The 72089-nt window shown below is 37.5% G+C and overlaps 1 long non-coding RNA gene and 1 pseudogene across 3 annotated transcripts; both read left to right on the forward strand.

Moving 5' to 3' along the window:
* Nucleotides 1-4986: 4986 nt before the first annotated feature.
* On the forward strand, nt 4987-16919 carry LOC106030451 (uncharacterized). 3 transcript variants are annotated; one of them, XR_010830571.1, is made up of 5 exons: nt 4987-5197; nt 7822-7994; nt 10850-11063; nt 15746-15905; nt 16264-16919. It is a non-coding gene; the product is annotated as an uncharacterized lncRNA (long non-coding RNA). The 3 variants fall into 3 exon arrangements; XR_010830570.1 differs by having other exon boundaries at nt 4991-5197; nt 10850-11049; XR_010830572.1 differs by having other exon boundaries at nt 4991-5197; nt 7827-7994; nt 10850-11049.
* A 9297-nt stretch (nt 16920-26216) lies between these two features.
* LOC106030397 (SPARC-like) lies at nt 26217-28449 on the forward strand (annotated as a pseudogene).
* Nucleotides 28450-72089: the final 43640 nt, after the last annotated feature.

Raw genomic sequence — 72089 nt, forward strand, 5'->3', positions numbered from 1 at the left:
TGGAAGAAAGTACCATGAGAAGGTAGGAAAACCCATATATTATATATATAATACCCTATATTATCATGGCTCCTATGAGCTTGCATCATATGATATTGCTGGAACTGCCTCATCTTTGAAATGAAAGCAACTGATACAAAAAATACATTTTTATATAATACAAAAAAATAAAAAAATAAAGAAAATAAAGTTGTCCATATGGCCACATAGAAAAACTCTGACATCAGAATCATGCCAGTATGAGCAGTTAAGTGAGATATTAACACAAGCTAGAAATGGTATTAATATTACTACATTGTTAAGGTGAGGAAAGAATGAAATACCACCATAAAAATGCATTGGTTTATGTTTCTATATTGTTTATCTAAATTATGAATTACCACAGTGCTCAGTGACAACAAGTCAAGGGACTATTCAAGTATAAGCATTAGAGTACTCTGAGGAGACTTTGAACTTGCTTCTTCCCTGGTGCCCTTATGGAACAGGTACGAGGCACTGAAACTTGATGGACAGGCAAACGATGATGTGGATGAAGGCCCATCCAGGTTGGACTGATTGTCTAGGACAAATAAACCTACAACCTGTATCACAACTGGCACTGTCAAGAAAACAAAAAAATAGTGTTGTTGTCACAGGTGACTCCCTTCTGGGGGGAATTCCTTCTGGGGGGAACAGAAGGACCAATAAATGAACCAGACCCAACCCATAGGGAAGTCTGCTCACTCCCTGGTGCTTGGGTGAGAGACATTATTAGAAAACTCACTAGCCTGGTATGAGGTATGAGCCTCTGATTATTACCCAGTATTAGTTTTTCATGTTGGCAGCAATGAAGTAGCAAAGAGAAGTCCAAGGGTAATCAAAAGAGACTTCAGGGCTTTGGGGCAATTGGTTAAAGGATCAGGCACACAGTTAGTTGTCCTGGTTTCAGCTAGGATAAAGTTAATTTTACTCCTAGTAGCTGGTATGGTGCTGTGTTTTGGATTTAGGATGAGAATAATGTTGATAACAGGCTGATGTTTTAATTGTTGCAGAGTAGTGCTAACACTGAATCAAGGACTTTTCAGCTTCTCCTTTCACCCTGCCAGCGAGGAGGCTGGGGGTGCACAAGAAACTGGGAGGGGACAGAAACAGGACAGCTGATCCAAGCTGGCCAAAGGGATACTCCATACCATGTGATGTCATGCTGAACAGTTATAGGGGGTGGCTGGCTGGGATGAAGGGGGACCGCTGCTTAGGGATGGGATGGGCGTCAGACATCATGTGGTAAGCAAATGCACTGTGCATCACTTGCTTTGTGCATATTATTATTACTATTAACATTATTCTCTCTTTTTTTTTTTTTTTCTGTCCTATTAAACTGTCTTTATCTCAACCCACAAGCCTTTACCATTTTCCTTCCTTTTTTTTTTTTTTTTGGGGGGGGGGGTGGAGGGGTGGCGAACAAACAGCTGTGTGGTGCTTAGCTGCCTACCAAGTTAAACCACAACAATAGTGTTTTCCTGTACCCTTCCAGAAGCAAGGAACAATATTGAAAGGAACAGGCAGACCCAGCTGACCAATGCATGACTCCAAGTCACCAGCAGAATTCTGGGTTTCTTGATCATGGGATGGTCATCACCAGGCCTGCTGATGCCTAATCAGTTGCACCTCTCTCAGAGGGGGAAAATATACAACATACACAGCATGAGGAACAAACAAGAGGAGCTGGAAGCCTTGTCTCAGTCCCAGAGCTATGGCAACACTAACATAAACAAAAGCTGGTGGGAAAGAGTCCTGTGACTGCTGTATTACAGTGGACAGTTACAGGCTCTTCAGAAAGACGGGCAGGGCAGGTGAGGCAGGGGTGTGGTGCTGTATGTAATGCAGGGGCTGGACTGTGTGGAGGTTTCTGTTGGTGATTACATGGCTGAGAGCCTCGGGGTAAGGATTAAGGGAAAAGCAAATAAAACAGATGTCATTCTGTGTCATTGTGACAGTCTTCTGTAGACCATCCAGCCAAGATGATGACACTGATGAAATATTCTTTGATCTATTTGGTGTTTCTTGTGGGTCCCTTCCAACTGAGAATATTCTATGATTCTATGATTTTATGATTATTTCATAAAATCCTAACACACAATTTGAAGGCAATAGAAAAAATGTTGGAGTAGATGTCTGTAGTTCAAAGAGAATAAGAGGCAATTATTACTGAGGAATCAAGACAAAAATATTTAGAGAAACCGTTGGGGGGGGGATTTTTTTTTTTTTCTGGACATATAATCCTGATCCGGTTAAACCTATATAGCGGATATGTATGTATATGTATATCCTATAAATATTTCTTCCAATAACTGAAAAAGATTGACTTTATTTTACTAATGGTTTATGACTGTGAAATGAGGAATATATATACTTTTATATATGTTTTTAATCTTACCATACAATGGATTATAAAAAATAAAACTGAATTTAATCAAAATTCTTGAAATGTTGTAAAAAGAATAAAAGAAATAAAGCAGCATAGTAATAAATATTTGTACATTAGATGTTCTTTGTACATTAACAACCGTTTCAGAAGAAAGTTGATAGAAAATCAGAGTACTTAAAACTGATCTGAATATTCCCTGAAAAGGAAGTTAGCTATTATAAATATCTTTTTTTTTTTTTTTTTTTTGAAAAGGATCTGATGAGGTCTTCTAGTCCAATCTCTAAAAGCAGGACCCACTTGCTTGCTCAGGGCCTTCTCTGAAGGTCTGTTTATGATAACCAGAGGTTTCACAAAGCAAACTGTTCTAGTATTTGATCACCACCATTGTGATTATTTTCTCCAACACCTAAATGGAATTTTTGTTGACATAACTGTGTCTACTGCATATTGACCTTTCACTGTGCACATTCAAATGGAGGCTAGCTCTGCCTTTTCTGTAACTATCTACTTGACTGTTAAAGACAGTAACACAGTACTTTTTTTTCTACAGACTGAATTAATCTCAGTGTCTCTTAGTACATCATGCTCTTTACTCTCCTAATCATCTTGGTTACTGAACTCACTCAAGTTTACCAACAATTTATTTGTACTGCAGAGCTCCAAACTATATTTTAATCCCCTGAAATTAATAAGTACACATTCTGAGAATCCTTGTTGACAATCATGTAAATTTTGTTATGGGAATTGAAATAGCCTGAGTATTGTTCTTCCTTTAGTGTGTATGAGTTATTTCTACTTTAAGTAGACCTGACCTTTAAAACTTCTGAAACTGGAGGTAAGCTAGTAATAAGAATGATAATAATAATTAGTAGTTAGTTCTATGAAGCTGCATAAATGCATAGCATATGGTATAAACACTGCCTATCGGGAATATATGTTTGTTAATATTTTTGTTATTTTTCAATAACATATTTCTTAATGTTTACTAATTGCTTCAAATGCAATACAAAATATTTTATAAATATAAACGATGAGCTTTTTTAGGCAGAGCTGCTTAATACTTTACGTCCTATTTTCTGAGTTATTTAAATATAACAAAAAGGCTATATATCCTCTCCTATAACTTTATCCAAATCACATTCAACCAACCCAGGTATGGTTTTGGACATTTCCAAAACCTTTATGAGACAAAGACTGGTCCATATATTGTTTTTGCTTGCTTCAAGAGAATCACAGTAGAACGATCTGAAGTATAACTAGCTCAGTTTCAAGTAATAATAAGAAGAAAGAAGTGAATACTGAGGATTTTCTTGGAAGTTTCTGACTGCTAGCGTTTACTTCAGCAACTCATAGAACTGATCATACAAGTTCTATTTTCATTCTTTATTTTTAATGCAAAAAGAGGAACAAAGATAAACACATGGAACCCCAAAGATTAGAACTTTAATAGGTTGTAAACATCACTGTGAACTTTGCCTAAAAACCTTTTGGTATCTAGTGTGACTTGCAGAACAGCTTGTATAATCCAGTATTTGATAACAATCTTACATGATTTGAAGTAGCTTTCGTCTTTGGAATATGCAACAAATGATAGAACCTTTAAGTGTCAAAGGGCTGCTTCAAAAGGATAAACCCATATTTTGATTAATTTACTCTGACATAGTCAAAAAAGAAGGAACAGGTATATATCTTTAGATCCATATTAATCTCCTTAATAGCAACCACGTGCTCAGTTTCACATGTTGTATAAGACAGTAAAAGTTAAAACAACCTGATTAAAAATCAAAAAGGCCAAGGGGAAGGGAGAAGTTTATGCTGATGCCATTTTACACAGCTGGGAAAAGCAACATTCTCCATGTTAAGGGAAATTTCATTTTCTTATCCCCATATCTTTCCCTTTATTCCACAAATCCCACTGAAAGTGAATGTATTTAAAACTATTTTTACCACTTGCATTGGCTTGCTGGTATTAAACTTTCTCAGTAAATTTCCCCAGTAATTTTTCCCAGTTTTCATAGTACTTAATTTCATTAAGACCAGCCATAACCTTGCCTGGTCTTTATCTGCATGAAAGTTCTCTAAAAATGATAAACAATAAACCCAAAGGCCACCAAATGCAAAAATACGGGCAGCCAACGCTAAGCAATCCTTCTACTGCCATACAAAACTGTCCAGATTCAAAAGGAGATTATGGTTAATGTTACTAACAGCAGCTACAAATCTAAGAGAATTAATATAGAGACGTCTACATCCATCATGAGTATAAAGAAAGTGTGAAGAAATGTTTGAGCTAATTCCAGTTGAAATGGTTTTGGTTACTTACTTGGCCGTATTATCCTTTCAATATTCAAAGCTGAAGCAAAGGCACAGGAATTGTTGCTTCTAGAAACAGCCCAGCTCTCTGTGCTGTGCTTTGCACACTGCTGAGCTGAGCCAGGTAAACAAAACGAACACAGCTGCTGCTCATCCTGCTTGATTTCTACCTTTTTTGCTTTGCCCCGCCCCTTTCCCAGGTAATTGGTTGGGTGCCAGGTGGGCCTAATGGTATATAAGCTGCAGGTGTCCTGTGGGAGAGCTCCTTCTGTTAGAGCTGCTTTTTGGGGGGTGAGGGCTTTGTTTTTTCTTCAGCCACTTGCAGGGTTCTTTAGGTGGGTCAGAGTGTGGGGGCTGATGTGTTTCTAAGTTGAGAGAGGTAAGCATGTCTTTTTGAGGTAAAAACTAGTAGGATCTTTTAGAGTAAAGCAAGCTGTGTAGTAGTAGGTGCCTTTACTGCATGCAGCTCTTCTTCAGGTGAGTAATTTTTAGAGCATGCTTATGGATAGGGAGATGATGTTACTTAGCATGTTTGCTTTGTGGTTCTAGGTCTCTTATGATTTTTGTGGAATTATGGGGCTTACTGTGAATGTGACCTTATGCCTTCACCTGTGTGTGAAACGCTGTCAAAGTTACAACCTTGGTGTTAAAGTGATGGAGCAGGGTTTAGGGGAAATGTATCATCTAAGCTCCCTGTGCCAGTGAGTATTTGAAAACAGCAGAAGTAGGCATGTAGGTGTAGTCTTTCTCAGGACTAGGGACAATTTCTTATATTTCTGGAGCTTTTTTTTCTGCTGTTTTTCTGGCTGTAGAGTCTTTAGACCTTGTAGCCTTCTAGATTTTAAGTGCTTGGAATTCCCTTAATAGAGGGATATTTAGCAGAGGTTGCTTGTCAACTTGCTTTTGGGGTGTGGTGGGTTACATTTTAATCTCCAGATATATCAAGCCATTTGTGTAACTCTCCAGAGGAGTCATGAAGAGCTTCAGTATGTACTGCAAGGGGCTTGACCATATAGGTGCAGTATTACCAAGAGACTGAGCAGGGTCACCTTTTTCATCTGTGAAGGATAAGTCTGTGATTACCCCTGTTGGGGCTGCTGTGCACTCATGTCCTGTTGGTATTTGAGGGTTTTTTTCTGGCTCTGGTCTCTGTGCTTGAGTCCTCTGCAAGGAGCTGTACCGTTTGTGTGTCCATCATGGATATGACCTTCTCTTTTTTGTTTCCTGTAGAAAGAAAATAAAACTATTTTTATCCCAAGCACTGCTACAGGCTGGGAGATGAGTGGTTAGAAAGCTGACTGGCAGAGAAGGACCTGGGAGTATTGGTTGATAGTTGGCTGAATATGAGCCAGCAGTGTGCTCAGGTGGCCAAGAAGGCCAACAGCATCCTGGGGTCATATAAATAGAAATAGTGGGGTCAACAGGACTAAGGAAGTGGTTGTCCCTCTATACTTAACTCTGGTGAAGCCTCACCTCAAATACAGTGTTAAATTTTGGGCTACTTACTACAAGAAGGACATCAAGGTGCTGTAGCATGTCCAGAGAAAGGCAACAAAGCTCGTGAGGGGTCTGGAGAACAAGTCTTATGAAGAGCGGCTGAGGGAGCTGGGGTTGTTTAGTGTGGAGAAAAGGAGGCTCGGGGGAAACCTTATCACACTCTACAATTACCATAATGGAGATTGTAGCAAGGTGGGGATCAGGCTCTTCTCCCAAGTGCTAAGACAAAGGAAAGTGGCCTCAAGCTGCACCAGGGGAGGTTTAGGTTGGAAATTAGGAGAAATTTATTTACTGAAAGGGTTGCGTGACATTGGAATAGGATGCCCAGGGAAGTGGTTGAGTTGCTGTCCCTTGAGGTCTTTAAGAGACGTTTAGATGTAGAACATAGTAGCATGGTATAGTGGTGGACTTGTCAGTACTATATTAAAAGTTGGACTAGATGATCTTAGAGGTCTTTTCCAACCTGAATGTTCTATGATTCTATGAGTTTATAAGAAATAGGCAGAAACAAGTGTTTATGCAAGAGTGTTATCCACTGTGGTGAAGAACTTCTGTGCTAAAGCAAGACAGTTCTGTGTACTACACATGATACAAAATGAAAGAATTTAAGTGGTTTATGGAAATAGGTTAGTTCTTTCAGCAAGCACATCTGGAAAATCAGAAGTTCATGTGATTGTTTATAAAGGATAAGGCCAATGATTGAAATTATATCCCTCAGCATGGACAGATAAGAGGAAAAGTGTTATGTAGGCAAGAGTTGCTGAAAAGATTATGCTTAATCTGTGTACATAAATGAGTGCATTTAGGGAGAAAAAAAATATAATGATTGTCTTCTAATAAAATAAATGACCACTTAACAGAAGAAATTGAACTACCGAAACTGAGAATTCTAGTGCATGATAAAACAGCAGCCAAGAGTGAAACAGATATTCAGGTATTCACAAAAGACTCATAGATAATATTCATAAAGGAAAAGAAGCTGCATAACAAAGTAAACTTAATAATGGGAAAAACTAATGAGATAAGGAGTAATAACATATTTGTATTAAAATACTGTTTCAGAAAATTTTAATAAAGTTAGTGGTGGTTTGTTGCTAAGAATGTGTTGAAGACTCATGATTAGATTTAAACAGTCACAGATGCCTCTACAGAACTTTCAGAAAAATATCATACCAATACATAAATTGTAGTTCTGTGGATGCGTAGCTCTGATTTCTCATAAGACACAGTAAATACATACTGCTAACAGCAGAGTGTATATTCTTGGAACAGTGACAGATGTGTCAGTTTTCATTTGTCACATGTATCGTCAAAGAATCACCTCATCTACAAGAGATCATTTTTTAATCCTGTTTTTGGTGGTAAAGCGATAGAAATTAACATTGGATTGACAGATATCAAGCTTATTGTGTTCAAATTATGTTACACAAGTTTACAGACCGTAACAGAGATTACTGATTTTCAAGTTCTACTTTTTAAAAACAGTGACATTTAATTGTTATGTGGAATGGAACTGAAAGATGCAAACTAAATATTGAATTTGTAAGACAATTAAGAATTATTTAGGTCAAAGCTGCAAAGTCTAACTTCAACGTATTTTGCAGGACAGATGAACTTTACAGCAAAACTTTTTGCAACTTTGTGTGAATAATAATCAGAAAACATAATGGAAATAAAATGATAGCTTCAAAAAAATGGAACAATGAACTGATCAACAAAGAAATTGAAATTTAAAAGATCCTTTACTGACACAGGTAAAAAGAACACCATAAATGGGGTAAGTTGGAAGTAATTTAGGTGCAATTCCCAAACATTAAATGAAAATTTGGTCTCATTACATTTTACATATATATAAACAATCAGTACAAGATACCTTGCTCTCTGTTCATCTTTACCAAAAATAATATGGTCACTCATTATATCCTTATAAAGTGTGGGTAAATCCACAGCTACTTTCTTCAAGCATAGGTTTCCTATACTGACATACTGGATCTAATAGTGCATTATACAGGAAATCAGGAAAGGAAACAACATTGGTAAAAGAGCTTTTTACAAAGCAGCAGAAGTCAGTGACAACAGGTATTTGAGGGCTCACAAGGGCAACTTAACAAATGGTGTGATATTATAAGATCATACAGCATTTTTGTTTTATTGCTTATCAGGGAAAGTAAAATGTACAAAATTATATTTTCTAGAGGAATTTTGAAGAGTAATAAAATTAATGATAATATCAGAATTAGTTATAAATCAATTAAGGCAAATGAAAGAAAAGGAGGTTTGTGCATAGTCCAAAAAGTATAGAACAGATGGAAAATGAAATAATAAAATTTAGACTGTTTGCTCACTTTTCTTTTAACTCTTTACTGGCCTTAATAGGACTTGGAAGAATCACATAGGAAAACTATATTGGAAAATAACGGGGGGAGGAACAAAAAAGTTCAACCTCAATTAAAGGGTATGATTCCTGAATAAATGTGAAGGACTTAGATAAGAGCAACTGGAGAGTCGTAAAAATTTATGAAAGGAGATGTGAATAATAAATGAGTGATTAACATAAGGAAATAAGAACACAATACTCAGGATTATATCAGTGCGTAGCATAAGTATTTGATAAAAGGTTTTAATAAAGTCTCTGCAGATGAATAAGAATAGAGGGAAGGTTTTGTCTCTCCGGTGCCTTCTTTACAATGCTGGGTGTAAGTGAGTACTTAGACAAGAGTAAAAAAAACTGCAAACATACTTCAGCTTAATGTTCTATTTTTCAGTTCAGTGACTTGGTAATCTTGACAGGGTTTCCATATATTTAGCAACATAAATCCATCCATGCAACTTCTTACTTCCACTGTATCCCTTAACAAAGAATTCCATCTTTTGGAAGAACAATATTTTCTTTGTTTTGAGCTGGCTTCATTTATTGTTCTCTAGTTTCTTTCTAGCAAGAAATACTGAAACCTCAAGCCCCATCCACTCATGTCTATGACACTCATACAACTGTCATATCCACCCTCTCTTTCCCAGTTGTTTAAATTCAGTTGTTCTTTGAACTAGAGCTAGTTCATACTTATCAACCCCTGTGCTCCTACAAACAGTTTCCAGTTCCACATTATACTTGCAGAGTTTGAGGAAACCACAACTGTAGACAGTATTTGAGGTACAGATTAATAGTCGTATAATAAAGTTTTCTTATTCCTTTTCTAATAATTTTGAATATTTCTGATTGCTTCTGAGAAATAAGTTGACAGTTTATGGAGTCATCTATAGGGAAAAAAAGATCTATTCCTCAATGATATCGGTGATCTCAGTCTGCAATTTTGTGTGTAAATTTTCCAGCTGCATATTTTCTCATTTATCTAAACAGAATTTTATCTGCCATTTAACTTCCCAGTTATTCAGTCTCATAACTCTTCACATCTTCAGTTGACTCTTCTTATTACTCTAAATAATCTGGTATCTTCAGCAAACTTCCATGCTTCTCTACTCTCTGCTTTACATCATTTATGAATATTTTGAACAACATGGATTGCAGCACATGTCCCTGATGAGTTCCACTGCTGACTCTGCTTTGCTGAAATAATTTACTTCTGTTGTGTTTCCTGTTTAACCAGTTACTGGATTTATGAGAACCTTCCTCTTGTGCCCTAGCAGCTTAAATTCTTTTGCTGAGAGAATTTGCCAACAGCTTTTTTGGAAACCCAAATAGATTAATAACATCCAAGTTAACAGTGACCCAGTCTTGCAGAATCTGTCACTTGTGCTGTTTAGGAAGGTTTGAGCAGAAACACACACATACACGCTACTCTTTAAAATGATAAATAATACATAAAAAGTTACATTACATATGATGATTGCTAAGTTGCAGAAAGAAAACATGGAGAATGGCAATACTCCCTTCTTTATCAACTGTATTGCAGTCTTTTGTAGATTAAAGGCATGTGGTGGTTTTACCCTGATGGACAGTTAAACTCCACCACAACAACCCTCTCACTCTCTGAGAGTGAGAGAGGGGGAAGAAAGTATGATGGAAAGGAAAAGGCTTATGGGTGGAGATAAGGATTATTTAATTAAGGGGAAAAGAAAGAGGGAAGAAAAAATAAATAAAATAGAAAAAGCAAAGGCCAAATGGAAGCAAAGAAAAAGAATTATCTACTTCCCATCAATGAGTGATATTCAGCCACATCCTTGGAAGCAGGGCCTCAATAAGCATGGCAGTAGCTCAGGAGGACAGAGGCCTTCATAACAAACCCCACCACTACACAGACACTTCTCATTCCTCTTCCCCAGCTAATATTGCTGAGTGTGACATCATATGGTGTGAAATATCCCTTTGATTAGCTTACATCAGCTGCCCTGGTGATGTCCCATCCCCAGCCTAGTGGTTGGGTGGGTGGAGGGTGGAGGGCTGGAGAAAGTCTTGGTTCTATGCCAGCACTGTACAGCAATAAAAAAAAGTGTGATACCAATGTTCTAGTTACATGAGCAGAGCACAGCACAGTATGGGCTGCTGAAAGGAAAGTTAACTCCATCCCAGCCAGACCCAATACAAGGAAATTTACAGGCATAGCATCCTTAACCAGAAAAAGCACTACTGGACTAATTTTCCTCTCTGCTCTTTATTTTTTCCTCTTTTCATAGGAGATTTGATATCATCTTGTGCTTGTACTCGCTGCTGAAGATTGTATCAAATGAGTTTTCCTTATCAAAATGATTACAGACCAACTTGGAAGGTTTGTGAGTCAGGACTTCCCCTTTACAGAGGCCGTTCTATAAAGGATTATCAAGGAGAATCTATGATTCAGTTGTGAGAAGTAACGCTCAGCACCAATCTCACAAAGGTAAACTCATAATGGTAAGGCAATTTGGTGGTTAAAATCATACAAACTGGTGTTCCTTTTATCCTTGATAATCAGTCAGAAAGGCATGTCTAGGGAAACAATATACATAACAGGAAAGGTATCTGTAGTTTGCATCTGTTAATACCTAGTGACAGTCTTGTTCCAATTCATTGAACCAGTTCTGAAGAATCCAATTATTTCTAATTTCTGGCCCCCATTTAACTTGTATATATGTGTGTGTATATATATAAAACTTTGTGTGTATATATAAAGTATTTCCTTTTGCCTTGATAATTTTGTTTCCACTGCGTCTTGTGTTCATTCTTCCCTATTCATTTCTTCCCTGTCATTTAGAGTTTAATAGATCTGAGAACTAGTTGAAAACTCACTTGCACTGCCTTGAGCTTTCTATTCAGCTGTATTTCTGTAATTGAAATTACATGGGTGTGACAAAGATCCTGACTGCAATTCTCAAAATATGATATACTTACTATATTTGTAGCAACTATTTTCACTACTGAGCCTTTGTTTGGCTAAATATATCTCAATGTTGATATTGGTTCATTGGTTTTAATAAGCCTGTTGCTGATATACATTTCTCTCATCAGAAACTGCAGACTCAACTAACAAATCAATATCTCTCATTCTTTTTAAGTTATCCATATTTGCTTATATTTTATATGCATTAATCAAATCTTTCTTTTTTAACATTATATATTATGTGGAATAGTGATGACTTCAGCAGATTTTTTAGGCAAAAATTAATATGAATTTAGGAGAAGCTATATATTTCAGCATAGCTCATTGTACAGGAAAAAAAAAATCTAGCCACACTACAGATATGATTCTCTTTTCTTGGATTGTTTACTCTTTTCAGACTTGACATGAATGTGAGTTAAGTATTAATAGTCTACTGGGAGGTGTTTGGGGGGGGGGGGGAAGGGAGGCTAAAATTGGTTCCTGTTAACTTAGGGCTTAGTTCTGGAACTGAGATTTAGCCCTAACTGACAGCAGTTAGACTCTGAAACAGCATGCATTTAAAGTTCTGAAAAAATTATACAGGATGCCCATGCTGCACAGCACTCTTCTTACTCATGACCATTCTGTTGTGGATATTCCTTCCATGAATGTCATGCCCTGGGTAGGCATATGGTTTTTGGACAGAACAGGTATGCTCCATAAACTTTGCTGCCTGCCCCCCACACACACTCTGCCACAACAGTGGCACAACAGGATCAGTCCTCTCAGCTCTAACATGAGACTCTTGAGTGCATTCTGCTCCTACTGCACTGTTCTCATTTCCCAGCAACCTGACAGAGCTTTCCTGCTTCACTGTAAAGTTCGTGTGAGGACTGTTCTAAGCTGACTGCATATTACTGCATATTCTCTACAAAAAATTCAGGAATTCCATTTTATATTAAATGGTCTGTTCGTAAAGACAGTCTAACTGAAGACTGTATGCAGTTCCACAACTCTTGGAGAGGGAGACAGAGTTGGAGTCAATTCCTAGATTTCAGCACAAAAGACCTTTTTTATGTCTGAGAATTTGACATATTTACAAATCATCAAAAGAGAGAAAGATGAAAACACCCTGGGGGAAAAAAAAGGCAACTAGGAACATATGAATCAGTTTGATCTATTGTTTGCTTTCGTTTCACCAGTAATGCAAGTAGTAATAAAACAGGATAAAAAGTAAAAAGGGTAATTTATTATGCTTTTGTTCTAGGAAAAAACATTGTCGATAATTGTCTGTGAATATGTATTTTAATGCTAGCAAAAGCATGTAGACCGCAGCCAGCAAAACATTAGTAATAAAGGCCTGATTGAGTTATCCTCTGGGTTTTTACGAGGATTGAGTCAATGAGAAAGTACTACAATATTTTCTGAGTCATATCTCACAGAATAACATAGATCCATGGTACAGCTGACCACGGACCAATCTAGAAGACCATTAGCTTACGCTCATAGATAAAGACTATATGAAAGAGAAATGAACTTTTATTCTAGAGATATCCATTAAGTCTGACATAAGTAGAAATTTTAAAGAAATGAAATTGAACTTCAGAATGAGCTTTGTGAATAAGGCTATTTTTATAACCTAGATCTTAAATAATTCACAGAATACTGTCTCTGGGAAAGTTGTTAAAATGTACAATGTACATCTTTTGGTGAATTTAAGATTATTGGAAGGACTTGTAAGGGGTACAAGGCTTTTTTGGAGGAAGGGGGTATGTTGCATATTGGCACTGCAAATGCTTGGCAAATACTGCTCTAAAGGATTAATTGTAGTGTGCACTAACCAAAACACTAAGCAAGGCATAAACAGGAAAGAGGAAGACAAGAATCTGTTTGGAGAGGTTTTGCACAAAGTTCCTGTTGCTAGGGAAACCACTTCCTTTATCTGTACTTCTTCCAAATGCATGTACCTCTGGGTCCCTCAGATAGTGCAGATCACAATTCAGTATCTAATGAAATGAGAAGGAAAAAAACTACGTGTATATATATGTTATAGAATGTTTTTTAATAATCTATAGAAATTGTAGGAAATTCTGCAACATAGCTCACAAAGAAACACAAACACAGCAGCCATTGCATTTTCATTTTGTAGAACTTTTCAATTTTACTTTATCTAACTGCTGCAGATTTCTTGACTGTTTGTTTTGTACCTAGCATCCACTGTGTCATTGTAACACCCACACTCCCAAGTTTTAAATAATAAATGCATAACATATCCTACTTTCAGCAGTCACTCACTGAATTCTTCAGCTTGCTACATATTATTTTTCAAAGAAGGAATAAATCTTCCTATATATATAGCTGTCTGGCTTGACCTCAGAATTTGACCCAGAGATGCAATAGACTTAACCATAGTTGTGTCCACAGGCAAACCAACAACACCAAGCCTCAACAAGCACCTCCTGTCATCGCTATGCCTCATTTAATCTCCTGGTTCAGTGGAGCAGAGAAGTGAAATTCACATAACTAAGAATCATTTCTGCTTGAGAAATGGTGTTTTCTAGTTTGTCATCCCCTACACCAGGCTGAAGTTTCTCCATGTGCTTTCTTCCTCCACCCCATTCTGCCCTACCTTTGACTTAAGAAAAACTATTGTATGCCAGTACTGGTAGGGTGGATCAAGGAAAGACTGCCAGAATGATTTAAAATGGATGGCAAAAAATACATTTTTTTTCTTTAAGGCTCAAACCCACCACCTCCACAATGTGAGTGTAGCTCTGTCCTTCAGAAGTGAGAACTAAAATGCATAAATGTATGAGGAGACAAGTAAGCTCACTCTATGCTTAAAATAATGTCTGGTGTCTCCTAAGAGAAAGGAAGAAGGGTTTTCCAAGTTGAGCTCTGGTTTCAGCTTGAAAACATAGGTTGGAAGTTGAGAAGCACTTATTTTAAGGTTTTGCTAGTTTGATAAAATCAATACAGGACATAAACGTAGGGTCTAATCTGGTTTTAATGTGCAATATAAATGTATGATTACTGTATTTTTTGTGATTCTCTAAAATGTGTCAAAATTTGGGGTTCTGCCATTGTTCCATTTTTGTAGCATATCTACTAGTCAAATAGGACACAATGACTTTTTTAGTACAATGCTTATGCGTATTCTTCAAACAAAACCTTAGTCTTCTCCTGTCCTTAAAGATAAGCATGAAATGTTTTGTCAAACAAAAATCAGAGAAACAGGAATTTTAAAAATAATGATCTAAGAAAATCTAAGGAAGAAACATTTTGTCAAAGATGAAAAACAGAATGATTCAGGACCTATTCCTGGTTCAAAATTAACTTTGAAATGTACGTTGTTTTTGATTGCCACTGATATGTTAATTGTACATGAATAAAGGAAGTCACAGTCACTGTTCAAGGATTTCGATGCTAGCATCAGGAAAACATGTTTCTTTTTATACAAAATGTTATAGTTAGAAAACAAACTTACTTGAAATTTGTTTTGGAAAACAAACAGAAAAATACATATTGGTTCTTGGTGGAGAGTCAGTAACATGAATGGTAGGTGTTTGGATAGTAAAAGGCACTAAGATGTTTGTAATGAAAAGGAGTTGAAAGAAAGCTTTTTTTTTTCCAACATCTGCTTACCTTCATAGCTTGTAGCCCTTGATCAGGTATATTCCCATTACTCACCCCACAATGTTGATTTCCCATTATTAAAGCAAACACATACAAAACGTTTAGGGATGCCCAGTGCCTGAGATTATGAAAGAAAGCATAACTTGCATATGGCTTTCATGGCAAAATTTCTTCTGGTATTTTATAAAAATGAGTTTACTAGACAGACTCATAGCAGGTGCTAAACTGACGACCACAAACAGAGCAGTCACAACTGCAACTAATTCTCATGGTTATCTAAAATAATCTATCTCCTGAAGTTCTCTATATAGCACTAATTATCACAGTACCTAGAAGCTTACTATGCAGTTTTAAACTTGCCTACCTTGGCCACAAATAGGAATTCAGGCAGCCAGGCAGCAGGTGGAAGGGAGACAAAATTGTCAGCCTGACTGCAGGGGGAGGACTGCTCCACACAAACTTTTTTCCAATTAAGAAAACTTAGAGATAACTTTCTGCAGCTGGAGTTAGTGTACTGAATGCAGGCTGGGCAGGTATCTTTAATCAAACTCACTGTGTAGTCAACTCTGAATTTGAAATTCATGTTGCATATTTTTTTCAGCAAAATGATAGAAGCTGAGATGATGAACTAGCTATATTTTGTCACTATTGGTAGTTCAATCAACAATACAGTTACTGCAATTTCTAAATGACGCAGAATGTCATCTCAAGAAGATACCATGAAGAAAGTCTTCCTTAACTTGACCAATGGCTGTTTTGAGGTGGGTTCTGACACATAAATCAACATACGACATTACATTTTTTAAGCATCAACACTAGTAACACAATTGTGTGTTTTCATACATCTGAAGTAGAATTTTTGTCACACTGTTTAGTAGCTTACTTGTTTCAGCATTTAGTAGGGTTTGCTGCTGCTTCTTAATCTTTATTTTTATTTGTCAATTTCATATCTCTTTTGTAAAGTAATAACTTGATTTCTGTGTAGCAGGCAAAGCCATGCTCCAGAGAAATCTCAAAGCCCAAATAATCTCTTCTGAAAAGAAGAAAGGATGATGGCTCTGTTGTATGGCTCTGTGATTTATCTATAAAACTTAAATAATGGAATAAATTAATTTACAGGCTGCCAATTTCCAGATGTCCTTGAGTGGAAGAAAGAACCTTCATAACCATAAAATAAATAAAGGAGCAAGCATTCAGTCCTTCAGTCCTAAAAACACCTGTGGAAACACTGGTGATACAATAACCCCACAACTCTGCCCTTCTCTGTTCCTTTGAAGCTCCAACATTATTACAAGGCTGTCTTATTGAGGTCCAGAACCAACCACATGACACGGATCATTCTCAAGAGAGATCAACCGAAGATCATTGCCAGCATGACAAACAGCATGTCTGCACAATGCCAAATGGCTATACTACAGTAATATACATATAGTGCACTTATATGGGGAGAAAAATGCTGGGGAGTAAAGTCCAATAAGTCAAAGATCTGGCTGGATCCCCAGAGCAGTTCTGCTGCACCACACTATACTGCTGAACCAGTAACTGTTCCTATCCTTGTACCCATAAATCAGTGATATCAATGTCTATCTGGAGAAAAATGTGATCTCAAAACTCAGAGGAGCTGATTTTAGCAAACTCCAGAAAGCTGTCAGAGGTAAGTCAGTATGGCATTTGTCACAGGGACAGCTGGCTCTGTGGAGACTGTTATGACACTGCTCTCTCATGGCAGCAAGTTCACATCTCTTTTTGGAGTCTTGGGTTTTCCTGAAGACACCTTAAGGGCATAAAGTAGTCTTTTGCATGAGTTCTCAAGAGTGAACTCGAAGTGGAGTCAGATCTCTATATTAGAGTGATTATATATATCGGTTATAATACAAAATTATTATAGATAAATTAGGATAACAAAATTGCAGCGTTTTCCTCATTCAGTTAATTATCTCCATATTACCAACCCAAAACTTTCATAAGTCATGAACCTGGCTTTCCAATGATTGTCTTAAAGTTGATGAGATTTTTAAAAATTACTGAGGTTTGGTTTTTAGCTGGTCAGTACATATTAATATTATATTGTCAGGAAACATGTCTAGAAGGAAACTAACTTTAAAAAATAAAAAAGCACAAAATGGCACCACATCTTAGAAAAAATATTTGTTATTGCTTCACTATACACTTCCATAAAAACATAAGGTGTAATAAAAAGTATGTGAAAGTTGACATACATATTCCTATAATACCATCTGTATTTAATTAAATACAAAAATGATGTGCACTTTAAAAGCTATACTTCTTTTACCCCACGAATTGCCATGCAACATTTCATTTTGATTGCTGCAGATTTTGTCTGAGTTCAGGGTAAACATTTTTTTTTTTAAGTAGTACCACCTTTCTGTCTACTTTTTGTGGACCTACACTTTCTAACGATCCTTTGTGATGACTGAAAAGGATGACTGATGTGTTGTTGTTGTGTTTTTTTTCCCAAGATACTTTTAATTGAATGTTTGACAGTTTTATATTCCTCTGAACACTTCACATTCACTATTTCTGTGCTTAGTCTCTTTCTTCATTTTATCTGTCTTGTCAGTCAAGGTTGCGGGGAAGAAATAGGTATTTTATAATTTCTTCTTTTAAAAGAGGGAAAGGTGCAAATACTGCTTTACTGTTGCTTTCTAAATAGATTCCATTGGGTAAAAAGCATAACAAAATTATTCATATATTAAATATTAGCTTTATGTAAGACTGATTTCTATTCATATAAATAATAAATTTAAAATTCTGAGTTTGTCAGACATATACCTCACGTACAATCCTTATTCATAAGTCTTTGCAGTGTTAAGCAATGTTAAGACAAGCATGTCCTGGACCAAAAACTGTTGCAGTAAGATGTTGGTTTACATTTTTCTCCCCAAGCAAATCTGTATGTATATTCACAGCATTACAATTTAACTACTGCAAATAGCCAAACTGAAAGTACTGCTTCAGCATAAAACCATGAGTAGGTTACAACTTAGCTTCTGAATGATAAATTTCTTTAAAAATTCTTTCAGATGTTTTAAAACTAAGGAGTTTCTCGTTGCTGCACAGAAATGTATATCAATTCTACTTTCTCTTGAGTTCTAAAGTTAAAGTGGAAAATGAAAAGCCCTAGACTTCTTATTTTGAAAGTATGTTTGAAATACTGTTCTTGGATCCTGAAATTTTACAGAAAATATTTGGGGCTAAGAGTATTGTTGTGTTTTTTGGATGGTGCATGAGAAAATATTTTAACAAGGGAAGGGAAAAGAAGGAAAGACAAGGCAAGGAAAAAGATTAAGGTCTTTTGTTGTTGTTGTTTTTTTATTCTCTTTAGTAGTCATCAGAACTTTAAAAGAACATCAGTCCTGGATATAATGACTAGAGAAGAAATTCTTCTCTCAGTTAACTGATGCAAGCCCCATTGACTTCAAAGACATTGACTTCAGACAAAACTAAGGACAGAATTGACCTCGGGACTTAACTCAAGGTCTAGTTGCATACAGGTATAATTCAGGTCATGAAAATTCTGAGCTTCTGCCATGTTGTCAGTCAGGTATTTTTCAATAGTTTTATAATCACCCCTTCTACATATACACTTAAAATAACAATGTACTACACACTGGTTACATGCTAGGACCAGCAACTCCCATGCAAACTTCTCCAGCTGTCTTTCCACCATAGCAGTTTCCCACAGATTACTCATGATGAGATGAGCAAATACATAATTTGACAAAGTTTTCCAGCATAGAACAATCATAACTATGCTACATGATATGTGAACACCTACTGCATTGGGTAGTGTTAACTGGAGAGAGGAGGAGACAATAAATCTCAGCCTGTAAGTCCTCTTATCATTGCCTGTGAAACACTCTGAAGATGCTCTATGCAGTAAGCAGTAAATTCTACAAATCTGTCAAATCACTGCCATCAGAAAGGAAGTTTAAAATTAGAAGTTCTCCTTTATCCAAAAGAACTGGAAAACATAGCACAAAAAAATTCTCTTCACAGGAATTAATTTGATAAACTTTGCAAAATCTATGTATTTATAAAATGTGAAGTATTATAGAGTAGGAAGACAGAAGTATTTTGTTTAGTTACTTATGTCTTCTTTCTCTGATTCATAATTTGTAGTACTTACTGAGTAAATGAGGACAAATTCTTTCTTCTTCGTGACATAATATCCATCAAAGATTCCTAAGATTTAAATCCAAAAAATACATAATGATCATATATCCTGACCTGAAAAATTATAAGCCAGGCAGCTTTCGTCAGAAATGCCTGCCTCACAACTTTTTTTTTTTTTTTTGCCTGCTTTACACAGTTAGATTCATCTCCTATACACCTGCATTATATTAAGTGCCTGCATTCATAGAATCATAGAATGAATTGGGTTGGAAGGGACCTCAAAGATAATCTAGTTCCAATCCCCCTTCCATAGACAGGGACACCACTCATTATAAACATTATAAGCATTATAAACACCTACATCTAAGCTAATTGTTAGTCTTATTTTGTAAATATAAAGAAACAAGTACTTTTAGAGTGTGGCTTACTTGACCTATTTTGAGTGTCAACATTAGGGTGAAATAAACTGTGCCCTAGAAATGCCAGGTGTATACGCAATGCAGGCATACATCTTTCCTCAGAATTACATATACATATATATATATAAAAGACTATGTAAGTTGTTCAGAAATAAATTTATTGTCTTTATATTGGGTACTTGAATTCTTCAGCATCAACTTAAGTCACTGATTATTGTTATAATCCTAGTTCAGAGAGATGCCAGCAACCTGCTAATCCTGTTTCAGAAGCTTTTCTCCAGAAGTCAATTTTCAGAAGGGTACAAGGCTTTGGGAGAGTTTTATTTTATTTGTCTGTATGTTTGTTGTTTTTTTTTCCACATAATGCTTTTTTTTTTTTTTATCCTACTTTTATATTTTATTTCAAAAGATCTAAACGTGGGACAGATTGTTTTCTTGTTCCCACTATTGTAAATATGGACTAACACTAGCAAAATAATGGAATCAAATCACATTAGAGTTAAAATGAAGTCAGAGACCCTTTACTGGTAACTAAAACGGTTTCAGCTTTCTACTTATTGAGTTACCTTGAGCATTTCCTCCAGCTCACACACTTAGACATCACTCTTAAGCAGAATCGATCCTGAAAAAATGACCAGATGACCACTAAATTTATTCTTTCTATTACTCTTTAAACATCACAAGTGATTTATGACGGACATCTCTGGTAGCCAAAGTTCTGTCAGAGCTTCAGTCTGCAGGGATTTATGTTGCTGTTAAAAACTGGTGGCAACTCTTCCAGTTCACAGCTACCATACCTCCGTTAACTCATACATGCTAATATGCATCTAAGTCAGAAGAGAAACATTTTAATTTAATTTCCTTTTATGTAAATTGGTGTGGATACTTTCGATTTAAGGATATTTACATCATATTACCAGGCATGTCAAACACTTTGACAGAAGTGGACAGTTTTAATCTCTACCTCACTGGGGCTCATAGATAATTTCCCGTAGGAGAATACAATGAATCCCTTGATCTCAGCTAGCTTAGCCAAACTTCTGAGGTGGAGAATACTGTAACTCACATCGCTGAAATCCCTCCAGGTAGATTATATAGGCTTCCCCAGCAGCAGTATTAAATAGTATAAAATTAATCTAGCTAGAAACATACTGTTTCAGAAAGCAGCAATATATTAATTTATAATTGTATCCTTATTCTTTTATTTTCTGAAATATGTGCAGCAGAGATATGAAAGAAGATATACAAAAAGTATAGCACTGTAGATTATAGAAACACATAAATACATAAGAGCTATCAAAGACAGAAAAAGTCATGCAAGGATTTAAAGACACATCCAAAATGGTAATTGATTTTAATGAAAAAATAAACTGTGATAAAAGATGTATTTATGTAATGTGACAAATTTTTTTGTTTTCTCAAGGGGTCCTTGCCAGCCCCCAGTAACATTTTAATTAATCTGTTCTGCAATCATATGCAAGAATTCATCATATTTACTTTTAAAAAATATTTTTTCTCGTGTAAAAATATATAAATTTTAAAGACAAATAGAAACTGGATTACTTATTACTTTTATTACTAAAAATAAAATAAAAATGTGTATGTATTATTAAACTTAAGTCTGACACAAGCTAGTCAAGCAAGAAAATTTGAAATCCAGTATTAAAGCACTGAAGCCTGCTGATCAACAAATATTATGAAAGAGATGTGGTAAAGCTATATATCAACAGTTTGCATCTGTACAGAGATTTTTACCTAACAAAGTTTTTGACATTGTTATCTTAGCCATTATTTTAGCCCTTTGTTAAAGAGAAGCAAACAGTTATGACCAAGAAAAATCTATAGCAAATGGGGGAAAAGAGAAGTGGGAAAATATCAGTGTAAGTCAGATCATATTTACAGATCTGTACAGAGATACTGTACAGAGTACAGAATACTGTATACAGATCTTTACAGATCAGAATACAGATCTGCACATATACTGTATGGACTACAGAAAACTACTAAGAACAATAAAGTCGGCATAAGAAAAACTGTAGTCAGCAGAAAAAGCAGAATATGAAAAAAGAAAGAAAGAAATATGAAGAAAGAAAACTAGTTATTTAATAAGTAATTTATTTAAATAAATAAATGACTAAATGAACCTTGGAAATGGCATAAGCCCATTACTAAATGAAGAAGATGATACTATTAACAGTGTACAGAAGTGACAACTTTGTTCAAACATACAAATTATTTTTCTTTAATTTCCAAAGGATGATTTTGTATATATAGCACGAAGAACGCAAGTACCAGGAAAAAAAAAAAAAAAAGTCTTCTAAATGTTCATTAAGGAATAAGTGATGATGGTAGAAAAAGTGTAGTCAGAACGATTTTGAAAGTAGAAAGTTTTTTCTAACAGCGCATGGTACATGACTAGCATTCATTTGTCTTTGTTTAACTTGTTAAATTATGTGAAATTAAGGTCCTTAGGGCTTTTTTTTTTTTTTTTTTTTCCAGTTCAGGTTTCTTCAGTAATTGATTAGTTAAGCTTTTTCACTGATTTCATCTAATTGAAGAAAATAATTATGTATTAGCTTCTGAAAAAAAAGCAGAACCACATGTATTAACCTCCCAAGTGCCCAAATAATCTTTTTGTCCTTGTCTTCATTCTGTTCTTTTACTATTCTCATGCTATTATATTCAGTGAGTAGAACAAAAGTGTGGAAAAGAGATTACATGGTCACTTAGGGCCCTACTGTCTTCAGTGAACTTTATATCAGGTCCATATTTTGTGGGACTAACCCTTGAAAATGTACATGGTACCTTAGAAAAGGATCTAATAAATGCAAGGGAGATAGCTGAATGTACAATTTAGAGAAAGCACTGACAGAATATGCTTCATATCTTAGAAAATAAAGCAAATAAATAAATAAATAAAGTCCTTATATCAATCACAGAATTATGGATTTGTTGAGGCTGAAAGGAACCTCTGGAGGTCACCTGGTCCAATCCCACTGCTCAAGCAGAAAAAGCTAGAGCAGGCTGCCCAGGACAACATCCTGATGTTTTTCAAAGATCTCCAAGAATGGAGACCCCACAACCTCTCATTAATCTGTTCCATTTCTCAGCAGCCCTTACAGTAACAAAATGTTTCCTAATGTTCGGATTGAACCTACTATTCAGTTTGTGTGTGCCCATTGCTTCTTGTTCTTTCACTGACACCACTGAAAATAGCCTGACCCCATATTCTTTTCATCTTCCCATTAAGTACTTACGTGAATTGATAACATTCCCCCTGAGTGTTCACTTCTTTAGTCTGAACAGTCCCAGACCTCTCAGCCTTTCTTCATACATGGAATACTCCACCCCCTTAATCATCTTCTTGGCCCTTTATTGGACTCTGTCATTATATAATGAGACATCATTGTATCTTTTACTCTGGGGAGCCCAGAACTGGACACAGTACCCTAGGTGTGTCTTCACCAGTGCTGATTAGAAAGGAAGAGACACCTTTCTCAGCCTTCTGGCAATACTTTGCCTAATGTGGTGCAGGATATCCATCAGCCTTCTTTGCCACAAGGGCCCATTGCTGGCTCATGTTCAATTTGGTGTCCACCAGAACCCCCGGGTTTTTCCTGCAACGATGTTTCCTAACTAGGTGGTCCCCAGCCTGTTCTCATGCCTGGGGTTATTCATGCCCAGGTGCAGGACTTTGCACTTCTCCTTGCTCAACTTCATAAGTTTCCTACTGGCCCATTTCTCCAGCCTGTTCAGGTCCCGCTGTGTGGCAACACAAACCTCTGGTGTATCAGCCACTTTTCCCAGTTTCATTAGCAATCTTGCTCAGGGTGCTCAGGGTGCACCCTATCCCATCACACATATCATTATAAAGGTATTGAACAGGATTGCACCCAATATTGATTCCTAGCACACACTGCTGATCTTCAACTAGGCTTCATCCCACTTATCACCACCCTTTGGACCTGTTTATCCATTTTTCAGCCTATCATCAGTGATGTCTGCTTATCCAGTCCTTCATCAGCTTCATTATGAGGATCTTATAGCAGACAGTGTCAAAAGCTTTAATGTTTAAAAACAATTATAGATGCCCCATATTGATTATATCCAACAAACCACCTAATACTACATGAAATAATTAGCTATTGTAGACTGGAACACCTATGTACAATAGCTTTAAATTACAAAATGCAACCTTCCTGTTCCTGCCACATTGGGATTCCAGATAAAAATAATTCATTTTGTATTTACTAAATGAATGGCTAACTTCATCATTTATGATGATCTCATTTTTCTTTTCTCTTACTTCATTAATTTGAATACACAGACAGTTCATGATCTGAATCGTGCATCTGCTCTTACTAAAACTGGATGTTCAAAAATAACATGTTGGACTTCAATCTAAAGATTATTTTAAAATAAATTCTTACTCCTGATCTACAACTAGACTTTCAGGATGTTTTACCTTTCTATTTTTTTAGGTATCTATTACTGGAATTCTATTCTATTCCTACAGGTATTCCATTGTTCTAGGTATCACCTACAGGTACCTTCTTACAATACATATGTTGTATATTACATGGTTTGGGAAAGGTTAAGACTTGGATGAAGACCAGCAAGCTGAGACTTTACCTACCCTGATGTACAATGGGCTGCCTAGGAAAAACACTTTCAAAGGCAAGGGATACCTGGAACAGAAACAGAACGGATTGTCCATAGTTTATTTTAAGGAGTTTGAAATATACACATAGTCCAGATGACTTCAGCTGTTTCTAGGTGATCATATAAATGGTACAGACAGGATGAAAAAATAAATAAGTTATGGACTTCTTGAATTCTGGGCTAGTTTCTTTTAGATGGCAGCCCTGCAGTTTCATCCGTACAATTGGCATTTCAAGAGTAAAGTGATATTACTGCAGTGAAAGAGTGCTACACCTTTTGGTACTAGATATGATGCACTGTAGTGCGTAATTTGCTAAATAGTGTTTTTGTTTGTTTGTTTTCCCTTTATGAGCATATCACATTTGTAGACTATAATTTGTATTAGCTGTTGTCAGAGCTGCCAAGCTGATGTTACAATTTGGGTTTAGATATACAATGGCTGGAGATCCACACATATAAGAGACTTACCCTTCCTTCACCCTCTGCTGCACCTCTATGATTCTAAGATGAAACAAAGCTGACCTGAACTTTAGTATGTACAAGAGAAAGTGACTGGCCTCTTTTTATTGCCATTTCACTATCTCTGCCACTGTTTCCTGTCTTGGTTCATAACATCTGGAATCTGGTGGATTTTTCTTGTTTGATTGTTTTTCAGAGCATGCTATAAAATGAATCATATCTTTCTGTGCTCACAAAAACACATCATTTTATTAAGGTTTGACAGGGATACTCTACAATGTGGGAAGAATAATTTTTATTATTTTTAATTTGCTTTTAGGATCTTTGATGTGAATGAGGCTGAACTGTATTAATTTGCTTTTTACATGATTGTACCCAGAATGCTAGATGCATTCTTTTCATTGCAGGACTGAAAAAATCAGATAAACAAACAAACAGATACGGAAATCAGCATCCAGATATTTTCCATAGACTGTGAAAAATAGTAAAGTACTAATCTAACATTTATAGAGCAATCTGGTTCTTTATTTCTGGCTTCATAATGACTAATTGCTTTATTCAATCATTTTTATTGCTCCAATAATTTCCCTGATTTTATTGTATACCCAACATTAACATACCATATCTATAATAAGTTTATAGATTTATTTAATGTCTTCTAAATTTGCCATATCCAATGTATTGGCTAGAATGAATGGATTGTCATTCGCATTACTTTTTTTTTTTTGGTGAAGCACTTTACAAAATCAAAATATGCATTTTTTTACTACAAAGCCTAGTTTGACTATTTAAATCATCAACTGTGAAATTGGTGGTTTTTATTAATCTACTATCTTGATTAACTTTTCTTTGGAGAGGCAATAAAACCCCACTTAAAGGAACTCATTTAAATAATATATCAAAATATGTTTCTGTAATTAAAGTGAAGGAAAAAAAATCCTCGTACATACTTTCAGTTTACTTAAACTTGGGTCAAATGAAAATTTTTTGGTGAGAATAAGATGAAGCTTAATTACATAATAGATATCTTCTCAGTATTATGAAATGTTTCCATTATGGTAATATCCTGGATCTTTAGGTAGAATCACAGTGCTGTTAAATACTGTAAAAAATATTATTATTAACAAAAATGGTTCTGAAAGCTTTTGTATTTAGAAATTAAACAAATATATGAGATTAATAATTTCATAATGTAACACTTTAGTTCTTGCCTTAGCTGTTGCAGTCTGTAAAAATACAAAACTACTATCATTTTCAAATAGGAACTTTGCTCAGTTAAAGCCATAATCATTTTAATCCTTCAGGCTGAATCAACTTGTCACTTTTTACATCTAAAGAATAGTCAGACTCAAAAAGAATTTTCTTGAAAAAAAATCATTAGACTTTAAGTACATTATGATTTTATGGTATACAGAAGAATATCAGGAAGAGTTGAGTACCTTGATTGATTTGTCTGTGGGTCATCGGAGGTCTACTAAATATGGGAAGTTTCATTCTATTTCTATGTCTCACAACACAGAGACACACTTTAAACTTACAATTGGTGATTGTCCAGTTGAGGAATTTGTAGTAAGAAGAGATGCTAAAGGAACTACAGGTTTTAATTAATACAGTGAATCAAGAAGCTTTGAATTTTTTCAAAGAATGACTTGAACAGAAATATTTTTCTTGAGAGTTAAGGTCACAGCAGATCTTCACCATTATGTTACACCAAACAATTGCAAGGAAGTAAAGTCTGGCAAAGAGTTTAACTAAGACAATGACTGATATTTTTCAGGGAGAAGTGTGAGGTAAAGAAAACCTATAAATTAAAATTTCAGGGATATATTTGAAAAGACACTAGTCAAATTCTGACCCAAGCACAGTCAATGTTGTTTTTTGTTTGGTTGTTTTTTGGTTTTTTTTTTTGGATGTTTTGGTGAGCTTTTTGTTTGCTCAGGGTTTTTGAGAATAATTTTAACACAGTGATGGCCCCTTTTAGAGGAATTTATGGAAAGATTAAACAATCAAGTTCATAATGAGAAGCTAAACTTTATCCTTAACAGTGGAGATACACCCTTCATAAAACGTGTCACCCGATGTCTCCTGCTTGAGTGTTGACTACATAAATTAAGTGATACCACAGAAGAAAGATCTACACATCCAACTCTCCCTCCATTGTTTGTACACTTTGCATTCTCTGGTCATAGCAAAAAGATCAATATGTATTTCTCATTTTAGTTTCTGCCAGAAGTTAACACACATGTTCTCCAGGGTCCTATATTCCAGCATTGTTTTGCTGAATTTATAACATTGTCCTTGTTTTCTATTACAACACAATAATAGAAATGCATAACATTGGGTATACATAAAGAGCACAACCACTGCATAGAAACACGTGTTGTGGTTGTGGTTTTTTTTTGTTTGTTTGTTTGTTTTCCTCATAAAAAGAGATAGATGATGGAATATGTGATCCATAAACACTTACAAAACAGTGAATAAATAGAAATTGCCTTTAAGGTTCAATGCTGGATATTGATAGTCAGACTGCTTCTTAGTGAGTGAAATCACCAAGTGAATGACTTTCAGTTCCTGATGTTTGCTGCTGCTATCAAATGGAAAGCATGGGCCCAGTAGAGATCTGATCGTGTCTGGGGACAGAGAGTGGTCCCCAGTGATACTATAAGAATTCTATATACTACCATGGTTTAACGTGGCAGGCAGCTAAGCACCACACAGCCATTCTCTCACCCCTCTCCCACCCCCACCCTCCACTCCCAACCCCAGTGGGATGGGGAAGAGAATCAGGGAGAAAAAAAAGGTAAAACTCATAAGTTAAGATAAAGAACATTTTATAGGACAGAAGAGGAAGGGAAAATAATAATAAAAAATATTATGATAAAGAAATATGCAAAAGAAGTGATGCATAATGTAATCAATTACCAACTGCTGACCAATGCTCAGCAGTAGGACTGAGGAAACGTCAGTCCCTGGAAGCTCTGCTCAGTAAGACAGAGGTCACTGAAGATCCTGCCACAGAGGGCAAACCCCATCCAGGTGGACGTAGGAGAGTTTGAGGAACCCACAGAGGATATAGAGGAGATCATCACAGAAAACCCCTGCCAAAGCCACCATTGCAAGCACAGTAAGGTGTGAAAGCTAGATGACAACAACTCAGCCATGTGCATGTACAAGGACCCCTTCAGCTTCTTGGCTACTGCTGGCATCTTCGAGAAGGTCTGTGGTACCAACAACAAGACCTATGATTCCTCCTGCAATTTCTTTGACACTAAGTATACATTGGAGGGAACCAAAAAGGCACACAAGCTGCACCTGGACTACATTGGGCCTTGCAAATTCATCCCTGCCTGCCCAGACACAGAGCTAACCAACTTCCCCCTTCACATGCAGGACTGGCTTAAGAATGTGCTGATTATTATATGAGTGCAATGAGGACAACAACCTGCTGAATGAGAAGCAGAAGTTCAAGGTGATCAATGAGAATGAGAAGCATCTGGAGGCCCTATCTTTTAAAAGTAAGGTAAAGCCACACAAATCTGGGGTCATTGCTGTGCAGAACACTCCTGATTTTGAAATTCAGTGGCTCCCTAGAAATAGCTGTGCATCACCTAAGAAGAGTCCCATATAAGGTAACTTAATAGGTTTACATCCTGGTTTAGAAAACATTGTGGACATTGTTTCCCCTCTCTGGAATGCTCAGATTTTTGTGTGCCTTATTGTTGTTACTTTTATGCCAGTTCTTGATAAAATTCAAAGCACTAGAATGACCTGTGCAAAAGCCCTACTTTGAAAATGGGGATGCTGAATTGTCCATTCTAGATGGAAATCTTCCAGAAATGGTAACAGAATGATTTTATGTTTATATGGAAAGGTGCAGAGGTAAAGTTGAATGCACTATACTAGCAAGCAAAAAAAAAGTATAGAAAATCGTTAGGAGATGAAAATGAACATGCACTGAAGACTCCTGAAACATAATCTTTCTCGGTTGACATTTCTGTGTCTGACAATGAGGTGTTTTGCTAAAGAATATATTTCATGAAGAGTTTAAGATAAATGCTTGAAATACAGGATGAGGAAGAACTGAGGAGGGAAATGCAAAGACTAAACCTAAATTTGAGGATATCTAAGAAATGATCTGTTTTAATTTGTTATCCTGCTTCCAATCTTTTTTTTTTTTTTTTGTATATATATTATTCTCTTCTTGTCTTTCTAATTTAAAGCATATTTGGTAGGATAGCCTTTTTTAGTCTATTTCATTTTACAAGTCCCACCAGCTTCAACACATTTTCCGCCAAACTAAATCTGTCTGACACATTACTTGTTGTAATTTTGCCTGTCAGAACTAAAAAAGATTTGTGGAGCCTTTAGCATTTACCCTGTATCTTTATGAAACTTATTTCCTAACAATGATGGGAATTAATCTTTCATGATTAAGAAAATATAAGTTTTTACATTGATATGAATAAAAGATCGATATTTCTGTTGACTACATTCTAATATTAAGTCTTTCAAAAATACCAACCACTTGTATTATGGTCCACTTGTATTGTGTAGTCCATTTGTGTTATGAACTTCTTACATACACAGGCTATTCAAGGCATTTTTAGCCTCACAGGATCACAAAACTTTAGTCCAATGTCCTGCTTAAAGAAGGGTCATCCATGGGTCAGACCAGGATACTCAAGGCTTTAGCCAGTTTGGCCTTGACAATCTCAAACTATGGCGACTGTCTTTCTCAGCACCAAAGGAAATTGAAAGCCTGGACAGTAAGCCATCCAATAGCAGTCTAGGCTGTGTTTGGAGCTAAAGGAGAAAGAAGAATCCCTAGAGGACAATTTGTTTTATCTGTTTTTAGTATCTACTGGGAGATGTGCTGAATTATCTATTAGATGTCTTTCTCCACCACCTCTCCATGGAAATGGCTTAACCACCGCGTAAGACCATGTGTCCCACATTTAGATAGTACAGGCAGTGAAATCAATCTCAGTGACTGGTCATTTTGCTCCAGTGTATAGACGTACAGCATTCACTAATACTATGAAGTAACAAGTCACTGACATAGCTTTTAATTTTCACATCAATAAGAACTTAGCTCCAAAGCAGAGTCATATAAAATATTAAATTAAAATGGCTTGTTGTGATTTGTATGCTTAATTAAAGACTTATAAGTATTCAGGAATGTTAGAGGAGTTATTTTCTCAAAAAAAAAAAAAAAAAAAAATCAGCCACATTTTGATCAATTCAAAAGACAAACCCAAAGTTGTAGCCTATACACCAATTCACAATTTCTTGCAGTTTTTGAACACATGAAGAAGGTAGCTATCATTCCTTGGAAATAAAAGCTTTTATTATTATTAATTAGTTTATTTATTATTAAATAAATCACAATGTATAGTGCATAAGTCTTATGTTTCCAACCAAAGTAAATTTCAAAATTGGTCATGAAATATTCTTGACCTCAGTGGCTTTGTTACACAAATTATTTGAATTGTCTAAAGACTGTTGTATCTGTTATTTATACATTATGTCCTATGAAATATTTATTATCAAATAAAGACAGTGACTTCTCTTAATGTACTTATCAGCAAATCCCTGTGTTTACAGAGCTTCTTCCCTGTGGTTGCTTAACAGAAGTAACAAAGGTATGTGTACCATTTCTTGAAATCTTTGGTAAAAAGGACAAGAAAAGCAGAAGTTTTCCACTGAAATGTAGGTTAATGCTAATTTTATCTGAATTACAATTTGTTGGTGGTTTAATTTCTTTTTTCTCTTTTCTTTTCTTTTCTTTTCTTTTCTTTTCTTTTCTTTTCTTTTCTTTTCTTTTCTTTTCTTTTCTTTTCTTTTCTTTTCTTTTCTTTTCTTTTCTTTTCTTTTCTTTTCTTTTCTTTTCTTTTCTTTTCTTTTCTTTTCTTTTCTTTTCTTTTCTTTTCTTTTCTTTTCTTTTCTTTTCTTTTCTTTTCTTTTCTTTTCTTTTCTTTTCTTTTCTTTTCTTTTCTTTTCTTTTCTTTTCTTTTCTATCTATCAGAGAACAGTTTAGTGATATCAGGATTGTCTCATGAGAGAGAGGTTCCACAGCCTGAAGAAAGTACATGATTTCTTGCCCACTTAGAGGTTTTTCTACTTAATGCCAACATAGGGGCACTGTCCCTCTCATTTCTTTCTTCCCCTACTGCTATTTTCATGGGCTTTGGATCATTTCCAGTGTTGTTAGTATTAATGATAGAAACATAAGGGTACAGGTCATAAACCTGGAAAAGTTTCAGAAATCTAAGTAATAGATCTTATTTGGATCATTAGAAATAGAACGCTTCAGGTTTTTGTTTGTTTGTTTGTTTCTGTCAGCAATATGCAAACATAACAATAAAATATATATATGGTTCTAAATATCCAGCTCTACAAAAATGGGAGACTAAACCCATTGAGAAGCATTATGAGTATTCAAAACAGGGCCAAAGAAGGGACAAGAAGAACCATACAGGCTTGGCTTGCCAAGCATCTTAAATGACTTCATACTAAGAGAAGTTGTTTAAAAGTAAACAGAGGACCCTGACATCTTTCTCTGTACTCAGAGTAAGGATCTACTACTTAAAAATCTGGTTATGGAAAGTGCTGAAACATTACTGGGACATTACTAGAAAAACATACGACATTCTAAAAATGGACAAACAAATGGAATATTGTAAAATATATAAAATACATATATTACAATATATTAAAAATATAAAGCAATGTTTCCTTGTATATTATAGATCACTCTGAGGATCAGAATACAAAAACAGGTACAACTCTGAAATATTCTTTGGTGGTGGTTACAAATACAATAGTTTAGCTTCTGTCTAGCAAGGAAGTCTGCTATAGGTTAAATTTATATTAAACCCAGAAAATCAGAGTGAGGCTTTTTGTAATAAATAGGCAGAGTTGACCTAGTATCCCATAATCCCATATAGCCTGACATCCTGTTGGTATAATAATAATAATAATAATAAAAAGGCAAGATGATACACAACAAGTTGTTTGTTGGTGGAGATAATAATCAAAGGGGAAGATCTTCCAGGCTTCCTTTCCCTTTCATACTAAAGAGTGTTGAAATGGAAGGAATATCATGAGGCAGATTTTGTAGGATAGAAGTGGAATAGAAGTGCAAAATAAAAACAATGGATTTCAGGAAAGAAGACTTGAATAACATCAAAGAATTGGTGGACTTCATATCCTGAGAGGTTAGTCTGAGTAGAAATGATATTTTAAAACTCTGGCAGTTCTTTAAAGAAACACTTAAAAGGCTCAAGCACAAACTATTTCCCTGCAGAGGAAAGACACAAAATATCGTACGGGACCTACTTGTCTAAATGAACAACACTTCATGGATTTTAGAAAGAAATGAGCAAAAAGGAAGTGGAAACTAGGCCAGGCTAATAAGGATGAAGATGAAAGTATTGCATGAGCATATAGGGACAGAATGAGAACCACAGAGGCAGAAAATGAGAGTCATAATTAGCAAAGGACAAGGAGAATTTCAAGTGCATTTGTGAGAGGGAAAAAAAAAAAAAAAAAAAAAAGAAAGGAAAGGGCCAGTCTGCTATTTAGCAGAGTGTTAAAGCTACCTTAGGAAATGACAAGAAGACTAATTAATATATTTACCACTGTTCTGCACAATTTTCAAAACATAGTTCTACTTCAGTTAGGAACTTTAACAACTATTAATAGCAAATATAAATAAAGACCTATTGACAACAAATAAGGATCTATTACAAATAGACTGTGTTAATCAAAACATAATTTCTCTCTGGAAGAGAGTAGAAAACTTTGTCAAAAGAGAAGAAAAAACAGATTATATATAACCTAACCTTAGTAAGGCTTTGACAGACCTTCTTAAAAGCAGCCTTGTGAGACATAATCTAGATGAAAATAATATGAAGTAGAGACAATATTAATGTTTCTCTGTCAAAATGAAGGTTGTATCAAGTACGGATTTCCAGGGTTCTGCCCTAGGTCTAGTATTATTCAATATTTTCATATGTTTCTTAAATTTGTTGTCCAATGGGGACAAATAAAGGATACTAATATTAGTTAGGCAAGAATACATTGCTACAAAAATACGAATCACAGTTATGACTCCAAAAGAATAAGTATTATTCAAGGCCACAAGCTGGACACAGAATTGTGTGCTATTGTGAAAGCAAAAAGCATTGTATTTGCATGAGCAAATGGGACTACAAGAAGAAAAAAAAAAAAAAAGGACATGAAAGCCTGATTCTCTGCTATAAACTTATAACACCTCAGCTGAAGTGGTCCACTGCTTTGGGCAGTATATTTCTAGAGATGTGTGTGACTTAACATAATAGTTGCCAGGTGCAGAACAGGATTCTGTAAAGAAGGGAGCTATCCTTTCTCAGTGACCCTAACAAGGAAAGGAAAGGAATACTGAGAACAATTATTTTGAAAAGATTTTCTAATGGCAAAAATTGAAGCTGAAGTTGGCAAAAGTTGGCTAAAGTTGTCTGTAAAGACTGAATTATCTTAATCACTAGAGCTCTTATAAGCATAGACTCACATAAACATACAAGTATATATATCTTCCTGCCTAGAAGCAAGAAGGACCTCTGACATGATTCTGCAGTTGTATTGGTGGAAGTTTTGTCACTCAGCTCAAGATTAGAATCATAGAATCATAGAATATCCTGAGTTGGAAGGGACCCAGAAGGATCATCAAGTCCAACTCGTGGCACCACACAGGTCTGCCCAAAGCTTAGACCATGTGACTAAGTGCACAGTCCAATCGTTTTTTAAATTCAGACAGGCTTGGTGCAGTGACTACATCCCTGGGGAACCTGTTCCAGTGTGCAACCACCCTCTCGGTGAAGAACCTCTTCCTGATGTCCAGTCTAAACTTCCCCTGCCTCAGCTTAACACTGTTCCCGCGGGTCCTATCACTGGTGTTTACAGTGAATAGGTCACCTGCCTCTCCACTCCCCTTCTCGAGGAAGTTGTAGACCGCGATGAGGTCCCCCCTCAGCCTCCTCTTCTCCAGGCTGAACAGGCCCAGTGACCTCAGCCACTCCTCATACGTCTTCCCCTCTAGGCCCTTCACCATCTTCGTTGCCCTCCTCTGGACACTCTCCAACAGTTTAATGTCCTTCTTGTACTGTGGTGCCCAGAACTGCACACAGTACTCAAGGTGAGGCCGCACCAGCACAGAGTAGAGCGGGACAATCACCTCCCTCGACTGACTAGCGATGCCGTGCTTGATGCATTCCAGGATACAGTTGGCCTTCCTGGCTGCCAGGGCACACTGCTGGCTCATATTCAACTTGCTGTCAACCACAACCCCCAGATCCCTCTCTGCGGGGCTGCTCTCCAGCGTCTCATTGCCCAGTCTGTATGTATAGCCAGGGTTGCCCTGTCCCAGGTGCAGGACCCGGCACTTGCCTTTGTTAAACTTCATGTGATTGGTGATCGCCCAGCTCTCCAATCTGTCCAGATCTCTCTGCAAGGCCTTTCCACCCTCATCCGAGTCCACAACTCCTCCAAGTTTGGTGTCGTTGGCAAATTTGCTCAAAACACCTTCTAGTCCTACATCCAAATCATTTATAAAGACATTGAAGAGGACTGGCCCTAAAATGGAGCCCTGAGGGACCCCACTAGTGACCATCCGCCAGCCAGATGTGGCCCCATTAACCACAACCCTTTGAGCCCTGCCCATCAGCCAATTGCTCACCCATCATATGATGGTTTTCTTAAGTTGTATGCTGGACATTTTGTCCAGTAGGATGCTATGGGAAACCGTGTCAAAAGCCTTGCTGAAGTCCAAAAAGATCACATCAGCTGGTTTCCCTTGGTCAGCTAGATGGGTGATCTTATCATAAAAGTAAATCAAATTTGTTAGGCAGGACCTACCCCTCATGAACCCATGTTGGCTGGGACCAATGACTGCATTGTCCCCCAGGTGCACCTCAATAACTTCAAGAATCATCTTCTCCATAATTTTACCAGGCACTGACATGAGACTGACAGGCCTGTAATTGCTAGGGTCTTCTTTCTTACCCTTCTTGAAAATTGGCACAACGTTTGCCAGCTTCCAGTCCAATGGGACCTCTCCAGATTCCCAAGATCATTGAAAAATAATTGAGAGAGGTCCCGTGACGACGTCAGCCAGCTCTTTAAGCACCCTGGGATGGATCCCATCCGGACCCATGGACTTGTATGGATCCAGGTGGAGCAGCAAATCCCGCACACGTTCAGGGTCGGTAGGGAGTTTGTCATTCCCACCATCATGGTCCTCCAGCTCAGGGCACCCTTGGTCCCGAAGCCCATCATCAGTGTTGAAGACAGAGGCAAAGAAGGCGTTAAACGTCTCTGCTTTGCCTGTGTCATTGCCTGTGAGGAGACCTTCCCCGTCAAGTATCGGACCTATGTTTTCTTTGGTTCTCCTTTTTCTGTTCATATATCTAAAAAAAACTTTTATTGTCTCCCACAGACATGGCCAGCTTCAACTCTAGTTGGGCTTTGGCCACACGAATTTTCTCCCTACAAACACGAACAGCATCCCTGTATTCCTTCCTCATCACCTGACCCTCCTTCCAGCAGCCGTACACTTTCTTTTTCCACCTAAGCTCCAGTAGAAGATCCCTAGTCAGCCAGGCTGGCCTTCTGCCCCACCTGCCTGCCTTCCGATATTTTGGAATTGCCTGATCTTGTGCTTTTAGGAGGCAGTGCTTAAAGATTGACCAGCACTGATGGACGCCTATGCTTTCAAAAGCAGTTTCCCAGGGGACCTTGCTGACTAGTTCCCTGAGCAGCCTGAAGTCTGCTTTCCCCATATCCAGGGCTGAAGTTTTGGTGGCAGTTTTCCTTCTGTCACCATAAATTCTAAACTCAACCACTTCATGGTCACTATGACCGAGACGGCCGCCAATTGCCATGTCCCCCACAAGACCCTCTCTGTTTTCAAGCAACAGATCAAGGAGGGCACCTTTCCTAGCTGGCTCCCTTAGCACCTGCACCAAGAAGTTATCATCTAGGTGCTTTATGAACCACCTGGACTTGCTCGTGTCAGCTGTGTGGTGATCCCAGTTGACGTCTAGCAAGTTGAAATCTCCCATAAGGACAAGGGGAGTTGATCTCAAGGCATCTCTTAGTTCTGCAAAGAATAATTCATCGGCGTTGTCGTTCTGGCCAGGTGATCTGTAAGAGACTCCCACAATGACATCCCCTTTATTTGTTCATCCCTTAATCCTTACCCAGAGGCTCTCAACTTTGCCATCGCCAACTTGAAGTTCCACGCCATCCAGCCCATGCTTCACATACATCGCCACCCCTGCCTGTCCCTCCTGAAGAGCTTGTAACCATCTATTGAAGCTCACCAGCCACAGGACTCATCCCACCAGGTTTCGCTTATGCCGATGATGTCGTAGCTGTGGGACTGTGCCAAGACTTCTAGCTCGTCCATTTTATTCCTCATACTGCATGCGTTTGTGTAGAAGCACTTCAAATGCGCTTCCCTACACACAGCACCTTGTGGAGCTGACCGAAGGACCTCACTGGCACACAGTCCCTCTGATTCTAGCGCACCATCCCTTAGCTCATCACCGGCGTGCCTGGTTTTATCCCCTTCCCGCTTCAGCTCTAGTTTAAAGCCCTATCTATCAGCCCTGCCAATTCCTGAGCCAAAATCCTTACCCCTCTCTGAGAGAGGCACATCCCATCTGGTGACAGCAGGCCTGGCGTCACGTAGACCTTCCCATGATCAAAAAACCCGAAGTTCTGTCGGTTGCACCGACATAAACATAAACATAAATATAAACTCACATAAACATACGAGTGTGTATATCTTCCTGCCTAGAAGCAAGAAGGACCTCTGACATGATTCTGCAGTTATATTGGTGGAAGTTTTGTCACTCAGCTCAAAATTAAGACCCCCTAGGATAATTCATTGCTGGTTAGAAATAGATTGAAAACCTAGTAAGCAGCCTGAAGTCATGGTGAAAAAAAAGATATATATATATTATTATTATTCATTTGATTATTGCCAAGAATCTCTTAAGACCTTTTTTCTCTTGCTTGGATAGCTACCATGCTCATTTTAAAATAAAATCTTTTAGGCTATATGATGTGAAAGTTTGTAAAAATCATGAATAATTGGGTTTTATAGAACTGGAGATTTCTGCAAGTATTTTCAACCAAATTAGTAATTAAGTATCCATAGCTAGCTACATTTCTGCTTTTTCATGAAACACATCCTCCTTTTTCGAACCCTTCATGTATACATGTGATTATTCAAATTATAAATTAAAGTATTGAGTTTATAAAAAAAAAAATATGAGTGAACCATATTATGAATGTCATATATTAAAAGAACATTGTTTGACAAGTAAATATAGAAAGTTAAGTGAGTAAAAAGGATAAAGTAATCAAGATAGTCTAAAACACTCCAAACTAATTTGTAAAGTAATATCTATTTTCTTAATTTGAATCTGTAGTAGAAGACATAAAAATATGCAAAAATACAAATAGAAATGTAGGTAGATAGGCCAAAGCCAAGCCACAAATGAAATAGCTGTTGAGGACAAACTTCGAAAAATAACATCAAATACTTCAGTCAAAATCCTGAAATCCTATAATTATAGTCAAATGTTGTTGAAAAGTATTGTTAACTTATATAGATAGAAAATTCGGCAAAGTTTGTTTGATGGCATTTTAACCTCCTTGATTCTCTTTACAAAACATTTTTATCAGGCAATATTTGTTCTAAAAATGTCATAGAAAGAGAAGGTAATATGAATATTCATGGCAGTGCAGTTTGTATTAGTGCAAATGTTTAAAATAGATTTTTTTTCTTTTTAAATGTTCTATTAGCTTGAAAAACGTCCAGCCATACAATAAAAACAGTCTTGTGTCTCAACATTAGCAGCAAATTTGGAATGCAAAATATGCAAAATGGTTACTGAAAATTGTTCCCAAGTACTCTATAGGCTGAAAGAGATTTGTATTTCAGTAATTATTCAAGTTGTCACTGAGTAATTTCAATTGCTGAAATTGTTCATGAAAACAACTGGACTTGAACACACAGCCATTTTGCAAATACGGTGGTTTAAGAATTCAAATTTACTTTTTTGCTTGTTGCTATCCATATAGGTTACTGCTCACCACAGCTGAAGACAGTGAATGAGAATGTGAGTGCATATCCTGGCATCACAGATGAAGATAATTTGATTCAATATGGTTGATCTAAATTCTGTCAAAGTCTAACTCTGCCAATGTAAATAAAGAAAAAAGAAAGAAAAAGAAAGGTACAATAAATTCTAAAACAATTAGTAGATATGTATTTGTTTATTTATTTATTTATTAGATCCTTCATAGTGCATAAAGTGCTTTTCATTAAAAGCCAATAATATATTCTTTTAAAAATAATATTTGGAAGAAAGATCTTAAATCAAACTTAAGTTTGACTTTTCTGGAAGGACAGAGAAAACAAGCAAATAATTCAGAAGGAAGGATTTTCAGTGAGTGGTATTTACATACCTAAGTTACATGACATGCTACAAAAGTATCTTTTCCTATTGTTGATATACCTTTAAGAGCAATATATCTGTCCTGAAGAACTTGCAGTGCTAACAGGGAGGAATTTCATAAACTAAAGTGTTGTTAGTGGGGATACTGACTTCCAAAAACTAGTCAGGAATGATGTCATAAGTCAATGAAACAAATAAAAAGTATCACACGCCAAAATGTCAACTTCATCAAAAAGCAGGAAAGTCAATAACAGACATCTTTCTACTAAAACATAAACAAATATTGCTGTAAAATCAATATGTAATATAAAAATAATGACAATCATTACAAATCAGATAAATGACAACTTCATTAGTCATATTTAACAGTTTTTTTTTAAAATCCTTTTAATCTGATTTACATCAGAAATATTTAAAAGCCTAAATGTTTTCTACCACTTTAATGGGCCAAAATAAAGATATGTTTGACTTCTTGCTTGATGTACAAATTACCACTAAAGCAAGTATTAATCTCACATCATATCAGCTTTCTAAAAATGAGTCATGCAGATTTAAATTAAACTCTTAAAGTACCTATCATTGCTAAAAAGAGGGAGGATCATCCTGAAAGATATTGAACCTGCCTTTCTTAGATATCTGTCTCCAGGTAAGATGAGTATCACATAAAACTTCCTATGCTGTTCACCATGACTTTATAACTCTGTGTATTTCAGGTTTTCTGTTAGTTTGTAAGAACTTCAAGTTCTTGCCATTCCTGGTCAATATTCAGAAGTGTGCTTCAACTTAGGAATGTTAAATGAGTTTTTACTTAGTACTACTGGACTACAACTACTGGAAAATATGAATTGAGTAAATCCAGAAAAATAGCATAAATATATAGAGGTTTGTTTATTTAAAAATGTGCCCTAACTCTCTGCAGATTTGTATTATTCATATTATATTGTAAATTGTTTATTATTCACAAATCCCTTTATGTATTCATGAAACTTGACTGTATCATAAAGCATATCTACAAAATGGGTGGCACACTCAGATACCCATACAATGCTAATATTTTGTAGTTTGCATATGACACAGACTGACAGAAAGTGCACATGTACATGTGGATATGCCAATATTCATCCACACAAACATGCACCTTGATTTTTGCTGATCTGAGTAGAGCAACCAGGACTGAAGAGGCATACAAAAAGTTCAGGACCTTGTAGGCTAAGAACCACAAGTGAACTGCAGCAATAAAGGTAAGGTGTGTAGTGTTGCTTTATGATTCAACTTAAAAGTCTAGGCACAAAAGATTATTTGACTTTTTTTGCAAGTCAGGAAGCGAACCCTTAAGTCTTTCAACAGATCCATGTTCTTTAGAATGATCTTCTTAAGTAGTTATTTTAAATAAACGACTTTTAACTGCCTGACAGTTGAAGATAGGAAACTGATTTATAAATATACCCTCTTAAGAGCATCTTCATGCTATCCTGTAATACCTACTCATCTCTGAAAGTTGCCGAGTTTCACCTTCATCAATCAAAAATACTTTGAGATGAATATTTTTAAGTATTTAAACACAGAATCTTTATTCCACTTTAGGTGTCCACATGCCAACAGACAGAATGCCTTTCAGATTTCTGCAAAATACGGAGAACTGTGGCAGCTGAAATCCAGATGGTACAACAAGTAATTTAACTAAAAATTTGTAAGTTCTTACTATATTTGCCTTTGGGCTTACTTTAACACTGTATATTGTAATAGGGGGACACTCATCCACTGTTTTGACAGGTGCAAACTTTTGTCCAGGCAGATTTTCATGGCAGGTGTTGCAGTTTTGCTTGATTCAGATAAACACACAGCAAGATAACCACTAACTGGAGACTTCATTTGAAACATACTTTTCACTGTCATTTTCAGCAGATGTGGTATAATGTTTCTGCAGTTGAGACATTATTTCTAAACTGAAGTTTTCATAGACTTTCTGTAGTGTATTTATAGCAGCACTGAGATGATACAAACTAAATATTCTGCATTTAAATAACATGGATGTAGAGAAATAATAAAGAAAATACTAAATTTATTACTTTGTATTAGTTAGGATAGCTACTGGAACAATATTCCTTCCACATCAGTGTAATTCATGTGTTCCATAACCTACAAAAATCTGTTGGCTATTATCATTGCTGCTAAAGGACACAGATAAAAGAACAATATACCAGCTGTACAAAATTCAGACAAATGCAAGATCAGTAATGTTTCATTAACATTTCCTGTCACAAATATTAGGAATTAATAAGAAATAACTGTAATAGCCTATAAAGCATATTTTGTTGTGCTTTATTGTAGGACACTATTATGCAACATGTATTAAGCAACATTATATGACATGACAGCTAGAATATGAAGCATTGATTTTGTCTTTTAGGCTGGAGACATCAGCCAAAAGCTACATAATCAAGCAGAGATAATATTCAGATGTCTAACTTGTACATTATTGTGGTCATCTCAGATCAGTGACTTTCTGCATTGCATTTATATATTCTGATACTTCACTGAATAAAACCCAGCAGTCTGAGATTAAACAATGGAAATACCACATAGTTCTAATACCCTTGATACCTCTACTTTCCATGACAAAAACAGAAAATGGAGAGAAAAAGAATTCAAATAAATTAAAGAGAAGAGCTTTAGAGTAAAGTAAGCACAGTTGCATATTATGCAGTGGAGACCAAGGTCTAAATATTGGCCCTTATTTACACACAATAAGTGTCTCATCCATGCTATTTTAGTGATGCTAACTATTAATACCTGTCTTAAATCTACAACAATGAGTAGCAAGCAAGCTGTGAACTGGTGTAAGCAGTTTAATAATCCCCTGCTTGACACCCCTACACAGTATTCACCAGTTAAAGAGTACCTTTCTTTTTCAGTTAATGTTCTGAAGGCTGTGTTAGCCAGCAGCTTCTGAGGTGACCTCATCACTGCCTTTCAGCACTTAAAGGGGACTTATAAAAAGATGGAGAGCGACTCTTTGCTCAATCAAGTAATGACAAAACAAGAAGGAATGGTTTTAAACTAAAAGAGTGGAGATTTAGATTAGAGGTTAGGAGGAAATTCTTCACTCAGTGGGTGCTGAGGCACTGGAACAGGTTGCCCAAAGATGTGGATGCCCTGTCCCTGGGGGTGCTCAAGGCCAGGTTGGATGAGGCCCTGAGCAACCTGATCTGGTGGGTGGCATCACTGCCTATAGCAGGGGGGTTGGAACTAGGTGATCTTTAAGGTCCCTTCCAACCAGAGCCATTCTATGATTCTATGAATATGCACGCCACACTAAAAACCATTTGATAGGATTTCTCAGAGTGTGCTTTTGTTTTCTTAATAAACTAGGTTAACACTTCCTTCAACACTAGAAAGGTGTTGAAGGCAGCCATGCACAAAGCATGAGAATACATCTAGCTTGTTAGAATAGCTTGCTCAGGCTAGGAAAGCACTGGATGGAAGCACCACTGTAAGCAAAAGAAGCATGCCTCTCGATATCGGTGGTAATATCCCAATGTAGCTGTTAAGCAGTTGTAATGACAGGTTCTCCGTAGCATGGAAAGGAAAGCAATAAGATTAGGCCTTTCCTGCAGGAGTTAAAAGTAGGTGCTTTCCTGGCAAGATTGTCAGCCCAGTTAAAAAAATAAATAACATATAAAGAGTATCATCATGGAGAAGGGGGAAGAGAAGGCAGGCAGGAAGGGAGGGAGGAAGAAAAAAGGAAGCAAACAATTAAAACTACACCATAAGCAAAATAAATGGAGAAATCCCACTTCAGAATCTTCCATGCTATTTTCCTCATCTCCATGAATTGTTTAAAACCTCATTGCAATAGTTTCCTACCCTCTTCCCCCATGCCACTCATGTCCTCCATGACTTTCCACTTCACATAAGACAGCAGGATTCTTTTGTAATTTTTTACTATCCTACAGCAATAGCTTGTGACCTCTGTTCTTCTTCCCCATATGCTCAGGGAGTGAGTTTAACCCAATTTCCTCATTGAGACTGAGGCACCTTCTGAAAAATCCTGCTGTTTTAGTGTGTGTGAGAGCATGCATTGGAAAGGCAGCAAGTTGAAGTCTGGGAATTCAGACGGTTCCTGCCAAGAAAGGGAGGTTGAGAATTTGCAGGGTGCTAGTATATTGCAGTTGCCAGCTTTATACCCATTTTCATGTCAACTGCAAAGAAGTTTTCCCTTTTTCATGCTGAGAGTCAAACTTCATATGCCATGACTCAGCTTATTTTAGACATGCACTTTAACATGAGATAAACTGCCTTCCTAAGTTGTCTATTACTCTTTATTGACAGTAATGGGAGCCTCAGGAAGAATCATTGTGGATAAGATATAATCACTGTAGTTCAGTTAAATGAATCCTACTTGACATAAGCCCAAACCCTTTTCATCGTGAAGATACCTCAGTTTCATATCCATACCCAAGGACAAAAATAGCCAATTTCATTCCTATGTTGTGTTCAGTACATCATTCATTCAACAGTACTATTGTTTGTTGTTGTTTGTTTGTTTTTCTTTCTCTTTTTCCCTTCCCCCTCCCTGCCCCCCCCCCCCCCCCCCCCGTAGATTACTGAAATTACATGTACTTAATTAAATTATGTCATACCCAGGGAAACTTGGTCCTTTGATCCAAGGCAGTTCAAAATACTTTATGTTTCAGACTCCTGGAGGGAAAGACTAAGCATACAGCAATCTGTCTATAACAATACAGTAACATGTCCATTTGTTTATTCGAGGTAAAAGCTTAGCTGTGAAAGATCTCTCAAAGCACATAATTTCAGAGCAGATCCTTTTCCACCTAACTGCTACTCACTGTTGCTCCTCCTACATCCCGCAAGATAGACAGAGCCTGAGTTATTGTTGTTAGCTCAGCAGAATTTACAGTCCATATTGGGTCATCCATTTTTGCTGCTTCTTGACAGGTGACAGGGGTGTGCGCACCTAGTAGAGGGAATTTAAACTATATTTTCCATATGTTTCTTATTTGCACTTCACTGATGGAGTTATAAGTCAAGTAGATGTCTGTCATTATAATTTGTAGTATTCTTAATTAAAAGTGTAAAGCAGAATTTACATTTAATTCATATTATATTTGCCTTGTTGAAGATAATATTATTTTCAGCTGATTACTGCATTGGAAAACAAACATTTATGCATAACATTTAAGAATTAAACATATCAACGTACAGCAGGGTTTGTTGCCTTTCATTCTTAAAATGTAAAAGTGCTCACATGCGAGGCAGGCCTGCTGTTTAGGATATTGGACTGTTATTTGGGATATTCTGTTCACCATGCCCTATGAACTTCAGCAAGCCCTACAGATGGAAATGTAGGAAAAGCATCCTCACTTCTGAGATGGTCAGAGGAAAGCCTGGGTCTTTTCTGAAACCATGTCTGTAGCCCAAGAAATAGGATATTTTCTCATTGCTAGTAAAAGGCCACAGTCTGTATTGACCTGGCAGAGTATGGTCTCAGGATTTGTTTAGGCTTGTCTTGACATATGTAAATTTGACCTTGTTTTACCTGTGATAACAATTACCTAAGCAGACATGTTTGGTCTATGTTACATACAGCATATGGTATGGATAGTTTTTGTTTTATGTAGACTGTGTGATTTAGTAGAAGTGTAAAGACAGAATTGTACAAGAGATTCCAGACTGTAATCACAAATCTCAGTGGCCCATCAGTGATCACTGTAGGAATAATATCCTGTTAAAGCAGTTTAGGTAGAACAGCAAGAACAGAAAAGTGAGTAATTGCGAACCAAGGGAGAGGAAGATCACATATAGAGACTGTGTTTAAAAAAAAAAAAAAAAAAAGGTATGAAAGTGAACTGTTCAATATTTTAATCAACTGTTCAACATTTTTATCAATATCTGGATGCAGGACTGGAATTCATCCTCAGCAAGTTTGCTGATGATACTAAATAAGGAGGTGCTGTTGACTCCCCAGAGGGACAAATGGTCTTGCAGAGGGATCTAGACAGATGGGAGCACTGGGCAATTAGCAACAACATGAAGATCAACAAAAGAAGATGCTAAGATCTGTACCTGGTATGGAGTATTACTCGACACAGATACAGACTGGGAGATGAGTGGCTGGAGAGCAGGTCAGCAGAAAGGGTTCTGGGAGTGCTGTTTGACAGCAGGCTCAACAAGAATCAGCAGTGTGCCCTGGCAGCCAAGAGGGCAAACTGCATTTTGAGGTGCATTAAACACAGCATAGCCAGTCAGTCAAAAGAGGCGATTCTCCTGATACATAAATATAGCATTGGTGCAGCCTCACCTTGAGTACTGCATGCAGTTCTGGGCTCCACAATGTGAAAAGGATATTAAGGTCCTTGAAAGCATCCGGAGGAGGGCAACAAAGCTGTTAAAAGGTCTGGAAGGCATGTCCTATGAGGAAAGGCTGAGGACAATTGGTTTGTCCGGTCTGGAGAAGAGAAGGCTGAGAGGTGACCTCACTTCTCTCTAGAACTTCCTTAGGGAAGAAGCAGAGAGGGAGGTGCCAGTCTGTTCTCTCTGGTAACCGATGTCAGAATGAGAGAGAATGGCATAAAACTGTGTCTGGGAAGGCTCAGATTGGACATTAGGAAAAATTTATTTACTGTGAGGGTGATCAAACGCTCAAGGGCCTGTCCCCTTGGGAGGAGTATAGGAGTGTTGTCAGGGCCTGCAGGGATGTGATGAGGAAGGCTAAAGCCCACCTGGAGATGAAGCTGGCAAACGAGATAAAGGATAATAAGAAGGTTTATTTTAAGTATGTAAACAGTAAAAGGAAGACATGCTGTGGGTCCCCTCCTGAACGAGGGGGGTGTCCTGTTAATGGGGGATGCTGAGAAGGTGGAGATACTAAATGTCTTCTTTGCTTCGGTCTTTGCTTCAAAGACTACCCCCCGGGACTCCTGGACCCTGGAGGGAGGATAAAGAGTTTGGGAAATGGAGAGCTCCCCCCTGGTTGACGAGGGAGTGGTTTGGGAGCATCTGAGTGGGATCAACGCACACAAATCCATGGGCCCTGATGGGATGCATCCATGTGTGCTAAGGGAGCTGGCAGAGGTGATTGCCAAACCACTCTCTATAATCTTTGACAGGTCTTGGAGAACAGGAGAGGTGCCTGAAGACTGGAGGATAGCCAGTGTCACTCTGGTCTTCAAGAAGGGCAAGGAGAATCTGGGAAACTACAGGCCATTCTCACATCTGTCCCTGGAAAGGTGTTGGAACAACTTGTTCTGGATGCCATCTCCAAGCAATTGGAAGAGAAAAAGGTTATGAGGAGTAGTCAGCATGGATTCAGCAAGGGGAAATCATGCTCGACCAACCTTGTAGCCTTCTATGATGGCATCACCAGCTGGATAGATGGGGGGAGAGCAGCGGATGTAATCTACCTTGACTTTAGTCAGGCTTTTGATACTGTCTCCCACGATACCCTGCTAACAACGCTGAGAAAGTGTGGGATGGATGAGTGGTCAGTAAGGTGGGTTGAGAACTGGCTGACTGGCCGAGCTCAGAGGGTGGTAATCAGCAGCGCAGAATCCGGCTGGAGACCTGTGACTAGTGGTGTTCCCCAGGGGTCAGTGCTGGGTCCGGTCTTGTTCAACATCTTCATTGACAACCTTTGAGGGAATAGTTTCCACTCTCAGCAAGTACGCTGATGATACAAAGCTGGGAGGAGTGGCTGATGAGCCAGAAGGCTGTGCTGCCATTTAGTGAGACCTGGACAGGCTGGAGAGCTGGGCAGGAAGAAACCAAATGACGTTTAACAAGAACAAGTGTAGAGTCTTGCACCTGGGAAGGAACAACCACATGTATCAGTGCAGGCTGGGGGATGACCTGCTGGAGAGGAGCTCTGCAGAGAAGGATCTGGGGGTCCTGGTGAATGACAGGTTGGCCATGAGCCAGCAGTGTGCCCTGGTGGCCAGGAAGGCCAATGGGATCCTGGCATGCATTAAAAGGAACGTGGCCAGCAGGTCAAGGGAGGTGAACCTCCCCCTCTACTCTGCCCTGGTCAGGCCTCTTTATAGATTGAGGCTTTAGAGTCTGATAACGAAATAAAGAAAAATAACTTTAAACATCATTTTGTTCTAGATACTGTGGCAATTTTAATTGTAGGAAAACCTATGATTGATCATAGATAGCTGGGTCTGTAATATAATTTTCTTTCTGCTTTTTTCTATTTCTTAAAACTTTCCAGAATGGACTCCTCTGCCATTTCTATTAGAAATATTCACCATTCTGCTACAGGATACAGTTTTCATTAGTGATAGGTAAACACAACTGTTTCCTAAATGTGTCACTGGAAAAACATTTTTTCCTGTTAGAAAATTGACCAGATAGTCTTTTTTTATTCACCTTCTAATTTCTGTTGTGATGTTATATGCAAAGGGAAGTTTGGCCAAAATAGCAAGTGCCTTAGGTAATCATAATACTTCCATCATAATTTGGAAAGTTTAATAAAGAGCATATTTATGTCATATGCATCATCCACCTAAGGTGTCCACTAGCACCTGGAAACTCAAGAAGATGATTCATCTCACCTGTTTCAAATACTTGTTAAAGAATAACATGAATGATCCCCTCCTAGCTCCTTTCTCTTATGTCTATATAGATGAAAGAATTTAATTAGATATGTAAGATCAGAGGAACTCCACCTTCAAAATCAAAGGGTAAATGTTATTTGATTGGCCAATAGACATGTTGAAACTTCCAAGTGCAATTTGATAAGAACTTTTGGGTTTTCATATGTAGATACTATGTAAATACATGGCTAAGGCATTACTCTAGGCCCAATACGACACATCAGGATCTGATTTATAGATGAAGAAAGGATTTCACCTCTTTGTTATACACAAAAGAGTACAATGTATCGCTGTCAAAATTGCACCTTTCTGCTTCTGGACTTCCATGCAGTTCATAAGAAATTGCAGTTTTCTCAATTGTCCCATTTAAAATTAATTAGAAATATTGGAAGGGTCAAATATTTCCATGCAAATAGTATAGTCCTTACAATGTGTTCTTTCTTATTAATTATTTCAATAATAAGGTACATTCAAATTAGTTCACCCATATAATTATCTTATTCACAGGTTTTATGTGAGAAAAAAATGTAAGTAAATACAGTGGTTATTACTGATTAAATTTAATGCTTAGATATGGTAAAGAAAAGCTCATCTCAGCACTTCAGTAACTCTTATGTAAGTAAGCAAAGAAACCTAAATAAGCCAATCACAAACATTTTTCTATATTTGAAAACAACTGTATAATTCTGAAGCTTTTGTGATGCCTTGGTGCAGAGGACAACTATAATTTTAAATTAATAAAGTACAATTCAAAAGTATGGCTATTATATGAGGTCATTACAAGTAGAGTTTACACTGTTTGGTCATCTTAAATCTGCATTATCATATCTTATTATATTTTGATGTCTTTGTGAAACAGTAAAATCACTTTTCCTGACTTTGTGTCTCATAATGCTGCCATGATCAAATGAGGATGTGTTTACTCAATTCTGTTTTAGCAGAGGTTTCTAAGTCTGTTTTCTCTGGAGATACACAATCTCTATTTGTATTCTTGTCAGCAGCTGTGGAGAGAGAATATAATAGGGACATAAGCAAAGTCAAAGCAAATCATTTTATGAAAAAAATCTGACAATATTTTCAGTGTTACTCCAGTTCCACTTTTGAGTTTGATTAGCAGTGATGACAATAGCTTTATTCTGAGCTGACCCTTTACTAATATAAGATGACATTTCTAATATCATGCTTTGTATGGCCACACTGTTGTCAGACAAAAGCCTGTCTGAACTGAGTCCTCAGACGTAAAACATTCCCAGGTATCATTTTCTAAATTACAGTATGAGAGATGCATCAAGCAGGGTAGAAAGGAACCAATGTCTGCATTGAAGGGCACATCCAGCAGCAGAGCTTGCTGGCTGACTGATTTAATTTGATGTGATACAAAAGTTTGTGGTAGCAAGCTGATATGTTTTTAAATGAATCTCTTCGTAATTCTCATTAAGTAAGTAGCACATGTTCTGCCTCACATCCTGCCATTACACAGTGATGGAAGCAGGATGCATTAGTCATTGTGTAATGTAAATTATTTTAGATATAGCTTTGATAATGAAGAATATTTTAATAGATGCAGCAGTTTCAGTCACATTTTGTTTTCCTTCCACTTCTGTGTTAGACGTCTAACATATATACATATATCAACTGATATACAGAAGGGAATTGAGTATATGTAGGTTCATGTAACAGAAAGTTCTGATGCTACATTAACTTTTCATGTCTAACAAAGCAGTAGTCCTAAGACTGTGAAGGTGGACCAATCAATCCGACCATTCCTTGAGGTAACTAGTCCTACTGAAAATAGGAATAGCCAGGACAAAAAGAAAAAAAAAAAAAAAAAGTGCTGATACAGCTATCTTTTTTTCTATCTGTGACCTCTGAGCTTCAATGGTCTGAGTACCAGCTTTGTCAGAGCTAGCTTAGGCAGCTCCCCCATGGATTTGCTTGTGTCCCAAATCAGCTGTTTCCACACTGGGTATTGTGAACCCAGGTGCCATCATAGCATCTAAGGGAGTGTGACCAGGCCAGGGAGAGTTGGTCCTCACAACAAAACAGAGGGTCATAGATGATGAAAATTTATGAACAACCTCTAAATCTTTCTGTGTATATTTATCCAGACAATTTAATTAAGATCATAAAGTATGTTTACAATAGAGCAGTCAATTAAGTGGAGGTGTTTTATTTTCATGGCTAGTACTCTCATTATTATAACATAATTTTTAATTTATTTTTTTCAGATAAACCAATAGATGTATAGATAGGCAGGTGAAAATTATGGAGTATATTCACTAGATTAAATTGCCTACAAGGATGTCCTTTTCTTTATACCAAGCTCAACTTTTTTTCTGAATATTCTTCTTGGATATATCAATATAGGGTTTGAAAATGATTGGGAGTGGGAGCAGGGGTAGATCTGTCATGTTACATAGGTTTAATACACTATGTTTTTTTTTGATTTCTGTTTCAGTAGAAATTGTCTTGCACTGCTTGGAAGTTCCATCATACAGTTATTTTCTGTTCTACTTTGCACATACAAAGACCTGTATTAACACAAGAAAATGTCCTCACGGAATCACAAGCTACGAAGACTATAAATAGGCTGATAAGCAAAAAGAGTTAATCATTCCTACTTGTAGTGATTAGCTCAGAAGTACAAGGAGCTGGTGATAGACATAATGATCAAACTAGTGTATGACTTTATATCATTAGTACCCCGTGACCACAAGGTGTATCTAATCAATAACAAAATTAACTGCTCTATACATAATCAATGTATAATTAATCAATGGTCATGTAATGGATTGGTTTATCCACCTTCTGGGCTTGATTGTTATCAGGGTCTGACAGACTGGTAGTGTAAGCAAGCAACTGAGAGAATACAGGTGCCCTTAGAGCTACTGAACTTCATCATGGACAGGAATTGCACAGCATGCCATGCCTATACCAGAGGTTCATCAGTAATACCTAAAGGACTCCTGGTATCAGAGGGGATGTGAGATTTTATAACTTGCTGTCACCTTTTCTATGACTATATCAAAAAAAAAGGCTACCTGTCTTGAAAGAGTTTGTGCCTTTCTTGTTGGGATATGAAAAGAACTAGCACCTCCTGGTTCTGCCATCTAATGAGATAGATCCCTCTTGCTTACTTCCCTTTTATGCACTATCTGCCTCTTTTTCTGAAGTGCTCATGAAAAATGTGATTTAGAAGCAAAACCATTACCTTACCAAACTAAGAAATTTGAAATTAACAATAAGAAAAATAGGAGTTTGAATGCATGTCATATATCTCTAGTATAGGATCTCAAATACAAATGTTTACCAAAACATTTCTGAAATTGTATGGCTGGCAATGTCACTGTAACAAGTTAATTTCATCAATTATTGGTATTTAAAAACTATTTCTATGCTATTCATGTGTTTACTATTCTAATTCTGATGAAGGACTGTGAAACAAATGGTTGTGTGAATTAAGTTGCTTTTTTATGTCAGAATAATTGGATTCAAATTTGAAGATGCAGTTTAGATTGATTCTAGTCTGTCTTTTTCTGCCTGTGACTCACATTAAGAGGTGATTTTTGAGCAAAGATATGACATTTAAAACATCAGCAATTTTTTTCTTTCAAACAGTCAAAAAAAGTCTTGATGGTCACCAAGTGAGAATGGAAAGTATGGTTAGATGTGTGTGTTATATTAACTCCTCTTGTAAAACACCCTTTCTTAAATGTGATCAGAATCAACAGCAGCAGAAGTTCCCATCACTGCAAGAATCTTATCACAATATGTTTTACAGTGTTTTTTTTGTTTTTTTTTTTTTTTTTACAAAACACACTATTTCTACAATGCACTACACATACTTTTGAGTAGGAAACATTGCTAACAAAATTGCTGAACTCTATACAGAAACATTGATTACATGAAGTGTCTCTTGTCTGCAGGCTGCCTCAGCTCAGTAACACTTCAGAAAGACCAAAGTCTCTTTTTAATATAAATATAGCTTTAAAGTGAGGAACAAAGCTAACCTAAAAAGTGTTAAAGTTACCTTTATACACTGAGGGCCTCAAGAGGCTGTTTGTTCATCTTATCTGGCCTACCTGTACCCATCACTGTGTCATCAGAATTCCTGCCTGTTAGTGAGAGGATATTTAGTTGATAAACAATGTTTAAACTTTACTTTTAAAGGACATTTTCCTTCTCTATAAAGTTCTTTCCACCTTCCTGCTTCAGTGTAGATATAAAGAACATAGCCACACTTTCAAATGGAAGATAGTAAGATAGCAGTTAACACCAAAAAGTTTCTCAAACAGACTTTTCTTTTCCGGATAAACTATTTTCCCCACTGTACACCTTTTTTGTAACCATATGTCAAGTCTCCTCTTCTCAGACTCAAAAGTAATCCCTGACAGCTGCCACCCAAGAGAGGCATGTACACAAACAGAGAGATATAACTACTGCAGAATACTTTATATACCCTAAACTTTTCTAATGAGTTTTTTTCTCACAGTTGATGTCTAACAAATGAGCCTCTGTCCTGTAAAATGTGCTACCTAGGGAGCTGAGAGCTGGCAGTTATTGAGTATGTCACGGCAGGAAGCAATGTGAGACGTGTTCTGGCTCTGACATGACATGTTTTGTATCATGTTGGACTACCCTGAGAAATTCCATGGTTCTCTGAGGTCCTGATCTTGTTTTCCGTATTTAGGCAAAATTCCACTGAAACCAAGGCAGGGCTTGCCTAATTAGGTATGCAAAAATCAACAACCCACAGACTCCTTCATCTCAACTTTAAAAAAATTCGAAGCTCAATACCTATTTTAAAGGTGAAAAGGATTATTATCTATTGAAAAAAAATGAATAAGGTCCCAAAATACCTGTAGGGGTTAGACACCTGACAATTACTTCAGGAATCAGTGATGAAAATTTGATTTTCTTAATGTTCTTCAGTGTTGCTGTCAACCCTTGAAGACAAGACTTAGAAACTTAATTTTCATCAGTAAAGTACTTTACTCCACATTTGGAAAATGCTCAAATATCTCAGACCTAACAACTGCCAAAAGCCCAGAGCCTGAGCTTTAACTAGTGTTTTAAATGCTGTCATGTCTACATAAACCACAAAGATGTAAAGAAAAAGGTAATGTTTAGTAGGTAATTCTCTCCTATCCAGGAATCCATTATTTATTCCATCCTTTCATCCTTTTTTTTTTTTTTTTAATCAGGTGCTTTTGAAGACAAATGATTTATAAATAGATAAAATTAAGCTTCAAAAATGTTCACAAGCTAAATTTATATTGCTGCCACAAAGGAGGTTGTCATTGGTTCTTTCTCATTCTTCAGTGAAGTTTGCTTAGTCTGTTCTTGAAGGTCTGTACTTACAGGCCTCACAATTTCTGGCAACCTGTTTCAGCACTTCATTATCAATGTTATTTGAATGTGGTTTCTTTCCGAATATATAACATGAATTTTCATTATTGGAATAAAAACTTCTGCTTTTTTTTTTTTTCAATTGGATAATAAATTGTTTTCTTTTTTTTTAGCAACCTTTTATGTACTTACAAATTGCTATCACTTTTCGAACATCATTCCCTTCTCTCAACTAATAAACTCCAGATATTTTAATATTTGCTTACTTGTCAGGTTTTGCAGCATTCCAGTTCTTCTCATTGATCTTCTGTGGATGCTTTTGCAGTAGCTCAGATTAGTCACAGCATTCCAGCTGATGTTTTCCCTATGCAGTTTTAAGTGGATATTAATAGCAGCTGGCAGCAAAGGCAGTGGGGAAGAATCCTATTCCAGAGAATCCAAACTATTTTGTTCTTTATCAGGCAGTCTCACCAAGCTGTTTAGCCTGCTTTGACATAATGGAAATGGAATTTCATCTCATACGAAGGTGTTAATTTCACTACCCTAGAAACATCTAGAGCTGAAAGTCTCATAAGGCATTTGGAAACACTAAACAAACAGCCCTCTGGATAATGTCATGTTCCATATTTAACAAGATAGGCCACCTTTTATTTCCCCAACAAGAGCAGAATTTCAAATCAGTGTGAGGAAAATGCATTCATTTAAATGTGATTGTCTCAGCAGTTTTTAAAGTTGGGTTTTTGTTTTTAGAACACAAATTTCCAAAAGAAAATAAAAACAGAATTTCAGACAAAAGTTTGTCTCTCAGGATACAACAGTAATTAATTCAAATGTACCAGAACTACTAAAACAGAGAAAATCAATAGCATCCCTCTACAGTTACAGTCTATGCACTCAGTTCCTATGATCCATAAACAATATCAAATTAAAATAACTTATATATAAATCCACAATAGGAAGACTTCTGGTTTTCATAATATATCATGAACATTTTTAAACGCACAATTTTTGAGACTAATCCTTTGCTTGCAGTGTACAGACATTCTGTGCAACGGACACTGCGACAGCGATTTCTTACTTTAAAATGACAAGGTTTGCACGGCTTTAGACACACTCAGACTATTGATCTTTGCTTTACATATTGCAGGAATTAAACCTGAAACACTTATTATTATTATTATTATTACCTATTAGGGAATGCAAAATGACCCTTGTAATTCTAGTAAGGCATCACAGGGGAATTTTCAGTTTTTACTTAAGGAATCATATTTTGCCTAATCACAAAAGACTTTTGCGGCAGGTTACAGTGGACTAAGTATTAAGGCAAGAAACTTGGTTCTAAAGAAAATAAAGAAGTTCTCCCAGGCAAACTCAGAGCCTTCTTCTGTCTGCAGCAGAGGGAATAAAAAAATAGTTTGCAAATGGTGGTACTCTCTTGTGACTTCATCTTTAGTTGACACATCTCTGATGAAAACTACTGTCTGGGTGTGTGAGAGAGAATGACTGTGTCCGCAGTTGCCTAGGAAGTTGAATCTAAATTGCCCATTTTGTACTAGTTGTTATCTGATATCCATAAAAATGCGTTCATTTCAGTACTGATTTAATAATAAGACTTAAGGATTTAAATTTAGCTTTGAACCTGTTGGGATCAGCTATTCTTCCCAGTAATTGCAATCTGAACATCAGCCTTTGGGCTTCAATCATCTGTCATCAAGAGTTTTCTAGATCCAGGATTTTTGCCTGAAGAGTCAATATTTGTTTCTCTTCATGCCCCGAAGTAGAAGGGAGCAGGCAGATAAAAGAACAGTGCTTGATTCCCAATCAGGCAAATGACGGATGTCATGGCAGCATCACAACCTTGCTTTGACAAAGATCTGAGGATTGAACATCATCAGACACAGCAGACAGGACAATGCATGAATTTCGGTAGATTCCCTGGACCAACTGCTTGGAAAACATCACATGAAAAGTTTGTTGTGTTATCACCATGGACTGACTTGACTGATGTCCTGTGCCAACATCTGGCGACAATCCCCTACTCCCCATGGATAGATGCTGTGAGAAATGTTGCTACAAGGACCTTAGACACTGCATATGAGCAGAGAACACATCAGGGCCAAGCCACTGCCAGAGCCCAACACCGAGTCCAACTGGGGCAATCACCCCATTTCCTCAGGCTGAGCTGTACTGACCCACCAGACTGGTGCTAGGGTGGTGGGTCTTGGCTAACTCCAACACTGCACTCACTTGAGTGTATGCACCTGTATGCACACAAAGCTTTTCCTGACACAGCCTATCCCTCTCTTGTTCCACTTCATAGATTGAGTTTAGCAGTGTTCATGGACAGGTGTTCCATTTTGCCTCATTATACTAGAAGTTTGTGTCTTGGGACTCTAACCTAGGAAGCCAGATCATGCACTTAAGCTTAAGTATGACCCTCTGTTGGAGAATCATAGAATCATTAAGGCTGGAGGAGACCTTCCAGATCATCTTGTCCAACCATCAACCTACTACCAATGTCACCCACTGAAATATGTCCCCAGGTACTAGGTCCAACCTTTCTTTGAACGCCCCAGGGACGGTGACTCATAGGACTTGTGTTCCAGGCCCTTCACCAGACTTGTAGCCCTTCTCTGGACACGTTCTAGGGCCTCAATGTCCTTCTTGTAGTGAGGGGCCCAAAGCTGAACACAGTACTTGAGGTTCAGCCTCACCAGAGTAGAGTACAAGGGGACAATCACCTCCCTGGTCCTGCTGGCTACACTATTCCTGATACAAGCCAGGATGCCATTGGCCTTCTTGGTGACCTGGGCACACTGCCTGTTCATGTTCAGACGAGCATCAGACAGCACCCTCAGATCCTTTTCCACTGCACAGCTTTCGAGCCACTCTCCCCCAATCCTGTAGCACTGCATGGGGTTGTAGTGACCAAAGTGCAGGACCCAGCACTTAGCCATGTTGAACCTCATCCCATTGGACTCTGCCCATTCACAGAATCACAGAACATCCCAAGTTGGAAAGGACCCACAAGGATCATCGAGCCCAACTCCTGGATCCACATAAGACCACCCCAAAAACAGACCCTATGTATGAGAGAGGTGTCGAAATGCTTCTTGATCTCCGACAGGCTCAGTGCCATGACCAGAATCATTGACCCATCCTGTTCCTCTGCAGGGCCTTCCTACCGTCCAGCAGATTGACACTACCCCACAACTTGCTGTTGTCTGCAAACCTACTGAGGGTGAATCAATTCCCTCCAAATCATTAATAAAGATATTAAAGAGGATGGGCCCCAACACCAACCCCTGGGGAACAACCACTAGTGACCAGTTGCCAGCTGGATTTCACTCTGTTCACCACCACTCTCTGGGCCCGGTCGGCCAGCCAGTTTTTAACCCAGCAAAGAGTGTACCTGTCCAAGCCATGGGTTCCCAGCTTCTCCAGGAGAATACTGTAGGAGACCATGTCAAAGGCCTTGCTGAAATCTAAGTAGACTACATCAACAGCCTTTCCCTCATCCACCAGTCTGGTCACTCAGTCATAGAAGGAGATGAAGTTGGTCAGGCAGGACTTGCCCTTCATGAACCCACGCTGACTGGGCCTGATCCCCCAGTTGTCCCGCATATATTGTGTGATTGCATTCAAGATGACCTGTTCCACCACCTTTCCTGTCACCGACGTCATGCTGACAGGCCTGTAGTTCCCTGGGTCCTCCTTACGACCCTTCTTATAGATGGGTGTCACATTAGCAAGTCTCCAATCATCCGGGGCCATGACTTTGTCACAGTTCCCTCACTTACTAAGAAAGCATCTATCACCATTTACTGAACAATCTTACAATTTATAATTTAGAGGTTTCATGGACTGTACATATGTAATAGCAATGCCCAGTTTTGCTATAAATGCTGTTTTTTCTTTGGCTTCCCTTTGTGTTTTATGTATCTTTTCCTATGTCATGTAATTATAATTTCTTATCTAAATTTTACACTAAAGTTTTAAAAAGGCTTCCAGTAAGGCATTAAGCAATGCTACTAACAGGTGTCATATATTTCTTTTCTCCTCTTTTGTTTTTTTCTATTCTATGCCATTTCCCTGTTATTTAACAGGATCTTGAGAGGTAAGGGGATGGAATTACACAGGTTTTGGAAAGAAAAAACAAAACAAAACAAAACAAAAAAAAAGAGTAACAGAATTTAGAAAGAGCTTGAAGAAAACCTATTTTCATTTATATTTTAACTGGCAGGTCTTCAGTACAGTATTTACATAGCTAAACTACCTAGATAAACTACATTTAGCTGTTCAGCTGGTAGACTATCTATACCTACTCCTAATAATGTTAATACTATTTTCAAAGTATTATTTATATTATTCTTGTATGGTTTTAGATCCATTTGCTTAATGCATATAAACATCTTTTTTTGCTCTAATAAAGTTTGCTACACAGTGAGGTCTCATGAGTAAGGTCAAAACTGTCATTTTCTTCATGGCATTAGTCAGTTTGATTAATGTTGTTTTCTGAAAGATGTCTGTTCTTATAATGGTATGCCTTCAGTATGAGATCCATAGCATGATAAAAAAACTGATAACCCACTTTTGGCTTCCACGACCCATATTTTTTCCAGGTTATGTTGTAATTGTCCCTACCTGTAAAATCTTCTTTTTTTACTTGCCTCACGTTGCTATCAATTCTGTTAACAATAATTATCATCATTCCACATTTCTCCTTTCCTTTCTGTTGTATACAACTGCTGCAAATGCCATGTAGGGTTAACATTTTGACATAAGCATAGGTTATTTTGACAGACTGAATTCTTGTAATTTACAGTACAGAACAAGATGATAATGAACAATTCTCTGAACTAGACCTTTGGGTTGTTATTTGACTCACTGTTTGAATAAGAATGTGCTTGAAGTTATGATCTAAGAGGACACTTCTGCCACCTTCAAAATGAAAAATAATGTTAGGAGAGAAAAAAATATATAATGATATTATACCAGTCAAAATCTCCCAGATACTACAAAGCCCTTTATCTGTGTGTGATAGACAATATTAAAAAAAAAAAAAAAAAAAAAAGAACTTTAATAAAAATATATAAAAAAAGGGTCACCAAACAGCTGACATTTATTTACTAACCCAAGGAAATATTTCCTAGAGTATACAATTACTCTTTCTGTTGAGTGCCATGACATCTATTATGAGATTTAATATTACTTGGAGAAGACCTGTGTTGTCCACTTGAAGAATGATTAAGTTTTCCACTGCTCAATAGATTACATCTTAAAGTACAACATAGATAGAGATAGCAAGACAGAAAAGCAAGCTTATATCAAACTGAAATCACAAAAGGAAAAAAAAAAGGGTAGAATTGCACAGTATTTTTACTTTGAAATATGAAGGGCTTTTTTCCTGCTCAAGTGTCTTGGCATTTTTATTTTATTTTTTAAATTTGTCTTTGAGCAGCAGAAATCAATTACAAATTATTCATTTGTAGAAAACCAGTTTTTGTTTGAGTACATAAACCAACTTTAGTCATACAGTATGTTATCCTGGACCAATAAATAAATAAATAAATAAATTCTAGCTTAGAGAAAACTAGCCACAGACTGGTGAAAAACGATTGGATACATCATTAGTTTATCATCATGTTTACAATAAATCTTTTTACAGAACTTTCCTGAGGCCTGAATCTACACCACAAGTTAGAGGTCTATTCAACCTTTTCTTACCACACTTACAACTACTGTTACTATGAATTCCCATAACAGTCCATTATATAAATAAAGTTATTGAACAACCTTCCTTCTGGGATCTAGATATCTATGCTATTTAACAGTTAAGTGTTTAAATCCAATAAAATAATCTATCAAATACTTGCCTCACCTGAGAATTTATGTTTTTTTCTCTATAAATACTCCAAATTCTGCTGTTATACAAAATCAAGAACCGAGAAGTCTGAGCACCCTACACTGTTACTGAGTCACAGAATAGGCGCAGAGAGAAATTACAGAGGTTACTTACTCTGTTCCCTGATTCAAGATCAGATCAGCTATATTTATGTTGTTCATTACAGATTATAACAATTTGTTTTTAAAGAGCTTTTAATTAACTAGAAAGAGTCTAGACTGGCTGCTCTGGATGTAGACATCTAAAACTAGGAGAGATGAATCCCAGTGTCAGGCGCCAGAACAGAGAAATATAATAGGAGGAAGGGTAAAATGAGTACAAGAAAGAGAGAGCTGTGATGACTGTGGGACTGCAAAAAAAGCGAAGATTGTTTTGAGGTGTTAGCCTAACAAGTTGTAGATAGATGCTCACTATCATATAATGTTAAGTGACCATTGAATGATTTCTTCCCAAATAATTGTGGCACTTTAATTATTGGCTGGAAGAACCTAACTGATAACTTTTGTGATTTTAGAGGTCATACCTAGACACAAGATAAAAGACTGCTATAAAATCATGGGCATTAAAAGATATAGTATGAAGTATTATAAGAAACTGCTTAGGACTGGGTGTCCACGCATGGTAGATAGGAGTTGTTGGACTAAATCATTCTTTCTAGTCTAGATTACAAATACACATGTAATAGGGTTTATAGTATTCTTCTAAAGGGCAGCATTCTTTTAGGTCAGCTAAGGAAATTACTTATGTTCCTAAGGAATGAATTCTCACAGTTGGATATTGACATGAATCTTTAAGAATTCTACTTGAGACAAAGTGCCTCTTAAACTCCAAATGAAATTTTCTCTTGAAGCAAATGAGATGGAAACATAAAAAATATCAAGACTTTATGATCACAAGACTTTGCATGAGATATTTGGTGAACATGTAAAAATACCAAACAGATTAAGAATTTCAGTGCTTTTGTCTTTCTGTAAAGAGTAAAGGTAAAAAAAAAAAAAAAAAAAAAAAGTAGATGACAAGAGGTTTAAAAGTTTCAATTTCTAGCAAGTGGGGTGGACATTCAGATGTGTGTCACAGACTTCAGAGTCAATATGCTTGCCTAGAAGAGGTTGCTTTCCTTCCATGCAGAAATTTATTCTGCTACTTTGGTGGCATTGTCTAATATTGTAAATCCTTAAAGCCAACTATCTGTTTATTGCATGGGCACCCATCACTAAGAAAAAATGTTCAAAACTCTCTGCTGTGAGAAATATAGATATATTTCTTGTCCAGAGCATGTCTTGCTCTAAGGACACAGCAAAAAAAAAAAAAAAAAGAAGGTTGTGGTGGTTTTACTCAGGTTGGCGGCCGAGCTCCACCACAACTGCTCTCTCACTCCCCCTCCTCAAAGAGGAACGGGGAGAAAATACAATGAAAAGGGCTCAAGGGTTGAGATAAGGACGAGGAGATCGCACAGTAATTATCGTGACACGCAAAGCAGACTCAGTGTAGGGAGATAGTAAGATTTATTACCTATTACTAACAAGCTAGAGAAGTGAGAAACAAAGGAAAGAAACCAAAAGCACCTTCCCCCCCATACACCCTCTTCCACCTCCTCCCCCCGAGTGGCACAGGGGAACGGGGGAATGGGGGTTGTGGTCAGTCTATAGTGCTTCTTCGCCGCCGCTCCTTCTCGGTCACTCTCGTCCCCTGTGCTGTGGGGTCCCTCCCACGGGATGCAGTCCTTGCTGAACTGATCCGGCGTGGGCTGCCCACAGGCAGCAGCTCTTCAAGAACTGCTCCAGATATGGGTCCGTACCACAGGGTCCATCCCTCAGGAGCAAACTGCTCCAACCTGGATCCCCCACGGGCAGCAGCTCCTGCCAGGTCTCCTGCTCCTGCGTGGTCTCCTCTCCACGGGCTACAGGTCCGGCCCGGAATCTGCTCCGGCAGGGGTCTTCCACAGGCCGCAGCCTCCGTCGGTGCAGGTCCACCTGCTCCACCATGGTCTCCTCTACAGGCTGCAGGGTGGAACCCTGCTCCACCGTGGTACTCCGTGGGCTGCAGGGGGACAACCTGCTTCACCGTGGTCCTCACCACAGGCCGGAGGGGACTTCTGCTCCGGCGCCTGGAGCACCTCTCCCCCTCCTTCTTCACTGACCTTGGCGCCTGCAAGGCTGTTCCTCACTCCTCCCACTCTCCCAGCTGCTGTGTGGCGCAGTGGTTTTTTTCCCCTGACTTAAATATGCTCTCACAGAGGCGCAAACAACATCACTTATTGGCTCAGCTCTGGCCAGCAGTGGGGCCCTTACCAAACATGGGGTAGGTTCTAGATTCTTCTCACAGAAGCCACCCCTGTGGCCTCCTGCTACCAAAACATTGCCATGTAAACGTACTACAATGGTGAACCTCCAAGCATACTTATCCCATCCTGACACATCATACAAGCCTAAACTACCATACTTGGAAGTATTCTGAGTGAAAGCACTTTTGAGCTTCCCAGCTGAAAGAGAACACAGGAAGCATAGTAACAGGAGAGCATGTACATAAACAAACTTTATCCTCTCGTCAAAATCAGAGCACTTGATCAAAGGCTTAGGATCAACTCCTCCCTTCAGTAACTAGTGTGAAATGCAACAGCAGCATTTTTTTTCAGTCTTGCCTTCTCTTTGGGCACATAACCCTAGTGCTGCTAGCTGCAGAAGGGCTCTGCTTGAAAAGGAAAAATAAAAGGTATCTTTAGCCTGCATGCTGTGGATTCAACCAGCTAAGGCTGAGGAGGACCTGGCTCCTACTCTCTCACCTGTGGGGAACTTTTACAGACAATAAGCCAATACTCAAACACTAAGAGCATTCTTGCCTCATCCCTTATTTTCTAACAGAACAGCATTGAAAGCTATGTTCATAATAGGGTGAATCCTTTCTGGGTGGAGCTTCCTGGTAATTAGTTTCTACTGTTTTCTTATATAATCAATGGCAAGTGTTAGAGTCTGACTCTTGATAGGCAGATGTGCTGTCATTGCTTTATGAGCCATCCTTGGGTGTTACCTATTAACAGAATCACATTGTTCTCACCACATCATGGGAAACTCACTTTTGGGCTTCTCACTTTTGCATTGTGCTTACATTTAAAACCCTCTTCAGCTCAGATGAACAGATTAAAGTGCTAGTGAAGCCAGAATAACCTAATAACAACAACACCTTCCCAAATTACTCAAAAATCCTTACAGATATTAGTTACATTTAATTTAAGGTCAGAAAATTCTATATCACAGCTGAATAAAATCCCTAGGCTATTGTTTACTGGGTTAACACAATATATGATAGCTAGCCTATCTTCCAATAAAACTGTTCTTCTGTCGTGTGTTTTATCACAAGATTTTTATGATTATGTATTTTTTATATTATGAGAGTCATAATAAAGACATACCCTTTTGATCATTAGATTTTTGTACTGTATTTCTCAAGCTAATAATCAGGGCTTAACTTGAAACTATATCCTGTTGGTTGTGACTTAATAATGTGAGGCATAGGGACACTTTTTTATGAACTGATGACTGTGCTTATTCAGGGAAAATTAACCAGCACAAATAACTTGCAGAAAGTTTATAGCCTACTTAAATGTCGGGAAAGCATTATTTTAATGACTTAGCTGCTAACACACTGAAGAGCTTATGAATACTCTGAACTTAAAACACATAGACAAATAAGTACACATAGACCTGTGTACTTTGTTATATTTTATGTGTAACTTCACTATAGTATTATTCACAGGCCTATAATGATGATGATAGGCAATCAAAGTAACCCCCTTTTTGAAATTAATTCATTGGCCTAATCAAATTTTCGATGTTATTCAACAAAGACTTTTAATGTGTCAAAAAAATAAAATAATAAATCAGGTTTGTTCAAATACTGCTCACTTGGGAAAAATAGCCTGGAAATAATTCAGATACAATCAGGAAGAAATCATCACTCATCAATAGAAATAGTCTTGCTGAAGATTACATTGATTACTCTTTGAGTAATATAGAATAATCCAGCAGATTATGGCATGCATACTAGTGTTAGGTGTCAGCATAGCAGCATAACAAAATAGAGTGGCCATATACAATTTTAATATACAATTAAATATACAATTTTAATGAAGCTGAAAAACAGGACTCAGATAAAATAACATTGTAAGATCGATACATACAACAAAAACATACAAAGAGTGATACATACAGCAAAGAAAATAGGAGGTAACTAAACACAAGTTTATTTTTACATCATTTATAGAACTTTCTTTTTTTTTAAAGTAAGAGTACTTACTTTTCTAGACAAAGTTAAAGTGCTAAGAAATGCAAATTAAAGTACATTAAAGTAATAATAATTGGTGATAACAGGGATCAGATGATCCAATTATCTGGATATTATTAGCAATGTGCAAAGGCCAAATTCAGAAAACTTCATTTTATCACACTCGGAAAATAAATATATAAATAAATGAAGCATAAGAAAAATGGGGGCACTTTGTAGCAGAATGGACCCATTCACAGAGCAGGTGAATAGTGTTGCTTATCAATAACATGATTAAAATAAGGACCAGGGAAAAAGCAGAGATGTGAATACTCCTGAACTAATGAGATATATTATTATATCAAATTATAATATCAAGCTTGTAGCTTGTACTAACTGAACAAAAAGAAATACACAGGTAAAGTCAGAAAGACTGTTACCATGTTACTTTTCTGAGTCTATACTTGAATGTTAAAAATTAAGAATGAAAATAAGCATACTGTTTTCAGTATATTAATGGGGAGAATCTGAGAGATTGATTTTAAAATGTGGAATCTTATTGGAAAATTATCACAGGAATTGGGCAGAACTACATATTATATAAGTTGGTACGTGATTAAATACAGAATAAAGAGCAGCTCCATATATATCATAGAATCATGGAATGTCTTGGGCTGGAAAGGACCATAAATATCACCTAGTTCCAAGTCCCCTGCCATGGGCAGGGATGCCACCCACTGGACCAGCTTGCCAGGGCCCCATCCAACCTGGCCTTGAGCAGGGGCAGGGCATCCACAGCTTCTCTGGGTAACCTCTTCCAGTTTCTCACCACCCTCTGGGTGAAGAATATATATATATATATATATATAGTGACATCGACCGTGTTTTAATCAGCAGGAAGTGATTATATATATTATATATATATATATATAATTATATATAATTATATATTATATATGGCCAAGAAGGCCAACAGCATCCTGGCCTGTATAAGAAGCAGTGTGGCCAGCAGGTCTAGGGAGGTGATTGTCCCCCTGTACTCGGCTCTGGTGAGGCCGCACCTCGAGTGCTGTGTTCAGTTTTGGGCCCCTCGCTACAAGAAGTACATGGAGGTGCTTGAGAGAGTCCAGGGAAGGGCAACGAAGCTGGTGAGGGGTCTGGAGAACAAGTCTTACGAGGAGCGGCTGAGGGAGCTGGGGTTGTTTAGCCTGGAGAAGAGGAGGCTCAGGGGTGACCTTATTGTTCTCTATAGGTACCTTAAAGGAGGCTGTAGAGAGGTGGGGGTTGGTCTATTCTCCCATGTGCCTGGTGACAGGACGAGGGGGAATGGGCTAAAGTTGCACCAGGGGAGGTTTAGGTTGGATGTTAGGAAGAACTTCTTTACTGAAAGGGTTGTTAGGCATTGGAATGGGCTGCCCAGGGAGGTGGTTGAGTCGCCATCCCTGGAGGTCTTTAAAAGACGTTTAGATGTAGCCCTTAGTGATATGGTTTAGTGGAGGTCTTGTTAGTGTCAGGACAGAGGTTGGACTAGATGATCTTGAAGGTCTCTTCCAACCTAGACGATTCTGTGATTCTGTGATTCTGTGATATATCATTTTGGCTAGGATAGAGTTAATTTTCCTCTTAGTACATGTTATGGTGCTGTGTTTTGGATTTAGGATGAGAATAATGTTGATACCTCGCTGATGTTTTAATTGCTGCAGAGCAGTGCTTACACTAAGGCAAGGACTTTTCGGCTTCTCGCTCTGTCCTGCCAGCGAGCAGGCTGGGGGTGCAGCAGGAGTTGGGAGGGGACAGACCCAGGACAGCTGACCCAAACTGGCCAAAGGGGTATTCCATACCATCTGGCGTCATGCTAAACAATATATAGGGGTGGCTTGCTGGGGTGGGGGGGGGGGCGGCTGCTTGGGGATTGGCGGGGCATTGGTCAGCAGGTGGTGAGTAATTGCGTTGTGCATCACTTGTTTTGCACACATTATTATTTGTATTATTATTATTATTATTATTATTAATTTCATTTCTTTCCTGTCCTAATAAACTGTCTTTATCTCAACCCACAAGCTTTCATTTTTTTCCTGATTCTCTCCACAATTCCACTGACATGGGGGAGAGTGAATGAACACCTGTGTGGTGCTGAGTCAGGTTAAATCACAACAGCAGTCCAGTTATTTCTTTATAAATAGACTTAAACTTTATAGAAACATATGTAAGGGCATAGGCAAGGATATTCTAGTGAAAATAAAACCGACTGTATAACTCTTGATTGTCCAGATCTAATATACAGTCAAAAACGTGTGAATAATGATATGTTAAGGCACAGGTGGTTTATAGAGGAAATGTAATGGAAAACTTCATGGTAAATATTGTTCAAAATATGCCTGCATCTGTAGTTAGATAAACCATTCCAAATTCTTCTAATAAGTTCTGTCAAATGGTATCTATTTGTAATAGTCCTTATGAATCATATGCAACACTGGAGTGTTAGGTCTGCACAGTTAATAAATCTACTCTAAGGAAAAATTCAAGTCTGTATACAGAAATAGGGCCTATGCAATAGATAGATATCACCCTCTCAAATTCTTGCTGCAATGTAATTGTACAGGTGTCATGGGAAGATATTTCCTGCATATGTCAATGAATTCCTCAGATCTACATTTGGGATATACATTTTATAAAATTACATTACATGATTTAAAATGTGTATCAAAGCTTATGGTTTTCTGATAATGTCTACAGAGAGTTTTCTTTCATATAAATAGTTACAAGTAAATGGAAATTCATTCTTCCCTGAATTCTGATTTCTGCATATATTGTATGTGCTATTAATGCAATAGCTTATTAAATAGACTAAATTGACAAGAAGTTTAATTTAGCACAACAGTTACAAATAGCATTATGTAAAGCAGCAGCAAAGCAAAACTTGAAATATTTGCATGTAGAAATTAATAACATTGTTTCCTATTTACTTGCTTTACTGTACCACATCTGCAGTACATGGCAAAAGCATATTTCATTCTGTACTGTTCAGACACAACACCCAGAAGTGTACTAGGTCATTTACAGACATAAAAGACTTGTGTCTCTAGGAGATGGCTCTTTTATTCTTCCTTGTTTGGCTGCTACCTTTAATCTAAAATTAAAGCCATTTAGACTGGTAATATATGCTTGCTTCTTGTATATCGAAAGCAAAACATCGACTCTGGTATCAAGCAGGCTGCAGGATCAAAAGCCCCATCACTGCCTGACAAGCTGTGAAGTAGATGCCCCTGGAGAAAGGCTGAACTTCTGCTCCTACCACACAGTTCCTGGCCGCAGAGCTTGGCAGACCTCCTCCCTTGCACAGTGGGGTGTATCGCTGCCAGCTTCCACTGCTAAAGAAAACAGAAGCAGCAGCAGCAAATTGGCTCCAGGCTGTAAGATGCATCATTTCAGACAAATAATCCCCATTAAGAGGGCTGTAGTAAAAGGACCATTCTTGCAGAGATGTGAAAAATGTGAATACACTTTTAATTAAAGACTAGTTAGTATACAGTGACAGCAGAATTGAGGCTGTGTGATGATATTAACAACATTTTGAACTGTTGTAGATAGAGTTTATTCATGCCACTTCCAGCTGAAGCTTGCCTCACAAAAATGAGGCCCCAGGGGCCTGATCTTGCAAGGTGTAGAGCCCTCCCACAAAGTGCTGTGTGCTCTTAACTGCCACAGAAACAGAGGGACTTGATCACACACAACCCCCCACAGGAATGCTCAGCATTTGTAAGATCAAGTCTATCTTGAACTGTGAACAAAAGGTGGATGGAAAACAGCCTTCAGAGAATGTCCAGCTTTGTCTCTTCCAAAGCACCTGTTTGATTGATTAAAAATGCACCAACATTACGCAATGCTAACTGCTGTGAGCAATGCTGATTTTTCTTTTTGAACATCTTGTCCTGTACCCAACAGCACCTCAGTCTGAATTCAGCCTCCAGCTATATTGTTATTCCTGTGATTTATTGCAGGAGATCTGAAACAGATTTCTACAGCAGTATATTGCTCTGCCTACTTCCTTCCAGAATGAGATTTCGTTCTCTTTCTTACACTTAGGTGTATCTGTCATTTTTCATTTCATTCCCTTAGATGCTAGATATAGTTTTGCTACAAGTGGTGATACTCTGCTATCAATTGGCAGTGAGTCTGGCTTGTCCTTTAAACTGCCATCTGTCTTTGCCTTCCCTTGGTCCCGTTGATGCCAGCTGTGCTAGTTACTGGACACCATTTTACCTGAATGATTGTCTCCCACAAATTCTCAGTATTTACACAGGAATCCAACAACCATGGAAAAAAAAAAAATAAAAATGCTTGTTAAACCAAATGTCTCTCACTGCGTCCAACATTGATGCCAGTGAGGCTGACACTGGCACTTAAAGACAGTAGTAGCAGTACTGAGATATAGAAATCCAACATATGAACTCAGTAACTCTGAGTAAAATCAGAATAAGAGGCTTACCGGATGCTTACAATGGTTACATTAGGTCTGTTTCAAGGTATTTCTGTGTGTAAAACTTTTTGATTTTTAAATAATTACTATGTTTCTTATGTGCAGTTATTAGTATGCATACCCAGAAGTGAAAATGATATGTAAAAATAATGTTTGGAAGCTCAAAGATCACAGTGTAGAGCCTCTGCAAGACTGAAAAGACTCAAGATGCATGTCTGAAGAGGATACACATTGCCCACTGCCTTACTCTGTCCATTGTATATACACGTGCATATATTACCTAATAACTGTTGCAAAAGATGACATCCCTAAATAGCTCCTGCATTGTTAAAGATTAATAAACTTTTGTTTTTCTCTTTCTGTTCTGCAGATTGCTTCCATATGTGCAGCTATTTATGTACACTTAATGCTAATATGGTGTTGATCCAAGTCTGCGTCAGGCTTGCTTTTCAGGTGTGAGTCATGAATGCATCCATTTATCCACATTAGTGGATTTGTTTCTGTTTTAAAACGTGAAGCAAGGGTGAATCCAGGTGATGATTTTATGTTGAATTCTGCATGAATTAGAGATTATCATTACATGTATTGATGGAAAATCTATCCTGGCTATCTCAGATGACAATCGATATAAACTGTATGGGAAACAATATCTGTGTGCTTATCCATTCTGTAGTGTTACAGAAATAGGAATTGGGATTTTTTATTTATTTATTTATTTTTTATCAGTGGTGATAGCAGTGATAGCAGCACTGTCCTTAATAGCTGTTTGTCTGTAAAGCCAGGTGCAATATTTACCAGGAATTCAACTAGCTAAGACAAAGACCGTTCCATAAAAGCCTTTAAAACAGCCTCTATTAAAATGTCTCCACTATGAGACAAGATAGAAGTACTCTTTTCTGAGACTAAAAGTGGAAATGTCATTTGTCATTTGGAAACTAGAAATCTGTCCTATCCTTGGTTTTAGATTATAGTTTTAAAGCTCTGACATTTTTCACTACAGCTTAAACTACCATGTGCATAAATACATACAAAGTTCTGCAGACGAGCCATTTTTCCAAATCAAAGCAAATCAATGACTGCTTAAAACATAATGTTGCAGATACTTGTGGGCAGGAACGGTCTGATTTGCCCATTGCATGAGTATTGATTTTTGATTGCAGAGGTTATTCTGCAGATGAAAAGATCATAATCATACTAAGAGATGCTTCACTGAAAACTTGAACTCCACAAAACCAAGTGGAAGAAACAATCCTGCTAACTGAATAAAAAAGCAAGAATTATTGTTATCTTTGTCCAGTCTCCAGGTTACTGTTGCAAATGACCTTAAATGTGTGTTCATATCTGTCCTACCTAAACAGCCAAAAGTAGAAAATGGGAAGCTGGGGGAAAGGTGGGGGGGGGGGGCGGGGGGCGGGGGGGAGAGAGAATGGGCGGGTGGGAAGAGAGAGAGATGAACTGTTTAGTCTAGTTTCTTTATGCGTGGCAAGGACTTGCCAAATTTCTATCCATCCTTCATTACAGAAGCTTGGAGAAAGGATCTGTAAACAGTAAGGGGCAAGAACTCAACAGGTCATTAAAATGGCTTTTTGGATTGTACAGAAAAATAACTAAAAAGTCAAAACAAGAAAGTGCTCAGCTGCTGAACAGTGTCCTGGAAGCATGTCAGTGCCACAGACAGGTCCCATTCTGACTTAAAAGATCCTGAAAGCACCATGACTTCTGCATCAGTGTACGCGTACAACACCCCCAGACCACTAGGCTCAGCTAATCAGGTCAGGATATGGGAGGTAGGCTGCCAATATCCTATAAAGGCCCTAATCCTGCTATACATACACAGTGCTTTTGTAGCACACACAGGCTGTACAAAAACTGGAGGTGCACCTTCCACCTTCCTCAAAATGAAGAAACTGTGGTTCTCCTGCTGACCTCTGGTATTGTAGTCCCTTGTTCAGAGCATTTGCTCAGAAAACTAAAGACCCAAGGTCATTTTTCTGCTCAGCATGATCAGATTTAACCTCACATCTTCTGTCTCCTATGTGAGTGTACTAAATATTAGACTGCAGACACTTCTCCGCATGTGAGACAGGGAACGTATCATCCCCTCCTACTGAAATAGTGACTCTGCAGCATAAACTAAGATTCACCAAAGTGAGAGTGAAATATAGAAACCCAAATAAATTTGCTTACCGAAGTTAGCGAAGAGTTGACATTAATTAGGGTAAAGCTGAAATGAGAAAAGTATGGGCATCAGAGCACTCCCACATCCATTCTGAAAGCATTAGTGGCTCTTTTATATTTTAGGAAGAGGCTGATTCTGCAGATGTTGTACATGCACTGAGTATATCTCTTGGACCAAGCTCCACCAGTGACTTACAGAAAGGAACATGGAGCCCAAGGAGGAAACTCAATCCGCTCAACCCTTGAAAGTAAGGAAAGCACCTAGCTATTAGATTAAAGGGAGTGGCAACCTGATGTGGATCTAGTTCAAGGAAGACTTGGAAGAAATACTGTAGGTGTTCCTGTTTTGCTTGTAATATGGAAGTACTTAAGAAAATAATTCTGTGATAGGAATTTTGGGGGAACAGGTGGGTAGGCAGAATATGGTCCTAGATCTAGGGATTGCATACATACTTTGTATTAAAAGTATTACTATAGAAAATACAGAAAAATCATTGGAAAGAAAGAGTAGTATATGAAAGGATCTCATCTCCAAATTACAAAGACGTATTTGTCTGGTTTTCTCCTCCCTTTATTATCATCCTCACTGCTGAGCTGAGAAGTTACTAAAAGAGACCTGGAGGTGGAACAGCCACTTCCACTATAGCTTGCTGCCTGAGACAAGGGCAACTGCAACTTCACTCCAGGCCCCTGACATTCTGGTTGAATATTTTGGTCCCCAGATTTTTATGTGAAAGATGGCCACCACAGCAACTGTCATCACTGAAAAAGTATGAATCTAATTGCTGTGCTCTGTGTAAAATACAAGGCTGTTAGTTTATCTCAGCCTTTAACTGAGCATAACATCACAGTCATTGGACACCCTCACAAGATTTGAACACCCAAATATTTTGTGAGTCCCAAGCAGCTGAAGGAATAAAGGTGGAAGCTGAGTTACTCCACTGAGCTATGATGAACCCTATAGCAGAACTTTAACTTCAGAATTTTTTATTGAGTGGACATTCAAACATAGGTTCGTTGCATTCTTGAATTCAAGAATATAATTATCTTTTGGATCTTATCTTGTTCTTGTCTCTAATTTACACATGCATGTATTTTTTTGTTTGTTTGTTTACCAAAAATTGCTTACTTGTTTTACACAGTGAAGTTTGTGTAATATCATTCATTACAGCTAGAAAGCAGGAATGGATAAGCAATAGCATTGAGTACTGTAGTGTAACAACGAACAATACAAAACAATAACATCACAATAGCATTTTTTTAAGATTCAAACTTCCTCCAAAATTGTTTCATTGCAGTGAAAAGACCATGTTCAAACTTGGAAAAATAGGTCCTTGCCTTAGTAATGCTGCCATTTTTTTTGCTCTGCTACAGTCCCCTCCCCTTTCATGTTCTAAGAAGTTGTTTTGTCTTTGTTCTTTAGTTGTCGTTTTGGTCAGTTCCTCTCCTTTGGAAGAAGCCTGTACCATCATCTTCTCAAATTGCTGCAGATTTTCTGTGGATAAAAAGCTTTGAACATAGACGTAGTGGTTTTATATTGTAGCTGAGTCCAGCCAAGCTAAAACGTGGATGCCCCAGTCCTTTCCTGTGAACATAGAAAGCTGCTTTCTTCACATTTATTTGAGTAATATAAAAGGAGGCACTGACTTTGAGAAAATCTTCAGTTGAATCTGTATTTTCTTATGTTTCCACTTTCAGGAATTTCAGTAATACACTTTTTTTTTTCTCCACCATTAGCTTTAATATATGACAGTTCTAGATGAAAAGGATAAAAGTCAAAAATAGTTTATAAATCATGAGTAGGATGCAGGTTCTAAGTGCAGATGGCTGGAGATGTGATAAAGCTACATTTTTTCATCTCCCCATGGTTAGCTTCATAATACTGCTAGGTATTCTACTCTGGGTATATGTTTGAAGAACTGCTTCTCTCTCTGGTGGGGAGGAAAATGGGCAGGATTTCATTTTCACTTTCCTACGGTATGACTGTTTTTCTTGAACTGGTCATTAATACTAGATTATGCTATCCTTCTTCCATTTCTATTTTGAGGAACAATGGGCCAGAGAGATGAGACTTTACTAAAGAATAATGCAGAGCTCACAGGAAAAAAAAAAAAAAAAAAAAAAAAAAAAAAAGGAGTGTTAAATATGGAATTATAAGGCTATTAAGGGAATGGCTATGGCTGATGAGGCAGTTTCAGCTTTCTAACTAAAACAGCAGAGGCAGCATGTTGTGAAGTGAAAACATATGCAGCATGCATCAAAAGAAAATGTCAAAACAGTATTTTGCCCTTTCACCACTGTTACTGAGCTAGCTGCACCTTTGCCTTTTCAGTATCTCTGAATAAATTCCTGAAATTTTTGGTCTTTGTTTGTCTTTGGGTAGAATTTAAACATTCTTCACTCAAACTGAATATAAAATCACACGTGACACATCTAGTCGTAGCAACATATGTATTCTAGTATCCTGTGCCCAGGATAGGGAAAGACTATAAGAAATTGGGCACGTAGCAAGTGACATAGTCCCTTCCTGGTTTTAGCAATCTCCTACCTTTTACAGTCCTGGCTTTAACTGTCTCTGTGAATGACAGACTGCATCCTGAATACTGCGCCCATTCCTCAAAACAGATACAGGGCTTTTTTGCCCACTTTTTTTTTATTTTTTCTGTTTATGTAAATTCTTACCCCAGTGATTGTCTCTCATAGCTACTTTCTGAAATCCCAGCGTCACATTGCTGATCAGCAGCTATTAAAACAAAGTTGTTTGAGGGTTTGTTAGCTTGTTTGTTCAGCAATTGGAACAAAACAGCAGGCAAAGGGCTTTTAAAACAATCAGCCCACAGACATATCCAGTCTCTCCTTATGCTTTCCTTCAAGCATCGTTAGATAAGCTTTCCTCCTGAGTTATGGAAATGTAACCAAGTCAAATGAGGTCCATGACTGCCTGTCCTAGTGGCCTCTGCCTTTCCTAGTTTG

The sequence above is a fragment of the Anser cygnoides genome, chromosome 3 (genome assembly GCF_040182565.1).
Source record: "Anser cygnoides isolate HZ-2024a breed goose chromosome 3, Taihu_goose_T2T_genome, whole genome shotgun sequence".
Classification (NCBI taxonomy): Eukaryota; Metazoa; Chordata; class Aves; order Anseriformes; family Anatidae; genus Anser; species Anser cygnoides.